This window comes from Magnolia sinica, chromosome 6 (assembly GCF_029962835.1).
Source record: "Magnolia sinica isolate HGM2019 chromosome 6, MsV1, whole genome shotgun sequence".
In the NCBI taxonomy this organism is placed as follows: Eukaryota; Viridiplantae; Streptophyta; class Magnoliopsida; order Magnoliales; family Magnoliaceae; genus Magnolia; species Magnolia sinica.
In genome coordinates, this window is record NC_080578.1 from 94,693,816 (window position 1) to 94,765,904 (window position 72,089).

The window sequence follows — 72,089 nt, forward strand, 5'->3', positions numbered from 1 at the left end:
GTGGAACAATTTTTTAGGAGCAAAAATTTTTGCTGCTAACAGTCTTGTACAGTTTTTTCGCGACGAACATTTTCGTCGCTAAAAATGGAATGATTTTTTTAGTAGCGAAAATTTTCGCTGCTAAAAGTCTTGTACAATTTTTTTAGCAACGACAATTTTCGTCGCTAAAAGTTTTGTAATTTATTTTTAGCAGCGAAAATTTTTGTAGCTAAAAGTTTTGTAATTTATTTTTAGCAGCGAAAATTTTCGCTACTAAAAGTTTTGTATAGTTTTTTTAGCGACGAAAATTTTTGTCGCGAAAAGTGGAACATTTTTTAGTAGCGAAAATTTTTGCTGGTAAAAGTCTTGTACAATTTTTTTAGCGACGAAAATTTTCCTTGCTAAAAAGCTTGCATTTAGCGACGATTCGAATTCTTCGCTGATAAAACGCTTCGACATCGGTCTTTTAGCGACGAATTTAGCGACGAAAACTTTCGTCGCTAAAACTTTTTAGCTACGAAAATTTAACTTTTAGCGACGAAAATTTTCGTCGCTAAAAGTGAGATTTCTTGTAGTGGCTGGCTAATATTGAAATTCAGATAGAAGTACAAGAGCAAGTTGAGCAGCCACCTATGAGAGGAGTTCGCCAATGGATCGTAAGTTACAGGCAAGATACAAGGATGACTCAAATATTGCATTTGCCCTTATTATGGATGAGGGAGATCCGTCTACTTTTTAAAAAGCTCTTGATGAGCCAGATGCCAAAAAGTGGAAAGCAGGGATGAATGATGAGATAAACTCCCTGCAGAAGAATGAGAAGTAGGAGCTGGTAGAGCTTCACATCGGTTGTAAAGCGATTGTGTGCAAGTGGTTCTTCAAGAACAAATATGATAGGTACAAGACAAGGTTGGTAGCGAAGTAATATACTTAAAGAGAATGTCTGGACTTCACTGAGATATTCGTATTGATAATAAAGCAAGTATCTATCATATTCGTATTGGCGTTGGTTGCCCAATATGATCTCAAGCTAGAACAAATGGATGTAAAGACTGCCTTCTTACATGGGGAATTTCAAGAACAGATTGATATAAACAACCAGAAGGTTTCAAAATATAAGGGGTAGAGAAAAAGGTCCTTACTCTTACTCGGGTGGTAGACTCTCAGGAGTTTCAACTCCCAGTCAAGGGTTCGAGTACCCATAGGTGTTGAAATTCCACCAGTGTGAGTGTGTGGGGTGTGTATGCGTGTGTAAAAAAAAAACTAGAAGGTTTCAAAATACAAGGGGTAGAGGAAAAGGTTTGCAGGTTGAAGACATCCTTGTAAGGCCTGAAACAGTCACCTAGGCAGTGGTATAAAGAATTCGATTCTTTCATGGTGAGCCAGAAGTTTGCCACGAATGAGTATGATCATTATATCTATTATAAGACACTAAGTGGCAGGAAGTTCATTATCTTAGTATTTTATACTGATGTCATGTTTATTGTCAGTCATAGCATGTCTAGGATCGACATACTGAAGACTCAGCTATCAAGAACAATCAAGATGAAAGATAAGGGGGCTGCAAAGAGGGTTCTCGGCATTAACATACACGGAAAAAGGAAGAGGAGCATGCTTTGGTTATCTCAGGAGGAATACCTTGAGAAAGTATTAATGAAGTATAGAATGGATAAGGCAAAGCCGGTTAGTGTTTCCCACGCGGCTCATTTTAAGCATTATTCTTAACAGTGTCCTAAAACAGATAAAGAAAAGCAGGATATATCTCATGTGTCTTATTCGAGCATTTTTTATAGCTTGATCTATGCCATGGTCTGTAAAAGACTAGATATTTCACATGTGGTACATGTTGTTGGCAGATACATGTCTAACCCCGACAAGAAATACTAAGGGTAGTGAAATGACTATTTCGATATATTTGAGAAATCAGGGGCCAAGTTAGTAGGCTATGTGAATTCTGATTATGTGGGTAATGTGAATAATAAAAGGTCAATTTTCAATTACTCGTTTGTGCTAGATGGTAGAGTGATCAATTGTATGTCAAAACTTCAGTCTGTGGTAGCTATTTCCACGACCAAAGCTGAGTGTGTGGCAGTGACAGAAGCATTCAATGAAGGTATTTGGTTGAGGGGGATGATAAATCAATTACGACTTCAAAAGGAGGTCATTATAGTTAATTATGACAATGAAAGCATGATCAATTTGGCTAAGAATTACGTTTATTACTCACGTACTAAACATATTGATGTGCATCATCGTTTTATCCAACATGTGCTTGATGATTTTTTTATGACTCTAAAGAAGATTCACACGAGCTTGAATCCGGCTGACATGCTTACTAAGGTAGTTCTCATAGAGAAGTTCAAGTTCTGTGCAAGTTATTTAGGCTTGGTGAAGGCGTAAATCGTTCTTATGAGTTTCAAGGGCATAGTTAGGGCTTAATCATGATTTAGGAGTACTAAAAGTGTTCTAGGGCTTTCTAAATCATTCTTATGAGTTTCAAGGGCATAGCTAGGACTTGTGAAGTGGATTCGAGGCTTGTTTGAATCAGTAACACTATATATCTTATAATGTTTTCTTTTATAGTGCATACTCATTCGCTTTGTGACGTGGTTTTTTCCTTAAAGGGGTTTTACACGTAAAATTGATCAGATTATTTGTATTTGAACTTAGTTGTGTGATTGTGTGTACTTTGCTTAATTCATCTCTATGTGTTTCCGCGGTTCCCCAACAGCAGCATTTGTCCTAAAATTCCCTATATTTCTTCCTATTGCCTATCCAATTTTCTATCAAGTTTTCCTCCCACATTAGGCAAAGGTCCACAGTGTGGTGCAGGGGCACAACATGCAAAGAGAGAGTTTATATAAGGTACAAGTCATTCAAGATGTGGTCCAGCTCTTAACATGGGCATTGATCTCACATGTTTATTGTGTTAATCCTTGTGTTACAAGCTTAAACCACCAGTCTTTAAATAGTCCACTAGATTATCGAAGCCCCAAACACTCACCCATGCAGCAAGGCTGTCAACGGGCTGGGCCTAAGTTGGTCTTGGCCTGGATTTTGAATTGTTTTGAGCCAGTTCATCAGCCAGCCCTATTCAAAATTCTAATTTTGCAGGCTCAAGTCTAGTCCATTGACACCCCTACCCATGCTCATAAGCCAAAAGAGAGGATTCTACTTGAATAAAAAGTTTAATAAAAATAGTAGGTCACATAGCAACTTTTATTTTTATTTTTTTTTATTTTTATTTTTTTGGCACACACCCCCACACTCACCCATGCGATCCCCACACTCACGCCTAAAGGGATTTCACAACCTTATGTGCCTGTAATTTGGTCCATGGGATTAAATGGTATGGAATTGTATTAGATGGGATTAACACCATTATTGCACAATGATTGCATGTTTGGAAATATCATGGTATGTGGGCCATCTAATTTCTATGTTTGGGATAAAATTCTTACCATGGAAAAAACATTGGATTGAGCAAAATCATGTTTGGTGGACCATGAAATTGTAATCAACAAACCAAATTCACAACAATGTCGGTCACTCGTACATGTATATAACTAGGTTATATATCACATGTAAACGGCATATATGGATGAACGTCATGGATAAAACACACGCATTAATGTGGGGCCCACGTGTGTAGTGGATTTCAAAATCCTCAAAAATCCTACATGGGACCAAATGTAATTCCATCCCACCTAATCCCAACCCATCCTGTCCTTCCCAAACGCGATGGAATTTGCACAGTACCAGATGCAATTCCATCCCATCTAACACCATTAGGGTTGTAGATCGAGCTGAGTCAAGTTGAGGTGGGCCAAGATTGGCTTGACTCGTCCATGCTTCCTTGAGCTCGAGCTTACAATTGGAGCTTGGCTTATTTGCCAAACCTTTCGAGTCGAACTCGAGGCGAGCTTACCTCAAATTGAGTCAAACCTGCTCCAACCCGACCTAACCCAACACCCAACTCAACCGAGCAACCCGACCCAACCCTATTCAATATATATATATATATATATATATATATATATATATATATATATATATATATATATATATATATATATATATATATATATATATATATATATATATATATATATATATATCATGGGACGTTTACAAGGTCAAAATATTACAAGTCAAAGAATCAATGTGGGCCCCACCATGATGTGTGTCTAACATCTACCCCATCAGTCAGATGCACCATTCCATGGTGGGCCTAGGGCTTAAAAATCAAGTCAATTTGTGACTTGTGTGGGCCACACCACATACAAAAGTTTAGAGGGGTTACCCTCCATTAAAACATTCATAATCATTTGTTGGACCCACCAAGATGTGATTTACAAATCCAACCCATCCATTATGTGTGACTCACTTAGATGAGGGGTGTAACACCCCATACCTCTGATACACGGGTGTTACCTCTTAAACCTACATCTATGAAAACCAAGATCGATTAACTAGACAACTTGAACTTGACATACGCATGATGGGACCTCCAGTCAACGTTGAAGCCAACCATCAGAGGCCTGGGAACCGATTTGCACCCCACGACAGGCAAGAAGGTAACTTTGATTAATCATCTTGAGTTAAAACAATCCTTAAGTCAACTAATAGTAAGGAAATGAAGCGACGCCCTAGTAATCGACCTTCAGGGGCTAGTGGATAACGAACCAGGTAACTACGACATCTTAAACTCACATTTGGCTATTGAAACGAAGTACCAAGTCAATCCGGCCATTGGATCAATGGTATTGGCTGTAGAGAGGCCTAAGAAGTGTGATATGGGCCACCCGGGGCCTCAGTTCCGCCCCAAACTGGGCCAGGGCCCCTAAATGGGACTCCTAAGAAGGATGGATGGCGAGGATTCATCACAAACATCACAAGTGAGACCTACACGGTGTGCGAGTGCACGACGTGCACTGGACGCATGGGCTCGATCAAACGGCCTTTGATCTAGCCAAACCGCAAAAAGGCGGATTTCTCCCGCCAACGTGAAGTTTAAACTGTTGATCAATCACCTCAAAAGTGGCCCACCATGGGTACTTTCCAAACGATCTAAACCGTTCATTTGACTGGTGGGACTTGTCTAACCATAATTGTATAGGCTTTTAAGCCCATGTATAGAAATGAAGTTTCTGAGATAGAACCGATCAAAAACGTATGGAGGGCTTCCATCTTGGATGATGGGCCAACAGGGGGGCCACATGGGCAGCCCGGGATCGTATTGGCCATACAATCCCATCCATCCATTCAGACGTTGGAGGGCGCACTCTCTCATTGCTAAAAACGGCCGAACAAGGCTGCACCAAGAAAAAGGAGAAAAGGAGTTTTTCCCGTAAAGAAATGTTTGCTGGCGCATATTTGGTCATCCCTGAGCCACGTGGAGCCGTCCCAGCCCCTCACTTCAGGATGAAACATGATAGAGAAGAAAAACATCTTGTCTCACGAGAAAATAACAAGAAATGGAAAATCTCGTGAGATAATATGAAACTAACATTTGGGGTCCAAAAGGTGGGCCCCACGCTGATTAAAGGCCCATCTGGTTCAGTCAAATGGACTAGATCATGTTGAAATACGTGGAGTAGTGATCTATCATTAAAGGATAGATAATCTTCCCCAATAACCCACCAGAATCTGATCACGAGATATGCCCCCACTAGGCTTAAAAATTTACTTTTCTAATAGATTAGAGTGCCAGCAACCCATCCCTAGGATCGGATTGGCCCCATGAATGGCCGCCCTTCAATCATAACTGTTGCAAGGACCATTTTTCTTCATACCATTGATGACCTTTCCCTCTCTCCTATAAAAGGGGCAATATTGCCTTGGGATTCGCACCAGTGAGAGAGAAAGGAGAAAAGCGAGAGAAAGGAAAGAGAGAGAGAGAGAGAGAGAGAGAGAGAGAGACCAACAAGTGAGTCTGCAGCTACCCAGCTCGACTTGGCCCGTCTCTAGCTCGACTCGGTCTTGTAGGGTTGATGTCCCACTGAGTTCGAGACCAGGAGCCCATCAGGTAAGACCCTGGTCACCTCAGCTAGTTCCTTATAGCCGTAAAATCTCGCTAAAAAGGGGTCGATTTTCTGCAGGCATCCATTACTGTAGTTGTGTGTGTGTAGAGTCGACCCGACCTGCATCAGACCAAGCCAGGTAATAGCCTACCTCGTCTCATTTCTTCCTTCCAACAACACCTAGCTGTTGGAGTTGCAGTTAGAACAATCAAGGCCCAGTTCCAGCCTCCACCATGGCTATGTATACGGGCTGAAAACCAACCTTTTCGGTTGTGTTAGCAGACCAAAAAAAAATCAGGCTTCAACAGGACAAATAATGGCTGTGTTAGGGCCGAAAATCTAGCCATAATCCAAGCGATAAGAGAGACCTTAGCTGGGCCGAAACCAAGCCAAATAATGGCTGTGTTTTAGGCCTCTAATCTGGCCACAATAGGTTGCACTTTGGGCCATAAATGTTCCAGTAAATGGGCCCTGTTTCTAACTAAAAACAGGCCAGGACTGGGACTTGATTCCAGCTAAAATCAGGCTGGAAGTTGAGCTAAAATCAGGCTCAATATGGACCGTAAATGGGGTTACAAACGGTGGACTGCACGCTGGCATTAGGTGGGCTTCACGCTGATATCCAGTGGCCCCACCTCATAGCAGTGGGCCGCACGTTAGTCTAAGAGATGGGCTAAAATAGACCTTAGCTGGGACCTAGAACGGTCCCAAGTAGGGGCTCAAAACGACACCAGGTGGGCCTTGTATCCAGCAAGGAGCAGACCTCAACTGGGCCGTTATCAGGCCCAGTCTTGTATAGACCTCAGCCACTATGCTGGGCCGTGTAGTGAGCATCACACACAAATCTATGGGCTGCACGATATCAGCAAATGGGCCGCACATGACATGGGATCTCAGTGGGCCGCACCACACACAAATCTGTGGGCCGCACCCTGTGTAAACAGATGGGCCGCACTATATCAGCAGGTGGGAAGCACATGAGATTGAACCTCAGTGGGCCACACCCTGTGTAAATAGGTGGGCTGCATGATATCAGCAGGTGGGCCGCACATGAGATTGAATCTCAGTGGGCCACACCACATACAAATCAATGGGCCGCACCCTGTGTAAACAGGTGGGCCGCACGTTATCAGTGGATGGGCCAGGATAAACTTCAGGCCCAGTTTTTAGGCCATCTTTGGAACCCCCAAGCTGGGCCAGGTCAGGCCCAAGTTAAACCAATTTGGGCCTTAGCTAAGGCCAAACTCTAGGCCCAGTAGGGCCACCTTGTTGGGATAAGTATTTGGTGGGCCTGGTTCCCTTGATGCAGGACTAATCTCCTCCATAATGAGCCCTATGAATCCCACGAACTTTCAACATGCATGAAGACCTTATAGAGTTGTTATCTGATACAACTAATCTCTAGGGAATTACGTACGTAACTTGGAGCCACTAGCTACACTCGAGGATTCAGATAAAGGGCAGGACTACATCAACTCAGGTGATGATTTTCCTCCTGAAGTAAGGATGAACGTGATGAGGTTGATCACCGTCTTCCTCAAGAGGATACCTACTCCGAATCCACGAAGCTTCTCTGGATCCCTCACAGAGACTTCTCAAATCCACGAGGAAAGAAAGCAGAAAATAGAAATAAATTCTAATAAATTCAAAATTGATTTAATGAATCCCAATAAACGAGTTCACAACCCTTTAAATAGGGATACCAAGCAATGGGAGAGAAATCAGAAGCAAACGACAACTAAAACTCCTAGAATTCATGACTTACTATAAATAGTAAACTTACTATTTATAGACGGTCGTGATGTCTACTAGTGCACAAGGTTTTCGGCCAAAAATAGTAAGTGTCCTATTTGGCTTCACCAAACCGTTCTCCTAATTATTCTAAGCTCTTTTCATGTTGGACACAACTCCCAAAGCCCGACGGATGAAGAGTTATAATCAAACTAAAACTTACTATTTATAGTAAAAACAAAATTAAAACAGGGAAACGACCGTCGATCCAGGGGTATTTCACAAATCCAGCTTGTGCAACCCGGCATAACAGGGTTAGTTGGATAAAGTAGCTCGTTCTACCCCAAAATCATATATTTTACGCCCGATAACTCATTCCGGATTGTGAGATTCGCCTGATCTAAGGTCCGACGGTTCGGATCACTTTTGTCGTCGACCGGGCCTTTTCTGATCCATCTTGGCCATGAAATTGTCCGTGACCCCCTCTACATCAGTCCCTCCACTTCAAAAGAACTCGTCCTCGAGTTCTTATCCTGCTCTGGTTCATGATACTCGGTCAAGTTCGCGACGTTGAAAGTCCATGAGATCGCCATGTCATCTGGAAAATCAACAATATAAGCGTTATCATTGATCTTTCAAATAATTGGGATAATCTTCTTATTTTTCAACTTGTTATACATCCCGGTCGGAAATCTCTCTTTACTCAGATGAACCATAACGCAATCGCCCACCTTGAACACTTTTTTATCGCCGGTGCTTATCCGCTTGTTCCTTATACTTCTCATTTGAGGCATGTAACTTAGTCTGCACTTCTGCATGGATGCCCATGATCTTGTCTGCCATATGTTCTGCTACAATGCTCATGCCTGGGTGCTTGGGTAGAGGGACTAAGTCAAGTATGTGGCGAGACACTTGTCCGTAGATAATCTGGAATGGTGACTTCCCTGTCGAGCGGTTCACCATATTGTTGAATGCAAACTCTGGTTGAGACAAGGCCAAATCCCACTGCTTCGATTTTTCTCTTGAAATATAGCGAAGTAGGTTTTCCAATGTGCGATTCACAACTTCGGTCTGCCCATCAGTCTGTAAGTGGTAAGCACTGCTGAATTGAAGTTGTGTATCGAATCGAGTCCACAAAGTCCACCAAAAGTGGTTAATGAACTTCGTGTCACGATCAGAAGTAATGGTTTGGGGACCCCGTGTAACCGTACGACCTCCCTGAAGAATAGCTTCGCCACGTGTGTTGTATCGAGGGTCTTCTTGCATGGGATAAAGTGCGCCATCTTAGAGAAACGATCTACCACCACGAATACCGAATCTATGCTGCGTTGTGTTCGTGGGAGACCAAGCATGAAGTCCATTGATAAATCCTCCCAAAGACCGTCAGGCACAGGTAATAGGGTGTAGAGGTCCGTATTCTAAGATTGCCCCTTAGAGGTCTGACAAACATGACAACATTGTACGATTTTTTTCACATCACATATTAATTGCAGCCAGTAATACTGTTCTTCCACAAGAGCTCGCATCTTGTCTCACTCAAGGTGTCCACTGAGGCCACCTTCATGTAACTCCTGAATAATCTACTCCCTCAGAGAATTTTGGGGGATGCACAATTGATTTTCTTTGAAGAGAAAATCGTCTTATATATGAAGGTCACTGGGGTGACCTTCTTGGTACTTCATCCAAGAATCTTTGAAGTCCTCATCCTCGGCATACAGTTCCTTGAGACAGTTGAAGCCGACCACCTTGTTGCTCATCGTAACAAGTAGTGATGCACAATGGCTAAGTGCATCGGTCACCTTATTTTGCTGCCCTGACTTGTGCTTCAGAATGAATGTGAATTTCTGTAAAAACGCAACCCATCTAGCATGCACACGATTTACATTAGTTTGACTATTAATAAACTTTAATGCTTGATGGTCAGTGTACAGAACAAACACTCTTTGAATTAGATAATGCCGCCAATGTCGCAGCGCCTGAACAACTGCATACAACTCAAGCTCATAAGTCGACCACTTCTTTCGGGCTTTGCTGAGCTTCTCACTGTAGAAGGCTACCGGCCTGCCTTCCTATGATAATACTCATCTAATTCTGATGTATGAAGCGTCATACTCAACCTCAAACAATTTATCAAAATTGGGAAGCACCAAGACCGGTGTTATAGACAAATGATGTTTGATATCATGAAAGCTCTTGTCAGCTTTATCAATCAACTAGAACAGTCATTTTTTTCATGCAATCTGTTATAGGCGCGACTATGGTGCTAAAATCTAGCACAAATTAACAATAGAAAGTCGTCAACCCGTGAAAACTCTTCACCTCATGAATGTTTGTCGGGATCGGCCATTTCCTAATGGGTTACACCTTTTCATCGTCCACACGGATGCTTGTGGATGTTATAATAAATCCTAGAAACAACAGGCTGTTAGTTAAAAAACTACACTTCTTCAAGTTGAGGTACAACTTGTTAATTTGTAGGACCTGCAACACCTGCCTGAGATGTTTCTTGTGTTCCACCTCATCCCGGTTATATATCAATATGTCATCAAAATATACTACCACAAATCGGCTAGTGAACGGTTTTAGAACTTGATTTATCAAACGCATAAAAATACTTGGTGCGTTCGATAGGCCGAAGGGCATGACCAGCCACTCATACAACCCTTCCTTGGTCTTGAATGTCGTTTTCCACTCATCACCGGGTCGAATACGAATATGATGGTACCTGCTCCTTAGATCTAGTTTAGAGAACACCTTGGCCCCTTCTACCATATCGAGCATGTCGTCCAACCGTGGTATTAGGAACCGATATTTGATGGTAATTTTGTTGATTGTCCGGCTGTCGACACACATGCTCCAGCTTCCTTTTTTGTGTTAATAATGCTGATATGGCACATGGGCTCATGCTCTCTCTCAAGAGACTCTTATGGATCAATTCCTCCACTTGCCCTTGAAGTATCTCACACTCCTTCAGACTCATCCGATAATGAGGGCGGTTGGGCAGGCTAGCCCGAGGGACGAGGCCTATGTGATGTTAGATGTCCCTCATAAGGGACAATCCATCAGGTAAATCTCCAGGCCAGACTTCTTTGAATTCGTTTAGCAACAGTCTAAAATTTAGAGGGATGTTTGAGGGTTCCTTTTCTTCACCCTTCACTACTACGGCGTATACCTCACCAGTTTCCTTGGATTCCTCCATGAAATCCCGAATGGTCAAGAGGGAACTCCCATCCACTTTAGAGGCTTCAAGGTAGTTCTCTGGTGCCATAGGGGCAAGAATTATTTTTCGACTATCTTTGACGAATATATAGACATTGTCTCATCCCCGATGGGTCGTATCACAGTCCGACTGCCAGGGTCGACCAAGTAGCATATGGCAAGCTTCCATGTTGACCATATCACAAAGTATCTGATCCTTATAATTTTTGCCAATTGAAAATGAGATAGTGCATTGTTCAGTTACCTTAGTCTCATTCACCTTTTTTATCCAGTCAATTGAGTACGGGGAAGGATGTTTCGTCATTGGTAGCTGCAACTTGTCCACTATCAGTCTTGAGACAATGTTCTCGCTACTACCACTGTCTATGATTACATCACAGACCTTTTCGTTGACAGTGCACCAAGTACGAAATATATTGTATCGCTGTGGATGTAATTCCTTTCATGGGGTATACAGTAATTCCACGCCCATTATTTCATCGTCACTTGCTATTTCTTTAGTGGTTTGTTCATGTTCATCGAAGCCATGGTCTTCTTCTGTGGCCTCATCTTTAGTGCCCCCTTCATTTATAGTCAAGTGTGTTGCGGGACGTTGAGGACAAGTGTTTGATAAGTGTCCTGGTTGGTCACAGTGGTAACAATTGTTCGACCATGGCCAAGCATAAGGATTTGGAATCCTACTCGGGCCCACTTTTGTGGGTGATACACATTGAGGTCTGGATGAGCCCCTCCCCTTATCACAGTTTGCGGTTATAGGAGGTTGAGGACGTTCTCGATCTTTTCCTCATGTCAGCACTGGATTCTGCGTGGGACCCGTCATGGGGGGTCGAGTTGAAGGACAGAGACGAGCAGGAGCTCTTACAAGTTGTGTTTCTGCCCTACCCGCTAATTGAACTGCTTCATCCACGGCCCCGACTAGGTACATTTAAACTCGATCCTAAATTGTCGGTCGCAACCCACCTATAAATCATGTCACCTTCTGTGACTCAGATTCTGACGGATCATTTCATGTAGCCAACTGTTGGAATTCTTCAGTATAATCTGTAATGGTTCGATTTCCTTATCGGTAATTTTGGTATTGCTGAAATAATATCTGCTCATAATCACTGGGGAGAAATCGTGATCGAAGAAGACGTCTCATCCGTGGCCATGATGAGATGGGCGCCTTGTTCTGACGGGCTTGTGAGAGTTGTAATTGTTCCCACTATACAGAAGCACCAGATTTTAATTTAAACGCTACCAATTTTACCCTTTTATGATCTGGCATGTCCATATAATCAAAAAATCTCTTAACTTCGGCTAACCAATCGAAAAAATCTTCTATACGTAATAAACCATTAAAACTAGGAAGTTCAGCCTTACCTCGATAGTCTCTTTCAGCACGATCTAGATGATCGCCTCCATGGATTGGTCATCGGGTAAAACCTTCATTAAGGTCCTCGTCGCTAGAACTTGAATCATCTGGTGTAGTCCTACAATTTGTCACTGGTAGTACTCTATAAAAATCGGGGTTGTGTCATACAGCAACCACGGGTGGTGGAGCTACCATGGGTGGTGGAGCACCGCCTAGGGCTCGGGGCCGAAGTAGCGCATCCGCAAGACTGTCGAGGGTTACCTACAGCCCTTGCATGGTCAACTGACTCTCTCAGTGGAAAGCTTTCATTCTTTCCGAAAGATAACGAATCCTTATATCACCGTCCAAAGGACTTTGATTCATACCTTCATTGTTTATCATCGGCCTGAGGGAAATCCTTGCTTTGATACCAATTGACGTAGGGATGAACGTGATGAGGTCGATCACCGTCTTCCTCAAGAGGATAACTACTCCGAATCCACGGAGCTTCTCTAGACTCTCACAGAGACATCTCGAATCCACGAGGAAAGAAAGCAGAAAATAGAAATAAATTCTAATAAATTTGAAATTGATTTACTGAATCCCAATAAACAAGTTCACAACCCTTTAAATAGGGATACCAAGCAATGGGAGAGAAATCAGAAGCAAACTACTACTAAAACTCCTAGAATTCGCGACGAACTATAAATAATAAACTAACTATTTATAGACGGTTGTGATGTTTACTAGTGCATAAGGTTTTCGGCCAAAAATAGTAAGTGTCCTATTTGGCTTCACCAAACCGTTCTCCTAATTATTCTAAGCTCTTTTCATGTTGGACGCAACTCCTAAAGCCTGACAGATGAAGAGTTATAATCAAACTAAAACTTACTATTTATAGTAAAAATGAAATTAAAACAGGGAAACAACCGTCAATCCAGGGGTATTTCGCAAATCCGGCTTGCGCAACCCGGCATAGCAGGGTTGGTTGGCTAAAGTAGTTCGTTCTACCCTAAAATCATATATTTTACGCCCGATAACTCATTCCGGATTGTGAGATACGCCCGATCTAAGGTCCGACGGTCCGGATCACTTCTGTCGTTGACTGGGCCTTTTCTGATCCATCTTGGCCATGAAACTGTCCGCGACCCGCTCTACATCACCTCACCTTGAGCTTTCCATCTCTAAACTGAATTAGGAGTAGTCTTTTATAATAGTTGCAAATGATATCTTAGGAATAGATAATCATTCAACTTATTTGATTAAATTCATACCTCATAGCTTTATGTAACCATTAATTAGATATTGAACGTGTATTCTAGAAGTGATTAAATCCTTAATCTATTTCATCATAAGTCATAGGGTCATCATTGAATTGTTTACTCTATCATATGTCCTTGAAATTCGTTAAATTGTTGATTAGTTTAACTTAAAAATATGACTTGGATTTACCAAAACACGCATACTTTAGAAATTGATGAGATAGGATTATATGATTCTTGAATTGTTTGTAAACATGAGTTTTACTTCAAATATCCATGCATGCCTGAATCTCTATAAGATTGTATTAGTTGTAAGACACACATTATTTGAAACCTTTCTATGGAAACTCCTATTTGAAGAGAGTCCGTACTTAGGGTGTAACCAAACTGACTATGATGAGATTGGACCCTCAACATGGAGGATGTGATTTGTGGCATGTGACTCGCAGGGGTTTCACCATCTATGGAGCGATTCCGCCTACCTGACTAGGGAATGAACCTTGCGACATTTATCCGCATCATTATTTACTCGTATTTGAATCACACATACTGCCTCATTTTAGTCACTGCATTTAATGATTTCAATACTTCATTCTTAGCCAGCATATGGTGGTGGTCCCCCTGTATTGAAAATTGATTGGCCACGTGTTGACGGGTTCTATACGCATCCTAAGGCGGTAGACTCATGGGCCGGGGACGGTGGTCATGGACACTATGCCCGAGCTGTCGGCCTACGTCGGTGACGAGCCCCCGTAGTGACCTTGAGTTTATTTAAAATTGGTTGATTATAACTGGACTAATAATGGTTGGCTAATCATGCATACATGGCACAGACTAGCGTCTATCGCTAACATATATGATGTACGCACTCCGTCCGACTAGACGAGCATTCCCGGGTCGATGATTGCATAGGTGACAAGCGCAATGTCCGCACGGATGAGCATCCCCGGGGTGATGATTGCATTCACGCATTCATGCATATAATAAGACTGCATTTACTATGTTTTGGTTGCCTAAATGTTTTATGATATTCCTTGTCTAGGGTGACAGTGTGTAATCTTAAAGGGAGATCACACTGAGCTGGTCACTCATTCATCAATGTTCAACCGTACAAAGGATACAGGTGCGGGGACGGGCGACTACGTAGCAGACCACGAGACCGCTACCGTCACAGCAGAGGAGGAGCCATTCGAAGATGAGTCGTACCAAGAGGCGGCTGCTTATTTTGGATTAAATCAGTAGGCTATTTGCTTATTATCATTTCAGTACATTTTGAGATTTGAGGTTTTGTGTATGGGCCCCAGCTGAGTGGCCCAAGATATTGTTATTGCTTGAGCTACATTTATATTACGTTTGGTTCTGTTGATCACACTTTGATTTGGTTTGATTATCTTTTTTATTATCAGTAAACACCCAAGTTTTCAGGAAACGAGTTGCGTACTTGGATCTCGAAAACCAGGGCATTACAAGGGGTCACACTGAGTTTCAGACGCATCCAAATTTCAGGTGGGCCCCACCAAGTGCTTTTATATGTTTTAAGTATGTCTTTACCTGATTTTAGATGGTATGACCCACCTGATTTCCGTATACGGTTGATTTTTGAGATATCCCATAAGTTATAGGGGACCCATCAAATGCATGGTGTTGATGTTCGACATGGATCACGGTGAGGTTCACACAACTCAATCTCAGGGAAAGTTCCCATGAGCCTGACCGCATAGAACCTTTTCCATATATATATATATATATATATATATATATTTGAGTCGAGCCAAGCCGAGTTTGAGTTGAGTCAAGTCGAGTCAAGATATACCATTATCAAACTCGGCTTATTTTTAAACAGAGCTGGGTTATATGAGGCTTGGCTCGCCTAGAGTCATCGATCAAGCTAAGTCAAGTTGAGCTATATTGAGCCGAGCTGAGGGAGCTTTTCAGGCTAGCTTGGCTGTGTACTGTCCTAAACACTGTGCACCGAGCACGCCCATGGGTACTCGAACCTCAGACATCGTATTAAAACTCCTGGTAGTCTACCACGGAGGTGAGGTAAGGATAAGGACCTAAGCATCTTTCTCGTACCTATTTTATCAAGTTTTCCTCCTCAATCAGGCAAGGTTCAGGTCCGGTGCACGGCCCAACGTACAATCTTAAAAAGTTTATATAAGATACCAGTCATTCAAAATGTGGACCCGGTCTTAACATGGACATGCCCAAAAAATAGGTAGACATTATATGGGCATAGATGTCACACGTGTACCATGTTAATGCTTGTGCTACAAGGTTAGAATACTATTCTTAAATGGTCCATCAGACTACAGAACCACCAAATACTCAACCGATGGGATTCTACTTAAAAGAAAAAACAAACAAACAAACAAATAAAGCATAAGTCCACTTAAAAGATAAAACAAACAACCAAACAATAAAAGCATAAGTCCGCCATGTTGCAGCATCTAGCCTATTGTTCTCTGAACTTCTTTTATTAGATTCCTCAAGTGGCTGCGTGGTCATATGATCCGGACCGTCCATTGGGGTACACTACCATAGATGAGGAACAGTACAAGCCTACTCTGATGTGGCCATCTCAGGTGCCTGATCTTTCACTTAAACGTTAACAATTGTCTGTTTCCAGCCATGTCCCTGTAAAGTAGATGATCAAGATCATTTGCCCAGGTGAGCCCGATGGAGAAACGGACCACACCAATGGTACGGATCTTAGCTAGCCTTTTGTATCAGATCTCCCCATCCCATAACTCTTCCAAAGACTTGAAAGGGCTAGTGGGTGTGATGTATTGGTCTCCAATGACGGCTTTTCGCTGAGGTATTTGACTGATCAAGTGAACCTCGCTCTCTGTTAATTCCCAATCGAAGATTTGAGCGTTCTCCTTCATTCTTTCCTTGTTGAAGCTCTTTACTGCCATACTCGCCTCTTGCTCGTATATCCACCTCAATGAAATCTGCACGCAATCCCAGCCCAGAACTTTATTAAAGAGAGGGGAAAAAAAAATTGCAAGAGAAACTCTTACATGCACACGGATGACTTGGACCATTTCACCCATGCCATCCATCGGTTTTATTTGCTCATTTTAGGGCACGAGCCTGAAAAAGAAGTAGATCCAAAGCTCAGGTGGACCAAACCACAGGAAACAATTGAGAGAATAATTCATGTTGGGCCTTCAATCACTTTTGTTTCGTTTTCTGTGGGCCACTTGAGCTTTGCATCTACTTCAAATTTTTTTTTTCTCATGCACTAAAATAAGCAGGCATAACGGAAGGACGGTATGGATGAAACACAAACATCATGGTGGGCCCATGGAGTTTGATCACTGTAGATATGGTTGGTGACCAATAGGGGTGCACACGGTTTGGTACGGTCCGGTTCTGAGGTGAAACCCAAACCAGCACCCTATAACCGAACTGGAACTGAACAGTAAAAAACCAGTCTAGTTCTGGTTCAGTTATACGGTTCTTGCCTTTTTATAATTCAGCCCAATTGCATAGTTTTTTTTTGTTTTAATATAGCCCAAGCACCTCTATTAAAAATTTTCACAAAAAGTAATCTTGCTGTGGTTTATTTTATGACCCTTTTGTATACCAAAATGATTTTACGACCAATGTCTATTTGTGTTGTGATCATTTGATAAATGGTCTAGTCTTTTTATATTTAAAAAAAAAAAAAAAATTTATTGACCAAAGGATTCAGTTCTAAGTTTGGTTCTACCATCTGGTTCAGTCCTTCATAATCCCAAAATCGAGAATCGAACCGAACGAACTAGTTCTTTGATTTTCAAAACCGGAACCGAAATCAGTACACTTCGAACCGGACCAAACCATGTGGTCTGGTCGGTTCCGGTCCAGTTTACCGGTTTTATATGTTCCATGTGCACCCCTAGTGAGTAGGTCATCAGGCAACCAGCTTCCTGATTCTAGGGCATCAATACGGTGGAACTATTCTGATGGCTAGATTCGATCTGAGACCAATGTTGTCATGCTGGCACGTGTCGCAGCTTTATTGGACACACGTGCTTATCATGGCTTGCTTTTTTCTCTTTTTAAAAAGACACGATTCGAGCGAGTAGCCCAGTTCGAGTTGTAGAGTCACGCTAGTTGACTGAGTCATTGAGTCGACTCATGCTCGAGAGAAAGCTGAAAAACCACACCGATGAAACGATCCAAACGATTAATTAAGTACCTGAGCAACGGTCTTTCCTCTAGCCTCAGCAATCTCTTTCAGCACTGGACTGTCCATAACATCATTGGAGCCCCACAGAGTTCCTTTCGCCCCCAACGGAGAGTAAGCGGTCACATGGATACCGTTCATCTTGCAGAACTCCCTCAGCTTCTGCTGCTGCCATGCCGGGTGCATCTCCACCTTTCAAAACAACCTCAACATCATATATCGGACATACGCCGTGGGGCCCACTTGTGGGTAATCACGGGTGGGTCCCGTTGGTTTGAAATTGAATTACAAATTTAACTTTAAACTTAGATGAGGAGATAAGAATAAAACCCAATAATTTTTTATCTCATTTGAACTCTCCAGCCTTCTCTCATAAATGAGATATCTTGTCTTTCGAAAGAGTTAAGTCATAAATCGTAATATGAGGCCATCTATACTGTAGAATACTTTTATGGAGGTCCCATATCGTGTAGACCGTCAGATCTCGAGGGCTCAGTTTTCCACCCAGACTTTCAACATCTTATAGTCAGCTCCCTATCCTGGATAACAAATTCTTCTATATGCTTCTGAAGAAATGACATACCTGATTGACTGAAGGAGGGATCTTGGCCGTTGAGAGCAATTCAGCAAGCTTCTTGCAAGAGAAGTTGCTGACTCCGATGGACTTGGTGAGGCCAAGCTTCTGACACTCTTCCATGGCTTCCCATACTGACTTGTAATCCAAGAAACAGAGATTCTCCTTCCCATCTGATGATTTATTTTCACCAGGCTTCACGCTAACAGGCCAATGGATGAGATAGAGATCGAGATACTCCAATTGAAGCTTCCTATAACAACAACAACAACGAAAGAGATTAGGGCTGGTGTGATTACTTTGTGTTATTAAGAAGAATTGGCAAATGAACTGATGTTGGGTTTTACTCGAGAGATTTCTTGATTGCCGGCAGTACGAGGTCGGGCTGGTTGTCGGTATACCATAGCTTGGAGGTGATGAAGAGCTCATCTCGGGATTTGACGAGCCCAAGTTGAAGAGCTTCAGCTATGGCTTCTCCGAGAGGCGGCTCAGAGCCGTAGGCAGATGCGGTGTCGAAGTGCCTGTAACCGATTTCGATTGAATGAAGCACGGCGGCTTTGGTGATTTCAGGTGCGACTGGAGGATAGATTGCACTGCCCATGCCCACCACGGGCATGGCTCCGGTGCCGGAGCTCAAGCTCACCTTCGGAATTTCAATGGCCATGGATGAGTATGCTTCGATGCTGATTTCGATTGGGGTGCTTGTATTTATCATAGAGAAATGATCAAGCCAATTCCGTGGTGTGCCACACACCATCAACTTCCGTGGTGTGTTGAAGTGTCAAAGTTCTGTGAGCTTCAAAATGAAGTATCTGTTACATCCATGCCGTTCAATTATCTTGTGAGATCATTTTATGGCATGGCCCCAAAAATAAGGCAAATCTGAAGCTCAAGTGGACCACACCACAAAAAGCAGTGGGATAAAGACATAAATGAAAACAAAAATAAAAAAACTCAGCTTAATTCAAAACTTTTATAGCACTCGAGAAGCTTTCAATTGTAGGTGCTCATTTCCCACTGATTTATGAGGTGTGGTCCGCTTGAGAATTGGATTTATCTCTTTTTTTGGTCCATGCCTTAAAATGATCTCATAAAATGGACGGACGGTGTGGATATAACACATACATCATGGTAGGGCCTACAGAACATGGTGACGTCAACCTACCATAGAGGTATGTGGTGTGTCGCAAACCACGCAATCCGCTTCCGATCACATCCACCCATTTTGTTTCCTCCAACGTCATTCCGATAAACCAGTGTGACACATGCGGTAATAACCGGTACATACGAAAGGACAAAAGGTGGGCCGCTGATTCACTTATTGGGTGAGCCACACCGGAGACGGTGACTGATGCCACCGCCTGTCCATTGATTTTTCTCATTAGGGGCGAGTTTGGCCGGGTGGATTGGAAGGGATTGAATGGTATTAGGGTGGATGGCATGGATTTCAAGGTACTGATGGCTGGGTCAGCAGATTGATGCAAGATCAATGGGAATAGGATAGAATTGAAAAAGTAGCATTAAATGTATGTGTAGGGTATTGACTCCGGATTGAACCTGTCCCATGTTTTTTAATGACATGTTTGAAAGATATGGGAGTAAATTTCATCCTGCGGATCGAAGCAAAATCATGTTGGGGAAAGATACTATTGCAAAAAATTCCATTGTTTTCTAATGTGTGACAAAAATAAGGCCGGTCAATTTAAGAAATAGGCCACACTACCATGTTGAATAAGGGAAATCCATGACGCCCAATAGGTTTAAAATACAATTTTAGGTGATGGGCCCGAAAATGATCTAAATCCAACACTCATGTGCCCCATGCATTATATAAACGTTTGTAAGTAAATTCCGACCGTTGAATCTTTCCTGGCTCCACCATGTTTTTTTTATAACATCTATACCATTCACAAAGTATATTGTATACACATATTGGTATGGTGTTAAGCTTTCATATTTTAAATCTTATGTGGCCCCACGTATGTCTGAATGGTGGACATTCAATCATCAGTAGTGTGGTCCATATGACAATGGGATAATTGTAATTTTTGGTTCAATGTCATTACATATTATTCTAAAACTGATGAACGTGGTAGATTTCCCATACACATTACTATGAGCCCCAACTACCTATCCTTTGCACGTAGATTCTGCGAAAGGCATTCACAGGAACTCCAATGGAATTCGGATTGCTATCTGCATTATCCACGTGACTTACTTAGTAAAAACTTATTGTACTAATTACACTCACTTGGGCCCACTGTGAGTGTATTGTCTTATCCAATCAATCTATCCTTTTTTTTAGATCCTTTTAGTGGTTGAGACAAAAAAATTGAGGTTTATATAAATCTCAAGTGGACCATACCATCAGGAATAATGATTTCCACCGTTGAAACCTTTCTATCACCTAGCGTTATGTTTTATTTTCATCAAACCTGTTGATAATATCTCAAAGACATTGATTAAGTGAAAACACAAGTATCAAATTGATATAAAACTTCTGTGGTCTCCAGGAAGCGAAATCCGAAGATGAACCATTCACATTGTTTCAAATGGTGTGGTCGATTTGAGCATTGCAAAATTTTCAGTTTTAGTGTAATGATCTAAACTTAACCTCAAAAAATGTCCTGACGGAGTAGATGTAATCACATACAGCAGAAGGGGCCTCTGGTCCAGCATCATACCCAAATGGCTTCATTCATGTGGATGTCACCAACATATACAAAAGGGGAGCAGTTAATTACCCGGTGGTGAAGTCGAAACGGGTTACGACGTACAATAGATGGGATTGCCAAATCCATCTTTTTGACAGACGATATTGGCGGGAGACCCGATGCTCATTATCCCGGGTTGAAAAAGCCTCTCCAAACATGGCTCTACAGTGGATATCGCAGGCAGACTAATGCAATCTCAGCTACTCCCACTTAATGCAGGTGGTCAAACGGGTTAGGGTGGATTGGATGGGATTTAAAGGTAATGATGGTGTTGTCAATGGATTGTCTTAAGATTCATGGGACTCCCAAGATCAAATCACCCAGATCACCCAGTCTGTTTTGCACGCTAGGCCAATCCCGAGATTTAACCTCCAATCCCTTCCAATCCGCCCGGCCAAACAGGCCCTAAACGGATTAGGGTGGATTGGATGGGATTTAAAGGTAATGATGGTGTTGTTAGTGGATTGTCTTAAGATCCATGGGATTACTATATCCCAGGATCAGATCACCCAGTCTGTTTGGCACTCTAGGCCAATCCCGGGATTTAACTTCCAATCCCTTCCAATCCGCCCGGCCAAACAGGCCCTAGGTGACCAGAAAAATCTGGTTATGTAGGATAATTTTATAATTTCACATAAATTTTATTTTATATGTATTAATATAAAAATATGGTTAACTCTCATTGAACCTCCGAGTATATGCACACATGAAGACAACAAAGGACACCCTCGCTATAGCAAGGGACCCTCCGGTGCCTAAGTCAGAATTAAGTAAACTGGATCTACCAGAGTCAAGGGTTTACTTAGTGTACATTTCACTGTAAATGGGACCTCTATTTATAAGTCACAGGTCGATTACGTGGAGAGAAATGCTCGATAAATCATAGGGGTACGTTTAGCAACTGTTTCTCAACCATTTCGCAAGATCATCGATGATAATAAGATCAAGTGGGCAAGATCTGAAGTCACGTGTTAGGAGACTAAGGTCAAATAGCGATCAGATCTTTACAGTCGTCATGAGAAAGAGCTCCCTAAGTTGGGCTCTTTGCTGGATTATGGTCGAATGTCCTGACTGAGTTATCGACCTGCCCGTGAAGACCACGTTCGAGCACTATCACCGATCTCCCTTCTTTGACGAAACATAGGTGACATCGTGGATGACCATCCTCTTCATTTGATCATATGAGGCAAGAGCCCAGAAGTAGACGTAGGAGGGCTCAGTGCTCGCCCTCTTCCAAAGAAGGCAAAGGTATTTCATCTCCTGGCAGGCAGATCTATCAGAAGGATAGATCCTCACACAATGGACTACTGCTTTCCATCCGTTGAGGAGCTCCTTGGTCATGATTGGTATTATCCAACCACGCGACGTGCATAAATGTTCGAGCCGCCCTCGTATTTCTGACCAGTTCATTTTTACCCGTAACAATATGTAAACCATGATTCATTTGAGGTGATATATATTATGTCTTGAGAGAGAACTGCCATTGTATTTGAGAGCTACTACTTCTTATTTTTGCGTTATTTGAATGCAGTGGACTAATGTGTATGTCTGGATGTCTTAGAAGGGATCCACCTGAATCTCAATATTGTGATTTGTATTTTTTTTTCTTATTTTCTATTGATTTGAATATTATTATACGGATGGTCCAGAAAGGATCTTTTTCTATAGTCCACACGTTTATTATAAGTATTAATACCAGATAGAACACGTCAAAACAAGCAGTTGGACCCACCATAATTGACATGGACTATTTGGATACAAATAATAATATTTGGATCGATAACTTTTAGGTACCCATTGGATGAAGAGATAAGGTCGTTCATCATCCAATGGAAACAAGATGGGGAGGACGCGGATCCCGTGCCAAAGCCCTTCGCAGTGAGTTCCTGGAACATGATACTTGTGATAAATCCACCTCGTCCACTTATTTTTCGGGCTCCTTCTAGGACATGCGACCAAAATTGATATAGATCCAAAATCAAGCGGGCCACGCGAGAGGAAACGGTGGAGATTAAGCAACCACCCGTGAAACATTCAAAAGCACGATGGTCCCACATTGGTCTCCAACGCAGTAACCTGGTGCGAAAGCCTTTGGCAGGAATTCCGCGTCCAAGATGAGGAAACGGATTGGCTACTCCCCCGCCACTAGCCCGGTGGCTAGTGGTCGGTGCCCTGTGGGCCCCACCATGATGTATGTGTTTCTGTGGGCCCCACCATGATGTATGTGTTTCATACATGCCGTCCATATATTTTGCTAGATCATTTTATGGTATTAACCAAAAAATGAGATATATCCCAACCTTAATTGGACCACATTACAGGAAACAGTGTTTATTGATCGTCAACCATTTAAAACTTTTTGGGGCCATAAAAGTTCTGAATCAAGCTGATCTTTGTTTTTTTTTTCCCTTCATCTAGGTCTTTATGACCTAATCAACAGATTGGATGTCAAATAAAAAGTACAGAGGACCTTAGGAGGATTTTAATGCTGGATATCCAATCACTGTTGTTTTCCTGTGGTGTGGTCCACCTGATATTTATATCCATATTATGTTTTGGCTCAAGCCATAAAATGATTTTTAAAAATGGATGAACGGAATGGATGAAATACATACATCATGGTGGGGTCCACAGAGCACCGACCACCAGCCACTGGGCTAGTGGCAGGGGGAGTAGCCAATCCGTTTCCCCAAAATGGGAAGCCCTTCCACGTGAAAGCAGCTTTCTACTTGGTTGAAAAGATCGGTTCAGATCGTCCTCAGCTGATCAACGATACGGATCTAAAGGTGGATGTTGAGATGACGCTCCCACTACATTATTGCCCTTCACTTTTTCAATCAATGATTTTTTTTCTTTGTCCACTTTTCAATCAAAACTTCAAGACAGCTGTATTCCTTTCGAATGGGGGTCGTTGCTATTAGTGCTCGTGGTTGCATCCAAGCCGTTGGAAAAAAAAATAAAATCTCAGTTACAGGAACGATTCTGACCATCCAATCGATAGGTTATGAAATAGACGGCTGAGATCGTCTACAGAAAAACCTCGTTCAACAATTCAGGCCATCTGTTTGCTGGGGTACATCATGGGCTGCCCATAGTGGAAAGAATCAATTTTATCTAGACAATTCTAATAATCCCATTAGCTATTAAAAAACCAGCTTACATATGGATCAGAACATCTTGAGCCGATCATGTACGCCTACCAGCCACTTTGATCAGGTCATTTTTATTAACAGCCGACGGCAGTTGTGTTGCACCTGCTGAAAGCCAAATCTACCAAGTGGACCGTCCCAAGTATCCCTATGCAATAAAGTCTCCCACTCAATCAGGTTCTGAGATATTAATTGCCCATTTAGCTCCTCATATAACAACAACTAAAAAATAAATAAATCAGGATCAAAAGAATTAGTTACCTAAGATCAAGTGGGAAATTGTGTCTTTTCATAGGTGTTTGAGTACTAAATGATTGCCAAACTAGCTCCTAGGTGTTGGGAAATCGCGCGGAAGTAAACTCCAAATTCGAATTAAATAAGAGAGATAAAAATTGGAATTAAATAAGAGAGATAAAAACAAACAAGCACCACAAAGAACAAATAAATTTACGTGAAAAATCCTTAAACGAAAAAAATCATAATACAAATCAATAACGAATCCACTATAAAAATAAAATTACAAAAGATGGATAGACTTACTGATCCAAAAAATCTCAAAGTCCATTTCACAAAACCCTAACTTTGCTCTCCCTTATGTTCAAAACAACCCTTGCACGTCAATTACCCTAATTCCTCCGATTACAAGCCCTTATATAGAGTTACAATCGAATTAGGAAGTAAAACCCACACTTTCATAAAATTGCTCAACTTTGTCGATAGGACCTTCAATAGGATCGACAGCCATCGAGGTTTGTCGATGGGATCAAAGTCACTTTTGATGGGATCGAAGAATGTTCTGAAACAGTCTAACGGGCATATAGGAAAAATCAAGAATTTCTCGATGGGATCGACAACTAGAACTGTACACGAGCAGAGTTAGCTCGGTAGCTTGCTTGACTCAACTCGAAAAAGCTCGACTCGACTCGGATCGAAGCTGAGTTCAAACCGAGTTGAGCTGATTTTTGGAGCTCGAAACGAGTTTGAGTAGAGTTCAATCTTGCCTTAGCTCGACTCAACTCTACTCGAATACTGCTCGAACTTGGCTCGACTCGGCTTGACTCGGTACAGGGTATATATACCCAGACATCACAATGGGCCCCATGACACGCTTGTGCTGGTTTTCAGAAATCTACAAGCGTTTTCCATAAAACCCCTCAAAAGCTCTTCTTCTTCACTTCTTTCTTTTAACTTTCTTCTTCGATCAGTCGAGATGGATTTTCAAGTGGTAGTCCTCGTTGGCAGCACATCTAAAAACCTACACCCCATCGTTTCAAAGGTCCTCCTTTTCTCATTTCCCCCCTTTTTATTTTTTTCAATTTCTCTAAATAAATTAGAATAAAATCCTTTTAAAAAAAATATTTTCTTCTATTTTTAATTAGTATTATTTATTAAATAATAAAAAATATATGAAGTTCCAAAGGCCCTTCTTCCCGTCGCAAACAGACCGGTTCTCTCTTACGTCCTCGAGCTCTTGGAATCCAGCAATATCAAAGATCTCATCGTTGTACGCTTCTGCTCTCCCTCTCTCTCTTAAATTATCTATGCGAACTCAAACTCGGCTCGAACTCTGCTCGAACAAGCCTTCCCGAACAAACCAGAATTATGGGATAATAAAGTAATGAAATAAATCAAAGCACAAACCATACCACACAAGAGATTTTTACATGGAAAACCCTCAAAGAGGTAAAAATCATGCGACCTTGTCCAGATCAACAATCCACTATGAAGTAGAATGTTACAACCTTCTTCACTCACGCATGAGTGTATAAACAATAAGAGAATAAAAGAAAAATGGAGAGATCTAACCGATTATGAGGATGTAGAAGCGCTGAGATATCAATTGCACAGTAGATCACCTCTACGAGCAGAACCTCCCTTCTGCAAGCTTCGTCTCTCTCTCTCTCTCTCTCTCTCTCTCACCTTTGATAGTCCTAAACCCTTTAGCAAACCCTTGCAAAGCTTTAGAAAACCCTCTTGCATTATCTCTTGCATACCTTAGAAAACCCTAGGGACCTCCTATTTATACTTTAGGAAACTCCCTTCCGCATCCTGTTGCGAAAGGCCTCAGAAATCCGAATCCCGCACAAAATTGGACTCAAATCTGTGTAGTATCAACTAGTCGAGCAATGTCCTCGACCGGTCGAGCACTTCCCTTGACTGGTCGAGCACCACGAGAAAAAATAACCCAACGTCGCTGGACTTTGAGTCGAGCCCCGCTGGACTTTGAGTAGAGGTCGTGCACCAGCCCTCGACCGATTGAGTGAGGCTCACGACCGGTCGAGCATGGGGCAAAAAACCCCCATAAAAAATACAGATAAAACGATCCAAATGATTTAAGTACCTGAGCAACAGTCTTTCCTCTAGCCTTGACCATCTCTCTCAGCACTTGACTGTCCATATAACATCATTAGTGCCCGACGGAGTTCCTTTAGCCCCCAACGGCGAGTAAGCAGTCACATGGATACTATTCATTTAGCAGAACTCCCTCAGTTTCTGCTGCTACCACACCAGGTGCATCTCCACCTTTTAAAACCAACCCGTCGTGATCATAGTAAAGTACCTCTCCTCGACAATAAAATTTTCGATATGCTTCTCAAGAAATGGTATACCTGATTTACCATACTATAGGAGGGATCTTTGCCTTGTAAAGTAATTTTAAAAGCTTTTTGTAAGACAGGAAGTTGATTAGGATGGACTCGGTGAGGCTAAGCATCTGACACTCTTCTGTGGCTTCCCAAGTAAACTTGTTATCCATGGGAAGGAAATACCTCTCAGGTGGGGATTTATGTTCCCCAGGCATCATGCTCTGAGGCCAATGGTTTTGGGGATTTGTACTACGGAATCACACAGATCTAGATCTAGGATAACAATTCAATAGTAACAAGCAATCATAGAAGAACATAAAGATTTAACGTGGAAAACCCTTGCGGGAAAAAACCATGGCACAAAGCGACAGAAATCCACTGTGAAAAGAAATTACAAGAGAGAGGACTTACCCGATTCAAACAACCTCGAATCTCACTCTTGCTACACCCTTTGATAACCCTAGAACCCTTTAGGAACCCTTGAGAAAACTGTTATAAACCTTTAGAATACCTTAGAATAGCCCTAGGGACCCTTATTTATAGTTTAGGAAACTCCACTTACGCACCTAGTCCGGAAAAGTCCGGAAACTGCTTTAAATTTATGTAGTCCGCGTAGGATCTGCATAACCTCGACTGGTCGAGCCGAGGCCTCGACTGGTCGAGGGACCCCCTCGACCGGTCGAGCCATCCCCTCGACTGGTCGAGCGGCCCGGACAGCAGAAACATGTGCTCGCTGGACTTTGAGTCGAGCAGCTCCCTCGACCGGTCGAGCCTGGCCCTCGACCGGTCGAGCAACCCGCAAAAATCAGATTGAAGGCTTCTGACAACAATCTCCACCAAGTCTTCAATCTTCAACCGTGTAGCTCTGTAACGACCTTGGAATTTTCTGTGCTAATCCTTCCTTAAGTAGTTGTTTTGGGGTAATTAGCGCTTTACTCGATTGCTTGTGAAATCCGCATCAATCACTTTAAATTGTATCTGCATGGCTCAAAACGTGTAGATTAGTGAGCGCTACGTTACTCTGAAATCTGGGATCCATCGCTAAATCCAGTTGTTCTGGAAAATTTTTGAAAGATCTGGATCGGACCTGGACCGCGCGTCGAAAGTCCGATGGCGATGATCTTATGCTGTTGCGGTCACTGAGTTGGGCTTGACCATCACCTCGAAAATCAAGTCCATGTGACGTTCTAGGTCGATTTGCTTGAGCTCGGAGTGAAGAGTGTGAGAACGGTTGGAATTTATTTAGCTTTTTATGAAATCTTAGTCAAGCTTGGCGACGATTTTAAGCTATCTCACCGTTGGATTCTGACCCAATTTCACCCTCCGATCAGGATAGTTGGCCCGGGCATATCCTAGTGCTTGTGGACTGATCGAGTTTCCGTGACCGTTGAATTGAGTGTGGTCCGCCACGGCCGATCCACTGATGGTTGGTATGAAAACTCAGCTTGACCTAGATCCATGGTCAATGAGCTTAAGTCCGACCTTTCGTGGTTATAGGCCCACCAGAAGTGCTTCGTTGGATCGAGAAAGGCATGCTTTGGTTATAACTTAAGTATACCTTGACCCTGGGGTTATTTTCATCAAGAATAGGCCTATATATAGTCCTTAAACCCTAGCTCTCTTTTCCATACGAATTTCTCTAACCCTAGCTTGGAAAGAGAGTGGAAAAGAGAGAGAAAGTGAGAGAGATAAGTTGGTGAATCATCTTGGATTCTTCTTTGTTCTCCTTCATCTTTGAACCTTCACTTTGAATCGTTCTTCTGACGGTTCTGAGTTCTTTTGGGGTAAGTTAACCTAACCCTAACCTGTGTTAGAGCTTAGATTAGTCTTGGTGTTGTCGTATCTCATTTCTATCCTTGTTTTAGGGTATTCTATCGCCGTTGACGAAGACAACTCGTCTAAATCAGTTCGGTGTTTCTTTTCTGGCTTAAGGTGCGGACTTTAAGTGTATAGGTTATGGTTTTCAAGGCTTTCAATCCCAGTTAGTGATTTATTCTTGTTATGGATGAGATTTCACATGCTAAATGTTGTGTTTACGTTGCTTTCCTGATATGCATGTGCTATATTGAGATTTGTGTATTCTATGTGTATTTATAAAGTACCGTATATGTATAAAATACGCACTTGTGTTTGCCATGATTATTTATCATGTATGTATGCTAGATGCATGTATGACGACTCCTTGGTAAAAGGAATTGTCTAAGTGCATGTATTCCAACATACGTCATGTATGTTGTTCCATGTATGCTAAGTGTTTGTAGAAATGTATGAATGATCTAAGTGTAACTTATTACACTAATTGTGGGCGTTGAGAAGCGATTCTCAATACTCCCATTGATGCGCATGATTTCCTTTATGCAGTTACATTCCAAGTTATTTAAATTCAAGCATCTCCTATACTTACATTTATGTTAAGTTGATATTCTTCAGATGCGTATGTACCATGATTGGAGTTGTTGTTCCATTATTGTTTTACATTCCATATGAATATTTGTAGTAGTGTAAGATGTTTGGGACTATGCCTTAGTCCAAGAAATCGGTAATTGACCCTATGTTCGTGGTTGAGATTGCTTTCGCCACGTAGGACGTATTAGACGAACCCGAATCGTATTAGAGTTGGCGGCAGTGGTTTGGCCACGCGGAGTGTTTGCGCACTTTATGTCGTTCAATTCAACGTGCGCTCGTGCAAGTCGAGTTCGTCAAGTAACCCGATTGTCTGATGTATGTTCACCTTGTATTGGACGCTATTGTTTGAATCTAGGGTACCGAACTCACCAGTGAAATCCTATTAACTATGGTACTTGATCTGCTAAGACTCATGAGCCGGACATGGTGGTATGGGACACCGTAGTCGAGCTGTTAGCCTATGCTGGGGTGAGGAGCCTCCCCGTAGTGACCAGTGAGCAACTAAAATCGTGAGCCGATTATGGTGGTATGGGACACTATATTCATGCTGTCGACCTACATTGATTGGTGACGAGCCCTTTGTAATGACCTCGAGCATACCTGGATACCGTAAGGAGGTGACGAGCCGAATTGTGGTAGTAAGGGCATGAAAGGCGTGCATTGATTGGTGACGAGCCCTTTGCTACGACCTCAAACATATGATCGTATGAGATGTCTAGGATTGATGACCCTAGTTTGGATCCCTGTTTGGATGGTGACATGAGGAAGGTATCTTAGCTTCCCAATCCTGCTATATGAAATGGACTAATAACAACTTGGTAATCATATCCATGCACCGCATTTGCATGTGCTTTGTAGATGTGGCGCACTTTGAGGCGATGTCATGCGTAACGTAAGATGAAGACGCTGAGGGTGTACGCGTGAGGGCACGCATCATATTGCATACATCCTTGCATTAACAAGAGTACTTAGGATTTATTTAATTATTCTGCTTTATCATTACTGTTTGATTGAACTGATAACATGTTAACCAGTGCCTTATTGTTCTACTAAGTTGATCACTCACTCCCACGTTTCTGGGGCGGTGTTAAACACCCACCAGACTCTGTCTTAGGCTCTGATGTTGCAGATGTGGATGCGACTTCTGAGGCAGAGCGGGAGCTGGATGATGACGAGGCTGCCTTCTCCTATATGCAGTTTTCAGACGGGTTCTAGCGAGCCTTGGTCTGATGCGCGGGATTATGGGATTATTTTTGGGAACTGAAATGATGTAATTTGATACTTACAATTTTGTTAAATAACACTTTCATATGATCTGGCTTGTATATGTATTTCAGGGATTTACACTTGTACACATATTTTTCTATAAGTCTTCCGCTTGCTTTATTCACTTATCCCTGAATCATATCTGTGTTTTGGCTTAATCTATTCCATATTTTATGCACTAATACAGTCAACATACATCCATTATTAATTATGTTGCATAAGTGATGTTTTGGAACTCGGGAGCTGAGTTATGCTCGACCCCCGAATTTTAGGGCTTTACAAGCTCCTTGATCTCTTCTCTTATCTCTTCATCGCATCATAGGTTCAATCAACGCTTCTCGTACACACTCCGTCCTTCTTTTACGCCATCACCAAGCCCAAAAGAAGTTGCACAGAACTTGAACTTCTCTGTAGGAACGACCTTGGTAAGCATGTTTGCTAGATTCACACTGGTGTGAATCTTTTCCAGTGTGACGCCTCCTTCCTCAAGCACCTGTCGGACAAAGTGGTGATGAACATCAACGTGTTTAGTACGTGAATGATAAACAGAATTTTTAGCCAAATTGATAGCGCTCTCGCTATCACAGTTAACCGGCACGGCCTCCTGCTGAAGTCCCAACTGATTTATCATGCCTCTGAGCCAAACACCTTCTTTAAACGCTTTTGTCACTACCATATATTCTGCTTCGGTCGTGGAAAGAGCCACCACGGACTGAAGCTTCGACATCCAACTGATTGTTCCACCCGCTAGTACAAACGAGTATCCTGAAGTAGACTTCCTAGAATCTATACTGCCTGCGTAGTCGGAATCCACATATCCTACCAAATTTGTCCCTGTCTTTTCAAAAGTTAAGACGTAGTCTTTCGTACCTCAAATGTATCGAAGTAGCCATTTCACCACTTCCCAATGTTGCTTACCGGGGTTTGACATGTATCTGCTCACAACACTGACAACTTGTGAAATATCCGGTCTCGTACAGACCATGACATACATTAAACTGCCAACCGCATTCGAATAGGGCACATGAGATGTAACTTTCTTTTCCTCATTGGATTTAAGACATTGTTCTGAGGAAAGCTTGAATTGAGCTGCATGGGGAACGCTCACCGGCTTTGCCTGATCCATCCCATACTTGATCAATATCTTTTCAAGGTATTCTACCTATGATAACCAAAGTCTGCTCTTCTTCCTGTCTCTATAAATATCTATGCCAAGAACCCTCTTTGCAGCCCCCGGATCTTTCATCTCGAATGTCCCTGATAATTGAGTCTTCAGTATGTTGATTTCAGACATATCATGATAGGCGATTAACATATCATCAATATACAGTAATAGGATGATGAATTTTCCATCACTCAGTGTCTTGTAATAGATATAGTGATTGTATTTACTCCAAGTAAATTTCTAACTCATCATGAAAAAATTAAATTTTTTATACCACTGCCTAGGCGACTGTTTTAGGCTATACAACGACCTTAATAACCTGCAAACTTTTTTCTTTGCCCCTTTAACTTCGTAGCCCTCTGGATGCTTCATGTAGATCTGTTCTTCCAATTCTCAGTACAGGAATGTAGTCTTCGCATCCATCTGTTCCAGCTCGAGATTGTATTGAGCAACAAGCGCTAATACGAATCTGATAGATACCTGCTTTACCACTAGCGTGAATATCTCTGTGAAGTCGATTCTTTCTCTCTAAGCATAACCCTTCACTACTAACCTTGCTTTGTATCTATCCCGTTTTCTTTTGAATAAGCACTTGCATCCGATCGTTTTTCGACCCACGGGAAGCTTCACCAGCTCCCATGTGTGATTTCGTACAACGAGTCCATCTCATCATCCATAGCCATCTTCTACTTTTCTGTATCAAGCTCATCAAGAGCCTCCTGAATAGTAGACGGGTCCCCCTCATCTGTAATGAGGGCATATGCAATATTAGAGTCGTCCCTTTATCTTGCCGGTAACCTGCGATCACGCGGTGGGTTCCATCTCACAGGTGGCTGCTCCACCTGATCATGTACCTCTGTCTTCGCATCTATCTCTGCCTGAGTATCATCTGTCTCAATCTGGACGTCTACGATCACCATTTCTGGTTCCTCTTGCTCCTCTTGATTATTCTTACGAAATAGGGAGTTTTCATCGAATCTGACGTCATGGCTAGTGATGACCTTGCGTGTGACCTTGTTGAATAACCTATAACCTTTCACACTAATGTCATAGCCAACAAAGATATACTTTTTGGCTCTATAGTCTAGCTTATCTCTCTCAACTGACGGTACATGAGAGTAAGCCTCACAACCAATATGCGTAGATTTGAGTAGTCAATTTTCTGACAACTCCATACTTCCTCTGAGATTTTACATTCAATTGCCATCGCAGGAGACCGGTTCACCAAATAACAAGCCGTGTTAAAGGCCTCAGTCCATAGGAGAGTCTGATTCATTCACTCAGTCACACCGTTTTGCTCGAGCGTGTGGCGACTGTGTTGTGCTTGATGATCCATTCATCCTTATAATAATCATTAAACTCAGTAAAAGTAAATTCTCCACCATTATCAGTCCTTAAAACCTTTATTTTTCGCCCTAACTGTTTTTTCACTATTGTCTTCCATTGCTTGAATATGGTGAAAACTTCGGATTTAAGTTTCATGAAGTAAACCCAAACTTTCCTGGAGTAATCATTAATGAATGAAACAAACCATGACTACCCCCCAATGGAAACTTCTGGCGATGGCCCCCATATGTCCGAGTGCACATAATCAAGCACTCCCTTACAAACATGTTTTCCATATTTAAAAGACAGTGTAGATTGTTTACCATATATACAATGCTCGCATATATCTAAATCAGAATTTTTAAAAGCTGGAATCAAACATCGATCAGAAAGTACTTTCATGTCTTGCTCACTCATGTGGCCCAGACGAGCATGCCACATACGTAGAGACATGGAGTTTACAATAGTTGTTGCCGCTTCACTTGCTGAAGTGCTCGTAATCAACCTGTAAAGGTTTCCGTGCCTCTGCGCTCTCATAACCACGAGTGCCCCTTTTGAAACTTTAAGGACACCATCAATACCGGTGAACTTGCACCCTGTAGCCTCGAGTGCACCAAGAGAAATCAGACTTTTCTTCATATTAGGAACATGCCTGACGTCAGTCAAGGTACGCTCCATCCCATCAAATATCTTGATGCTCATCGTCCCAATAGCCACAACATTACAGGCATTGTCATTACCCATAAAAATCTGTCCACCATCGCATTCCTTGTAACTGGCGAACCAACTCCAATGAGGAGTTATGTGATATGATACTCCTGTGTCAAGGATCCACTCATCTGCATGATTGTCGTAAACATGTCCGATCATGGACACCACCACTTGTCTCTTCATCAGATGTGACAACATTGGCCTCCTTAGAAGAAGCTGCTGAATTTTTTTTCTCCGTTTTAGGATTTCTACAATCCTTCTTCATGTGTTCAGACAACCCACAATTCCAACACTTTAATTTTCCTTTGCCCTTGCCCTTGGATTTGGATCTAGGCCTTGAGGATCCTATACTTCGCTCAGAATCTCTGCCTCTCGTAATCAGTGCATCGGAAGCTGCCCCTATGTCGACGTTTAGCTTTCTCATAGCCTTCCCTTGAATGGCTGAGATGACGGTGTCAACACTTAAGGTTTTATTCGCGGTGCACATCATGTCCCTGAAAGACTCATATGATGCAGGAAGAGAATTCAACAATATACATGTCTGTTCTTCATCTTTGACCACTTCCTCCATATCCAACAATTTGCACATCAATTTATTAAAGTTGCTGATATGGGCTTCTAGATCTCCACCCTCTGCCATCTTGAAGGTATAACACTGTAGCTTCAAGTGTAGGCGATTTTTAGAGGACTTCTTTGCATAGATGTTCTCTGACTTTGCCCACAAACTAGCTGTAGTTTTCTTCCTCAAAACATTATAAGGAACCTTATCCGTGAGACATAAACGGATAGAGGCTAAAGTATTACTATCAAGGTCCATTCATCATCTTTCATGATAGATTTTCGCGCCTTTATCTTGCCTTGCTTAGTTAACAGGATAATCATCTTAACCTTCCATAACTCAAAATTATTTTTGCCTGAGTACTTTTCAATATTAAACTTGTCGTTTCCCATTATTACTAATCCTGCAAATTCAGATCTGTACCCCAACGATTTGCTCTGATAGTACTTGTTGGGGATTTGTACTGCGGAATCACAAAGATCTATATCTAGGATAGCAATTCAATAGTAACAAGCAATCACAAAAGAACATAAAGATTTAACGTGGAAAACCCTTACGGAAAAAAACCATGGCACAAAGCGACAGAAATCCACTATGAAAAGAAATTACAAGACAGAGGACTTACCCGATTCGAACAACCTCAAATCTCACCCTTGCTACACCCTTTGATAACCCTAGAACCCTTTAGGAACCCTTGTAAAACTTTTATAAAGCTTTAGAATACCTTAGAATAGCCCTAGGAACCCCTATTTATAATTTAGGAAACTCCACTTACGCACCTAGTCCAGAAAAGTCCAGAAAGCGCCTCAAATTTACGCAGTCCGCGCAGGATCTGCGTAACCTCGATTGGTCGAGCCGAGGCCTCGACTGGTTGAGGGACCCCCTCGACCGGTCGAGCCATCCCCTTGACTAGTCGAGCGGCCCGGACACCAAAAACATGTGCTCGCTGGACTTTGAGTCGAGTAGTGCTCAACTAGACGAACAGCTCTCTCGACCGGTCAAGTTGTTGAAGGCTTGACCAGTACTCCAATTGAAGGCTTCTAACAACAAATGGATGAGAAACAGATCAAGGTACTCCAATTGAAGGTTCCTACAACAACAACAACAGCTCCGATTCAAGTTGTTGGAGTTGATTATCCGGCATATATGGACAGAGGGTTTATTGTTATGTTATTATTATGAATTGAGTGGCACAGTTAAACAATTAAGTCAGGAGCCAAAACAAGGAGCCTGTTCAAATCAACCACATGTGAGAAAACAAGCCAATTCACCTCCTCAGTCCGACGGTGAAATTAATATGCCAACTGATCAGTCTCGATCAACTGCAAGAGGAAGGGCCTCATAGTACAACTCTCATGTCTCTTGTCCCTGGCTCATTTCAAAGATGATTAGTGCAACGACTATTATAAGCAAGCACACTACTAGATAAAGGCCCGGCTATTTAGTCCATTAGTTGGAGGTGCAAATGCGTAATCATTATCTGAATAGCGGAATAAAGAGATCATCTATAAATTAATAATGAACGTCTCAAATTAAAAACTTAAATGCACATGTGTGGGAAGACATTCCCAATGCCTTCACGTTGCTAAGAAGGAATTCTTAATCTTATACTTATTACACTCTTAGGAAAACATTTCAATGGGATTATAATTTTCTATCTATGTTACAAGGAAACCAAGACATATTTACAGAAAAAGAGGGCCGAAAAAACTTATCCATCACACTTCTTTCATCTAGAGTCTTCACATCACAGTTTTCTATATCCATTTTAAAAATCTAATATAGAGATCATAATTCAAGTGTCTCACCTCAAACCCATATGTAATTATCTGTAGTAAAGTACATCAGATTGCCCAATCTAAATAATGTAACAATCAAATCAAAAGCAATGATCATGTGTGGCTTGAGGTGGAGCACACATCCGACAGTCCAATGGGAGGGGTGCTAGGCCCAAAAAGGCCATGAACCCTGACCCGTTCATTTAGTGGATCTACTCTGTTGATGACCCATGATAATCACACCGAATGGACGATCCCATCAATTGACACGCCATCCGTATGGTCAGGCTAGTCTCTTAGTCCCTACTGCGTGATTTTCAACCGTGGGTCATCCATGGATAGGGCCCACTAGATGAATGGTCTGATGATTTTGTGTTATTAAGAAGCATTGAAACATGAACCAATGGAGGTGTCAATGGGCCGGGCTCGAACATACATGGAACATGGCTCTGGAGCCAGAGCTCAAGCTCACCTTGAATTTCAATAGCCATGGCCTAGTATGGCCTGTGGCCGATAGCTATTTATAACAGAGAAATCATCAAATGCACCCATTTCTTTCCCACCAACGTCACCCATGAGGAATGACCAAAACATTCAAAAGGACACAAGGTTGGGCCTGGTACGAAAACCTGTCTGATCCACTCATTTTGTGGGCCCCACCAGAGACCTTGAGTGATACGACCACCTGTCCATTGATTTTTTCTTCTCCTGCTCGATGAGCAATCAACGTGGCATGGGTATGGCCCGCTCGTTGCACTGATTGAGTTCTCTATACCGATTCCTATTCGAGCCCGTTTGGCTCTGGTGACCCAGCACCATACAGATAGCTGGTGTCAAAGCTCCGTGGGCCTCACCATGATGTATGTAGTTTATCCACGCAGTTCATCCATTTCATCAGCTCATTTTAGGACATGAACCTAAAAATGAGGTGGATCAAAAGCTCAAGCGACCACAACGCAGAAAACAATGGGGATTAAAGGCTTGCTATTGAAAAGATGGCCCACCGCAATGTTTATTCGCCATTCAACCTGTTCTCAAAGTCGCATAAGCGTTCAAACCCCACTATTTCCCTGTGATGGGGTTCAATTAAGCTTTGGATCTGTCTCTTATTCTATTTTATTTTTTCAGATCATGCATTAAAATGAAGGGGGCAAAAATGGACCGAAGGAGTGGATAATACATCAGCTATGCTGCTGACGCTGGGATAACCAGCGCAACAGCGTCCTCCAATTCGGTTGTGACTAGTGCCTCTTAGCGTCGGACGTGGATGGCCACCGCCATGTTTTTGGAAAATTTACCCCATTCATTTCATTGGCGAGCTCAATTTATGATAAAAAAAAAGATAAAATCAGGTGGATCCAACAAATTCAAGTGGGCCATACAAGAGGAAAAATTGGGAAAAGAAATATTTACAGTTGAAACCTTCTTAGGCTCCAACTTGATGATTATATGTCATCCAAACTGTTTATAAGGTCATTATCATTGGAATGAATTGAAAATACTATATATATATATATATATATATATATATATATATATATATATATATATATATATATATATAAGCTTAACACAACTTTGATGGCCGCAAGAATGTTTCAACGGTTCTCACTGAATTCCTGCTCTTTCCTCTCACGTGGCCCACTTAAGTTTTGTATCCATGTCTTTTTGGTCGAATAACTTAAAATAGGTAAATTTCCCACAAACATGGCAGTGGCCCCTACCCAACATCCTTGCTGAGGAACTTTGTAGGAAATCAGGGTCCTTTTCCAACTCGATTTAAGGCATGAGTCCAAAAGTGAGGCAGATTTAAATATCAGGTGGACCATACCATAGGAAACAATAATACTAAATGTCTGCAGTTAAAAACTTCATGGGACACACTCTAAGGAGCGTTTGACTGGGTGGGATAGAATTGCATTCGGTTACGTGCAATTCCATCCACATTTGGAGAAGATGGAAAGGTTAGGATTAGGTGGGATAGAATTGCATTTAGAAGGATTCGGTGGATTTTGAAATCCACTATACTTGTGGGCCCCACATTGATGCATGCATTTATCAATGCCATCCATTCATATACACGGTTTACACACGTGACATTATAGTTATATATGTGTACAAGTGAATGACAGTCATTTTGAATTTGGTCCATTGATTATAATTCCACGGTCCAAAAATGATTTCGCTTACAATAAATATTTCCATACATGCACTCATTGTGTAATAATGGTGTTAGTCTTATCTAATACAATTAAATAGCATTCAATTCCACTTACCAACCCCTTGATTAGGTCACACGGATACGATGGTCGTGCAATCTCCACTGTTTCCATTGGTGTGGTCTGCCTAGGAGTTTTTTTCCAGCCTCATATCTTGGCTCATGGAAAAATGAGCTGAAGAAATGGATGAACCGTGTGGATAAAACACATACATCATGGTGGGCGCATCTCAGGACCGGAGGGGTCACGACCGTATCCGCTGTACGCGATCGCTTCTCTTTATGACATGCTACCACTGGCTGGCACGTAAGAAGCATCTCGGGAACTTTGATGTACTGTGTATGGCAGCATTTAAAAGGTATAAAGAGGAATGCTTCCACATATTTATTACGAACATTAATACGAGATAGTACACGCCATAAAATGCAAGGAAAAGGATTGGCTACTCCCCCTGACACCAGCCAATGGCTGGTGGTCGGTGCTATGTGGGCCCTACCATGATTTATTTGTTTCATCCATGCCGTCCATCTATTTTTACAGATCATTTTACAATATGAGACCAAAAACGAGATATATCAAAATCTTAAGTGGACCACATTACAGGAAACAGTGTTGAATGAGCGTTGACCATTAAAAAACATTTTGGGGCCATAAAAGTTTTGGATCAAGCTGATTTTTGTTTTTTCCATTCATCTGGGCCTTTATGACCTAATCAACATATTGGATGTCAAATAAACAGTATAGTGGGCCTTAGGAGGATTTTGATGGTGGATATCCAATCACTAATGTTTTCATATGGTGTGGTCCACCTGAGATTTATATACGTCTAATTTTTGGGATCAAGCAATAAAATGATCTGTAAAAATGGATGAACGGAATGGATGAAACACATACATCATTATGGCCCCACAGAGCACCGACCATCAGCCACAGGGATGGTGTCAGGGGGAGTAGCCAATCCGTTCCCAAAATGCAAGTGGACCCCACCTTGCTTGGCATGGACCAAATACGGTACGGCAGACACTGTGGGCCCACCTAGGCACACGCCGTCCATCTCATTTTTTATTTTTTTAAGATAATTTTAGGCCACTATCCCAAAAATGAAGTAGATCCAATTATCGGAATTATTAGGTGGACCATATATATCATAGGTAATAGTGGTGGTTGACCATTAATTGGCAACAAAAGTTTTGGAGTAAGCTGATATATGTTTTTTTTTTTCCTCCTCTTCATCCAGGCTTATGTGGCGTTATCAACGGAATGGATGGCTAATAAACACTATCAAAACATTAAGTTGCATCTTAAGAAGATTTTAATGGTAGAGCGTTCAATCACCACTGCTTCTTAAAGTATGGTTCACTTGAGAATTCAATCTTCTTTATTTTTCGAATCATACCTTAAAATGATATGAAAAAACTGATGGGCGGTGTAGATATAAAATACATACATGCAGGTGTGACCTACGTTAATGGCCGCACGGTCGTGGGCGAGTCCGGGTTCTCACTAAATCCACCTTCTTTATATTGATTGGCCGGTGTACCTGACACCAGCTATATAGCTGCTGTAGGTACATGTCGTGCGAAGACGAGCACTGGCGCTCCTTAGCTCCGAGTTGTACGAACGGTTCAAAGGAGATCAAAGTTACATGGGCCCACAGTGATGTATTTATTATATCTACATCGTTCATCTATTTTTAGAGATCATTTTAGAGTATTATTCAAAAAATGAATCATGTACAAAGGTCATCTGGACCACACCATAAATAGCAGCAAAGATAATGATTTTCACTGTTAAAAGATTTGTAGGGCCCACCATAACGTTTATTTTACATCCAATCTATTCATAAGGTCACAAATATCTGAATGAAGAGGAAATTTTTTTTTCATATTGATCCAAAACTATTGTGACCCCAAAAAGGGTTTCAATGGTAGGCATTCAATTCCTCACTTGTTTTTTTAGTGTGGTCCACTTGAGAGTTGGATCTGTCTTATTTTTACTCTCATGTTTTAAAACAAGCTCGCCAAATGAATGGATGGTTTGGATATTACCCGTGACTCATGATCAAACCCACAGAACTTACTGACATCAATACAGCAGCTTGATAGCTGGTGTGAGGTACACGAGCCGAGGTCTCACCAGGGGCTTTCATGAGCCCGTCAGATCAAACTTCCAGCTCTTTCGGAGGTCGTTCGTCTGCCGATGGAAACAATATTGAGAAGGAAACGGATAGGCTACTCCCCCTGCCACCGGCCAATGTCTGGTGGTCGGTATTCTATAGGCCCCACCATGATGTATATGTATCATCCATGCTGTCCATCTATTCTTCAAGATCATTTCATCGTATGAGAGTAAAAATGAGGCATATCCCAATCTCAAGTGGACCACATTACATGAAATAGTGTTGAATGAATGTCGACCGGTAAAAACCGTTCGAGGCATAAAATTTTTGGATCAAGCTGATCTTTGTTTTTTCACTTTATCTTGGCCTATATGACCTAATCAAAAAATTAATTGTCAAGTAAATAGTACAATGGGCCTTAGGAGGATTTTAATGGTAAATATCTAATGACTATTGTTTTCCTATGGTGTGGTCAACCTGAGATTTATATCCCTCTAATTTTTGGGACCTAAAATGATTCGTGAAAATGGATGAACATAATCGAAAAAAAAACACATACAACGTGGTGGGGCCCAAAGAACACCGACCATCAGCCACCAAGATGGTGGCAGGGGTAGTAGCCAATCCGTTTCCGATTGGGAAGCCCTGGTCCATATGGGACCGGATTAACTACTGAACTCGACAGTAGCGTTTCCCGCTTCTGAAGTAACATCACCACGTTCTATTGGCCCCATCATGATTTATGTGTTGCATCCACACCGTTCATCGATTTGGAGAGATAATTTTAAGGCAAGAGTCAGAGAATGAGAAAGAGCCAAAGCTCAAGTAGACCTACCACTGAAAATAGTGGGGATTGAACCCCTACCATTAAAAACTTCTTTGGACCATGCAAGTTTAAGCTGATACTTGTGTTTTCCCTTATTCCATGTGTGTGCTAACTTATAAACAGTTTGGATATCAAATAAAGATCACGGTGGGTTCTAAGAAGGTTTCAACGGTGGGCGTTACTATCCCTACTGTTCTATTTGGTGGGTCCACTTCGACTTTTGATCTGCCTCGTTACTCGGCTCAAGCCCTAAAATGATCTCTCCAAATGGATGGATGGTGGAGTCCAAAGAACGTAGTGAGGTCACGTCAGTAGCCAGACTCGCTGCTTTCAGGTTAAGTAGCTAAATTCGTTAAAAAGATCGGTTCAGATCGTCTTCAGCTGATCAACGATGCAGATCTAAAGGTGGATATTGGGATGACGTTCCACTACATTATTGCCATTCACTTTTTTGAGTCAACGATTTCTTTTTCTTGGTTAATGTGTAATGTCTGCTTTGCCATCAAAACATCAAGACAGCTGTATTAGGTTGGTAATATTAGTGCTCCTAGATGCATCCAGGCCCTGGGATGGTCCAATCGATTAATCCGGGCTGTCTACTGGCTCCATCCAGGTTTGGAAGTTGATTGGCTGGTGTGGGTACGTATCGTGCGAAGACGAACGGAAGCGGATTGGCTGGTGCACCTCACACCAGCTGTATAACTGATTTACTTCATCTACATCTTTGTGACCTTAGGAACGGATTGGATGAAAAATAAACTTTATGGTGGCCCTACGAATGTTTTAACGGTGAAAATCATTACCTCCGTTGTTATTTGTGGTGTGGTCGAGATGATATTTGAATATGATTCATTTACTGGATAATGGTATAAAATGATCTTTAAAAATAGATGAACAATGTAGATATAATAAATACATCACTGTAGGGTCGATGTAACTTTGACATCCTTTGAACCGTTCGTACGATTCGGAGTGTCTTCGCACGACACGTACATACGGAAATTGTAACTTAGACATCCTTTGAACCGTTCGTACGATTCGGAGCGTCTTCGCACGACACGTACATACGAAAATTGTGAGAACGATTCAAAGGATATCAAAGATACATGGGTCTAAAAGTTATGTATTTATTATATCCATACGGTTCATCCATTTGTTGAGATCATTTTTAGAGAATAAGCTTAAAATAATTCATATCTAAAGCTTAAATGGACCACACCATACATAGCAGCTTGGACAATGATTCTCACTGTTAAAACAGTCATAGGGCCTACCATAACCTTTATTTTCCACTCAATATGCTCGTAAGTTTACGCAGACCTAAATGAACAGGAAAACAAATATCATTTTGATGTAAAACTTCTGTTACCCAAAAGGGTTTCAATAGTAGACGTTCAATCCCCCACTGCGTGATCCACCTGATCTTTGGATCCATCTTATTTTTAGGCTCAAGCCCTACGAGGAGCTTGTAAGATGAACGGACGGTTAGGTTATAATGTATAACTCATGATGGGACGCACAGAACTTGGTGACGTTAACACATCAGCAAAGGTCGGTGGTGTGTACTACACCAGTCCGCTACCAGTTTCATGAGCCACTGGGGAAAAAAAACAAAAAATAAATAAATCCCAGCGACAGGGATGATTCTGACCATCCAATCGATTGGTTATATAGAATAGACTGTGGAGATCTTTTAAAGAACTTTTAAAGAAAAAGTTCGGTCAACATGTCGGGCCATCCGTTTGTTGGAGCACATCAAGGGTTGCCCATAGTGAAAAGGAAAATTCTATCTAGAATCCCATCTATTTAGCTTTAAAAAGGCCAGCTTACAGATGGATCGGAACATCTTGGGCGGATCATTTTCACCTGCCAGCCATCTTGATCAGGTCAATTTTACCTACCAGCTGTGGATGGAAGTTGTATTGCACCTACGGAAAAGGGACATGGATTAAGTGTCCTAGCGTAACAAGTCTCCGTTCAATTAGATTATGAATTGGGCATAAATAAAATAAAAATTAATAAAATATATATAAAGAAAGAAATTATAATGATAGAACTAGCTAAAATACTGTTATTCTCTCTTAAGTGTTTAAGTACTGCTAAGGACCACCTAAAAAACACTAAATAACTCAAGGTTTTGTAATGCCTGTCTTATTCTATATAATCGCGGTGAATGAAGTTAACTCACAATTTAGAGTACTCAACTAATATATACACTTATCTAATTTATCAAGTCATTCTGAAAACTAAAATTTTAATATATACACACACACACTTCTCTATCTGAATCCTTTCAAAATAATACTATAGAATGCATATACTTTTAAAGAAATATTATTTAAAACAAACTATCAAAAATCTTTTTTTTTTAAGCAAATAAATCTTGAAATGTGTATTTGTAGAAATTTGTTGTAGCTATCATGGCATTTTCCTATGTAGATGTGTAATTTGCAAAGGACCAACTCTCGATCATTAGGGTTTGCAAAGGCATTTCTATATAAAAAATTTAAATAATAATAATAATAATAAACACTCTCCCTCCCATTTTATTCTAACCCACACCATCTCTCTCCCTCTTTCCATCTCATGACCCCATTGCTCTCACTCTCTCTCTCTCTCTCAAAATCTGAACTTCTCAAGACTCGGGTACCCAAAAGCCTGTGGAATCTTATGTAAAAAATTTAAACTTTATGCTTGTGTATGAAATTTCATAATGGGGAGTACTAGACACCATAGAAAATCACATACACAGCATTCATCTTTAAGAATTAAGTGGGCTAACTTATAATATTTTTTAACATTTTTCGTTAAAATTATAAAAACACCACTAGACATTATATCGTAAATTTTAATCAATTGGGAAGTCTAATTTTGATACTGTCCGTAAGAATTACATAGAACAATTCTAAATGGTTAGAATGCCAAAGAGACCACATGATCATGGTGAACTAGAACATGACACCTTCGAAGCCGTCGATCAAGGAAGGTGGTCACGAAAGTGATCCGACCAAAAAAGTCGTGATGTTGTGAGGCCCTCAACCCACTGTTGAAATTTCATTTCGAGGTGTGTAAATATGATTTATAAATTAACCTGGGAGTAATAACGGTTCACATTAACCTATACCTAGAATTGATTAATTAATTAATTTGATGATTTGATCGTGACTAAACTTTAGGCTTAAGCTATTTGGCGAATTTTAGTTGTACAAAGTAAATCTCCACGTCTAGATCAGTTTGAAAATATTTAAACGAGCAAAACAGCCTCTAGACCATTCAATTTGTGTCCCATAATCGTGAAATAAATTTTACAAGACTTGATTTAATGAAAGGCTTGAATCATACCATTCTTGGGTCTATTTTAATGATTAAGATGAGCATTTCACTGTTTGCTATATATACCATTGAAAAAACCTCGAAAAACCAAGACAAATGAGTGGCTGTGATCACTTAGACAGTGGTTTTGTTATACCATAAGTGCAATTCTCAACCGTTTTTGGGCCAACCATGCGCGCATTTTATATATAGATGTTTCATCTCCCATTGTTGGAAAAATCGATTGTCAGAGGAGAGAGAACGAAGAGAGAGAAACGAGAAGAAACAGAGAGAAATAGAGGTGTTTTCTTTCGTGGAGATGTTGGAGATGTGAGAGCCGATGTACTTTGGACGTATTCACCATTTAGAGATTAGAGCATCATCATCTAATTAAAACCAATCATCAAGATATGTTGAGTCTCTTCTACATTTTTAATTAAACCATTGTTTTATAAATAGATTTTTTAGTTCAAGCTTAGATCTTGAATTTTAGAATTTAATTCTAAAATTAGGATGTTAATTTGAAAATTTATTTTTTATTTAGGATTTTGAATTAGATCTATAAATCTATATCTAAAGTCTTAGAATGTATAGAGCCTACAACCTATGGCTTGCCAAAGGTCGAAAATGCCCCCTGCTTGTTCCTTCAAGCGGACAGGTGGTGCTCGAAGACGAGCGCTGACACTCCTCGTACTCCGAGTTATACGAACGGTTCAAAAGATATCAAAGTTACATGGCCCCCACAGTTACGTATTTACTATATCCACAACGGTCATCAATATTTCGAGATCATTTCGGAGCATTATCCAAGCAAAACAAATCATATCCAAAGGGCAACTGGACCACACCACAAAGAGCAGCAGAAAATTGATTTTCACCGTGGAAACTTTTGTAGGGCCCACCATAACATTTATTTTCCATCAATCCATTCATAATGTCACAAAGACCTGGATGAAGAGCAAAAACAAATTTTGTAATGATCCAAAACTTCTGGGACCCCTAAAAGGGTTTCAATGGTAGACGTTCAATCTTCCACTGCCTTTTACAGTGTGGTCCAGTTGATAACTAAATCTATCTTATTTTTCTTTCCAAACGTTAGTACAAGTTCACAAAATAGATGGAAGGTTTAGATATAACACATACTTCATAAAATGACCCACAAAGGCGGTGGGGATTAAAACAGGGAAAAGAAAAAAGCCTGGTATCTATGGTTACGGATTATAACCATATAGATAACAGCAGCCAATGCTCTTTCAATATGTCCTCTACTATGCATGGAAGGTCTTTCGATATGTACTTTGATATATCGAATGTCTTTCGATTAATCGAAAAAGGTCCAAAACTGTTCAGCAACTTTGCATAAAAAATCCTACAATTTTCGATTAATCGAAGTGTATTCGATATGTATCGAAGATATAGCTACAGATTATAGCCGTAGCCATAACTGCAGTCCATAAAAGTCTATGCAAATTTTTTTATTTTTTTATTTTTTATTTTTTACATGGAGAAATTTATTTTACCTACAATTTTCTCTAATACGTATTTATATAAATATGTATATATAAGCATATTAATAAAAAAATTCTCTCTTTTTTTCATTTATTTCTCTATTCATTTAACAAGAATATCTTCTAAACCAAAATTAGTTACTTGATGTACCCTATATGATTTTGGGGTAGGAGAAGATACTTTAGCCAACTAACCTAGTTATTTGCATGCATTTCACGGTCAATTCGCTTCAATTCATTTCATTCACTTTGCGGTCAATTTCAATCAGTTCGTGGTCATTTCCATGCATTTCACCGTCAATTCCCTCCACTTCACGGACAATTCCATGCATTTCACGGTCATCCCAAACTATTCCGTGTTGATTCACGGTCATTTCGAGGCATTTCACGGTCAATTCCCTTTCATTTGCATGCATTTCATGGTCAATTCGCATCGATTCATGATCATTTCATGCATTCATGGTCATCCCAAATAATTAAAGTGTTGATTCACGGTCGTTTTGAGCCATTCGCGGTCATTCCCTTCACTTCACGGTCGATTGCAGGGATCGGCCGTGAAGTGAAGGGAATTGACCGCAAAATGCCTCAAACGACCGTGAATCAACACTAATTGTTTGGGATGACCGTAAGTGCATGGGAATGATCATGGTCTGATTGAGCCGAAATGCATGCAAATGACCGTGAAGTGAAGCGAATTGGCCGCGAAATGCATTCGAAACGATCGTGAATGAACACGGAATTGTTTGGGATGATCGAAATGCATGAGAATGATCATGGTTTGAAGCGATTTGGCGAAATGCATGTAAATGACCGTGAAGTGAAGGGAATTAACCGCGAAATGCCTCAAACGACCGTGAATCAACACGGAATTGTTTGGGATGACCACGAAATGCATGAGAATGATCATGGTTTGAAGCGATTTGACCGCGAAATGCATGCAAATGACCGTAGAGTGAAGGGAATTGACCGCGAAATGACCGTGAATCAACACGGAATTGTTTGGGACGACCGTGAAATGCATGGGAATAATCATGGTTTGAAGCGAATTGATGGCGAAATGCAAACGACCGTGAAGGGAAGGGAATTGACCAGAAATGCCTCGAAACGACAGTGAATCAACACGGAATTGTTTGGGACAACCGTGAAATGCATGGGAATGATCATGATTTGAAGCGAGTTGATGAGTTGCATGGAATCGACCGTGAAGTAAAGGGAATTGCCGAAATGCCTCGAAACTACAGTGAATCAACATGGAATTGTTTGGAATGACCGTGAAATGCATGGGAATGATCATGGTTTGAAGCGATTTGACCGCGAAATGCATGCAAATGACCATGGAGTGAAGGGAATTGACCGCGAAATGCCTCGAAACAACCGTGAATCAACACGGAATTGTTTGGGATGACCGAGAAATGCATGGGAATGATCGGTGGATGGTGGCTTCCCTCCGCTTCAAATACTTTTTGAGATGATGATAGTGGTTCATTCTCTATCGACCCATGGAATAACACACCCTCTAAATCACTACAATCTCCTTCTCCCCCTTCATACGAATAGATATAGATACTAGCTCTTTTTTTCCGCTGTTGTAATCTCCACCGCCTTTTCCTTTGTGGGTCCTTTTATGAGGTATGTGTTATATCCAAACCGTTCATCTATTTGGCGAACTCGTACTAACGCTTGGGAAGAAAAATAAGATAGATTTAGCTATCAAGTGGACCACACTGTAAAAGGCAGTGGAAGATTGAACGTCTACCATTGAAACCCTTTTAGGGGTCCCAGAAGTTTTGGATCATTACAAAATTTGTTTTTCCTCTTCATCCAGGTCTTTGTGACATTATGAATAGATTGGATGGAAAATAAATGTTATGGTGGGCCCTACAAAAGTTTCCACGGTGAAAATCAATTTTCTGCTGCTCTTTGTGGTGTGGTCCAGTTGCTCTTTGGATATGATTTTTTTTGCTTGGATAATGCTCCGAAATGATCTCGAAATATGGATGAACGTTGTGGATATAATAAATACGTAACTGTGGGGCCCATGTAACTTTGATATCTTTTGAACCGTTCGTACAACTCGGAGTTTGAGGAGTGTCAGCGCTCGTCTTCGAGCACCACCTATCCGCTTGAAGGAACAAGCAGGGGCATTTTCGACCTTTGGCAAGCCATCCGTACAGCTGGGGCGTATTCTCGCAAAGGAAAATGAGGTGGGCTTAGTCTCCTAAATGGGCCATAAATGGGTCGTACAGTCGCAAATTTCTCTTCTTTTTTTTTTTTTACACTACTGCTAAGGACCATCTAAAAAACACTACATTACTCAAGTTTTTGTAATGCCTGTCTTATTCCATGTAATCGCGGTGAATGAAGTTAACTCACAATTTAGAGTACTCAACTAATATATACACTTATCTAATTTATCAAGTCATTCTGAAAACTAAAATTTTAATATACACACACACACACACTTATCTATCTGAATCCTTTCAAAATAATACTATAGAATGCATATACTTTTAAAGAAATATTATTTAAAACAAACTATCAAAAATCTTTTTTTTAAGCAAATAAATCTTGAAATGTTTATTTGTAGAAATTTGTTGTGGCTATCATGGCATTTTCCTATGTAGATGTGTAATTTGCAAAGGACCAACTCTCGATCATTAGGGTTTGCAAAGACACCTCTATATAAAAAATGTAAATAATAATAATAATAATAAACACTCTCCCTCCCATTTTATTCTAACCCACACCATCTCTCTCCCTCTTTCCATCTCATGAACCCATTGCTCTCTCTCTCTCTCTCTCTCTCTAAAAATCTGAACTTCTCAATACTCGGGTACCCAAAAGCCTGTGGAATCTTATGTAAAAACTTTAAACTTTATGCTTGTGTATGAAATTTCATAATGGGGAGTACTTGACACCATAGAAAATCACATACACAGCGTTCATCTTTAAGAATTAAGTGGGCTAGCTTATAATATTTTTTAACATTGAGACGAATAGGAGTGATTTAGCCTAAGTAACATTTTTCGTTAAAATGACCACTAGACATTATATCGTAAATTTTAATCAATTGGGAAGTCTAATTTTGATAGTGTCCGTAAGAATTACATAGAACAATTCTAAATGGTTAGAATGCCAAAGAGACCACATGATCATGGTGAACTAGAACATGACACCTTCGAAGCTGTCGATCAAGGAAGGTGGTCACGAAAGTGATCCGACCAAAAAAGTCGTGATGTTGTGAGGCCCTCAACCCACTGTTGAAATTTCATTTCGAGGTGTGTAAATATGATTTATAAATTAACCTGGGAGTTATAACGGTTCACATTAACCTATACCTAGAATTGATTAATTAATTAATTTTGATGATTTGATCGTGACTAAACTTTAGACTTAAGCTATTTGGCGAATTTTAGTTGTACAAAGTAAATCTCCACGTCTAGATCAGTTTGAAAATATTTAAACTAGCAAAACAGCCTATAGACCATTCAATTTGTGTTCCATAATCGTGAAATAAATTTTACAAGACTTGATTTAATGAAAGGCTTGAATCATACCATTCTTGGCTCTATTTTAATGATTAAGATGAGCATTTCACTGTTTGCTATATATACCATTGAAAAAACCTCGAAAAACCAAGACAAATGAGTGGTTGTGATCACTTAGACAGTGGTTTTGTTATACCATAAGTGCAATTCTCAACCGTTTTTGGGCCAACCATGCGCGCATTTTATATATAGATGTTTCATCTCCCATTGTTGGAAAAATCGATTGTCAGAGGAGAGAGAACGAAGAGAGAGAAAAGAGAAGAAACAGAGAGAAATAGAGGTGTTTTCTTTTGTGGAGATGTTGGAGATGTGAGAGCCGATGTACTTTGGACGTATTCACCATTTAGAGATTAGAGCATCATCATCTAATTAAACCCAATCATCAAGATATGTTGAGTCTCTTCTACATTTTTAATTAAACCATTGTTTTATAAATAGATTTTTTAGTTCAAGCTTAGATCTTGAATTTTAGAATTTAATTCTAAAATTAGGATGTTAATTTGAAATTTTATTTTTTATTTAGGATTTTGAATTAGATCTATAAATCTATATCTAAAGTCTTAGAATGTATAGAGCCTACAACCTATATTGAATATACACTATTGAAACAATCATAGACCTATGGTCTAAACGGTTCAACCTTGATATTTTTGTTTATAGATCTTACATGTACATCAGAACAAGGAATTTCAGTAACCTAAAGTGAACTAAGAATCTAAGTCGAGGAATCCCTTGAAGCTTATGAACTTTCTATATACGAAAGTTATAGTTTTAACATTGTTTCATGGAAAAATCTGTTATATTTGATGTCTTAAATCAAGTTAGATATAGGGTCTATCGATGTCATTGACGATCTGTTCGATGTCACCTTTGATGACATCGAACAGTGCTTGATCCCATTAAGATTTTTTGGATTTTCATGTTTTATATTTGGACAGCTGAGGTGCTGGTACGATGTCATCAACAAGGCTTCGATGGCATCGATGGGATTAATTCGATGCCATCGAAAGGCCTTCAATGGCATCGATAGGATTCTGTGTGGTTTTTACACAAAACTATGAATTTGCGAGATTTGTTTTCAATTTCGTTTGGAATTCTTTCCAAGGCTATATATATGAGTGTAAAGGGGATTGAGAGGTATTCTAAGGTATTCAAAGGGGTGTGACAAGGGTGAGATTCGAGGTTGTTCGAATCGAGTAAGCCTTTTCTCTTTATAATTTCTGCTTTCATAGTGAATTTTTGTCGCTTCGTGCCATGGTTTTTTTCCGCAAGGTGATGTCGACATTAAATTGCAGGATCACGCCTGAGGAGGTGAGACCTAACGATGAGGAGATCAACGACACGATCATCAAACAACCCGAACGAGGCGGCGATTAGGTAGATTGAACGAATTGAGAATTTGGGATGAAAGTCAACCTTCCTAATTTCAACGATCAACTGTACATCGAGGACTTCTTCAATTGGTTACTTGAAGTCAAGCAATTTTTCGATCACATGAAAATCCATAAGGAAAATAAGGTAAAATGGTGTATAACTTAAAGGGCGAAGCTTCAATCTGGTGGGAGCAACTTTAACTCAAGCAGATGAGATAGATGAAGGCGACAATTCACACATGGCTGCGGATGAAGCAGTTATTGTGCGCGTGATTCCTCCCTAGTAATTATGATCAAGTATTGGTCCAACAAAATTAAATTTGTTGGCAGGATAGCCAATCGATAATGGGTTATATTAGGAAAATCCTATTGTTTGTCAGCAAAATGTGAGGATAGCCAATCGATGAGAGATTATTCAGAGAAATCCTACTGTTTGTCGGCGAAAGGCGATCTTGTTAAGACAGAGTCACAACAAGTCACAAGATTCATCAATGGTGTACGTGTGGCCCTTGTGGAAATGGAGAACCAACCCAATACTTCTGCAGCGAATGAGCATCCTCTCATAAACAAACAGGATTTCGTCAAACACTCTGAGGAGATGGGAGTGATAGTGACATTAATAGAAAAGGAAGCAAATACGGAGTCCGTGACCATTCCAGAATATATAAAGCATGTGTCGCAGGAGTTTAAGGCGATTGTGCTCACCGAACTTCTTGACGAATTATCTCTTATGCAGAAGATTAGTCTTTCTCAAGTTGAGTTTGTCTTCAACAACACGAATAATCAATCTATCAACCATGCTTAATTTGAGGTTTCGTATGCCCGAGTTCCTAAACCTACACTCGACTTGTTTTCATTGCCTAAACTACTTGGAATGAGTGTTGCGACGAAGAATATGACAATTTGGGTAAAAATTATTTATGCTGATGTCCATGAGAGATCAAAGAAGCCTACTTTAGAGTAAAAGGTAAAGGTTAATAAATGTCAGCATCCGAAATTGAATACATATTGTAAACCAAGTCCGTTGAAGAACTCAAAGAAGTTAAACACGTATCGTGAACCAAACTCGATGACAAGTTTTTTTCAAGTTGATGGGTCTGATGTAGGACGAGGATCAAGTGTGTTCCTAACACATATGGACCAGAAGAAGCCCAAGTAGAAATCAATAAAAATTTAGCATAATTTGACTGGTCAATAAATTTGGTCGACAAGTCAAAATTCTACCAGAAATTTCAGATTGTTTGCTGGCTAATTTCTGTTAGTTTATACAGGTAGAAATACTGTTCAACAGGACAAAATATTGTTTGATAGATTGGGTTGACAAGTCGAACATCACAGAATTTCAGTTTAAATCTTTGGATACATTCTTGCTGTTTTGACCTGTTGACTCGATGGGTCGACAACTAATTGATAGACGGTGAAAATTTACACATTTTTCAAAATTTATTTCCTTATTTAATTAATTAGAACTCGTTTAATTATTTTTTTTGGATTATTTAAATACGTAAAACTCTTTCTATATTTTTAAATTTTTTTTATAAATTTATCAATAAAACTCTTTAAAAGTTCTTCTATGTTATTGATAGATTTTGAGAAACCTTTTATGGATACAAGAGTACCTTATGAATTGAAGGTGTTTATCTATCAAGGAAAACAATGCACGATGGACCTCATCACATCCTCCCTGCGTCGAATATGGTAACCATTTAAGACATGGACCCGCTCTTAATATAAACTGGCCCAAAAATCAAGGAAGAGTAGACATTAAATGGGCATTGATCTCACACATGTACTTTGTTAATGCTTGTGCTACATGGTCAGAGTACCATTCTTTAAATATTCCATTTGATTACCAAAGCACCAAATGCTCATGAACAGGACTAATCAGAGCCCAGAAGATCGGATTCTACTTAATTTTTTTTTATAAAAAAAAAGGCATAAGGTTGCCACGTGGCAGCATGTCCTAACATTCCCTGAACGGTCCATTATGTACAACTATACATACTCTGATACAGCCATCCCAGATTACCTTATCTTCCACTTGTATAAGATGACAATTCTCGTTTCTTAACTAAACAGATAGGATAGTCGACCTGACACAGTTTATACAGTTTCCAACCCCATGCAGCACCCATAAAATAGATGATCATGTGCCCAAGTGAGCCCCACGGAGCAATCAACCCACCAACAGTACAGATCATAGCCAGCCTTTTGTATCAGATCTCCCCATCCCACAACTCCTCCAAAGTCTTGTAAGGCCCAGTGGCTGAGACGAATTGGTCTCCAGGAAGTCCTTTCCGCTGAGGTATCTGACCGATCAGGTGGGCCTCGCTTTCTGTCAATTCCCAGTCAAAGATCTGAATATTCTCCTTCATCCTCTCCTTGTTATGGCTCTTTACCACCATACCTGCCCCTTGTTCGTATATCCACCTCAATGCAACCTGCACACAATCCCAGGTCAGGACTTTTTCATAAAAAGAGAAATGCAGGACAAAGCCATTACATGCACAATGATATATGATGAGGACCATTCATCCAGCGGGCCCCACCATGACTTGGGCGCATAGTTCTAAAACTAGAAAAGTCTGACCTGATGTTCATATATACGGGTCAGGTGGACTCCAAGACTCGGGCGAGTCGTGCACACATGAGTGCAATTCAGCACATGTACACACACCACATGTGCGAGCATGGCACATAGGTGTAAGATCCAATCAATCCATCAAGTTGGTCCAAAAAACAAATCTGGTCCACTCAGCATGTGGGCCCAAATATTAGAAACAGGTGGATAGCTTTGAAAACTCCAGCTAAATTGAGTTGACTTGACGAGTCATACTGAGTCGACTCATGCATGGGAGAAGCTGAAAAAACCAAACTGATAAAACTACCCAAATGATTTTAGTACCTGAGCAACAGTCTTTCCTCTAGCCTCAGCAATCTCTTTCAGCACTGGACTGTCCATAACATCATTGGAGCCCCACGGAGTTCCTTTCGCCCCCAACGGAGAGTAAGCAGTCACGTGGATACCGTTCATCTTGCAGAACTCCCTCAGCTTCTGCTGCTGCCACACCGGGTGCATCTCCACCTTTCAAAAACCAACTCATCAACATCATCATCGCCAGCTGCCCGGCCTCGATAAGAGAATTTCCGATATGCTTCTCAAGAAATGACTTACCTGATTGACTGAAGGAGAGATCTTGGCCGTTGAGAGCAATTCAGCAAGCTTCTTGGAAGAGAAGTTGCTGACTCCTATGGACTTAGTTAGGCCGAGCATCTGACACTCCTCCATAGCTTCCCAAGTAGACTTGAAATCCATAGGAAGTAAAGAATCTTTCTCAGGTGGGAATTTATTTTCACTAGGCTTCATGCTCACAGGCCAATGAACAAGAAAAAGATCGATGTACTCCAATTGAAGGTTCCTACAACAAAAACAACAACAACGGCTCTGATGTAACTGATTAGGACCAATGATTCTGATCCAGCTGATTGGAAGGTTGGATCATGAATTTTTGTTAGTGGGGTCCACTCTATTGATGTCCCATCGATAAAAATCACATCAGATGGATTTCCAACCGTTGGTCATCAATGGATAGGGCCCACAAGAAGAATTGAAACAGGAACTAATGTTGTGTTTTACTCAAGAGTCTTCCTGAGTGCTGGGAGGACAAGATCCGGGTGGTTGTCGGTGCACCATAGTTTGGAGGTGATGAAGAGCTCATCTCGGGATTTGACGAGCCCGTTTTGTAGAGCTTCAGCAATGATTTTTCCAAGAGGCTGCTCCGAGCCATAGAGAGACGCCGTGTCGAAGTGCCTATAACCGATCTCGATGGCATGAAAGACTGCAGCTTTCATGGTTTCAGGTGCGACTGGAGGATATGAGGCAGTGCCCATGCCTACAACGGGCATGGCTCCGGTGCCTGAGCTCAAGTTCACCTTTGGAATTTCAATAGCCATGGAATAGTATAAGCCTCTGATAGCAATTAATTGGGTTATTGTATTTATAACAGAGAAATGATCACATCCATCCATTTCGAGGGGAAGCGGATTGGCTGGTGTAACACACTATAGCTGGTGCAGGTACGTGACGTGTGAAGACGAGCGCTGGCGCTCCTCGAGCTCCGAGTTGTACGAACGGTTCAAAAGAGATAAAAGTTACTTGGGACCCAAAACGATGTATATATTATATCCACACCGTTCATACATTTTTTGAGTTCATTTTAAAGTATTATCCAGAAAATGAATTATATCCAAACATCAAATGAACCACACCACAAATAGAATGGAGATAATCATTTTCACCGTTAAAATTTCGTAGGGCCCATCAGAACGTTTATTTTCCATCCAATCTTTTCATAAGGTCACAAGGAAACGAATGAAGAGAAAAAACAAATTTCACATTGATCCAAAACTTCTGTGAACCCAAAAGGGTTTCAATGGTATACGTTCAATCCCCACTACTTTTTGCAGTGTGGTCCATTTGAAAGTTATATCTGTCTTATTTTTCGTCTCAAGACTTAAGACGAGCTCGCCAAATGGATGGACGGTTTGGATATAACACATACCTCATAATCAAACCTACAGAACTTACTAACGTTAATATAGCAGCTATATAGCTGGTGTGAGGTACACCAGCCAATCCGCTTCCGCATTTAAAAGTTATAAAGAGAGGGTGATTCCACACATTTATTATGAATATTAATCCAAGACAGGCCACGCCATAACATGCAGGTGGGCCCCACCTTGATTGGCATGGACCATTTGGATGCAAAGCTTAATATTTGGACCTCATCAGATGGCTTTTGGGACCCCCTTAGATCAAACTTCCAGCTCTTTTAGAGGCATAGACTATGGCATTGATGATGTAAGGTCCTCCGTCATCCGATGGGAACAAGATTGGGAAGCCCTTCCAAGTGGAAAACTCACATCATGTCATCCGGTATGAACAGATCGTTCGTCAACGATGCATATCTAAAGGTGGATTCTCAGATGACGTTCCCATTATATTATTGTCCATCACGGCCGGCGCAGATTAGTTGAGTTAGTCGGTGAGTACCTGACCGTGGGCCCACCTCCCTGGTGTATGTGTTGTATATCCAAGCCGTCCATCGGTTTAGCCAGATCATTTTAGGACATAAGCCTAAGAATGAAGCAAATACAAATTTTAGGTTGACCACACAACAGAAAACAATAGTAATTGACTATAGCAAAAAAAAAAAAAAACACTTCCGTCCCAAATCACCCACTCAGCTGCTACCCCAGCCTCACCTGATCCACGTCCGTCCTTCGCATTTTGGAGTCAATGTTTATTATTTTTTCCGGAGATTTTGGCCAAAGTAACCTCTTAATTCCAACCACTCCAAAAATTAAAACTTTAAAAAACTGTCCAATATGACACCTGACAAATTTTTAAGAACTTTTTTTTTTTCTTTCTATGTATGTTTTCTTAGTATTTTTCTTTTTCCTTCCATGCATGTGGTTGGATGACCCACCACCGCCCCTCATACCCTATTTTTCGGCATACGGCCATCAACTTCTCTAGCATATGGGCACCGACAACAACTTTTATAATCCTAAAAATAAGTATTATTTTTACATCAACAACCACATTTCTTAAATATAAAAACTAGTGGAAGACATTTTGAATGAATTATTTATTTATTTTGCGAAATAGTATTTTCTTATATATAAAAGCCACTTGTAGATGAAGAGGGATGGGCGTGATTGTTGTCATGGGAAAAAGTAATTGTCGGAAGGGATTTGAGGTAAAGATTAATAGCTGTGGTTGTCATGTGGAAGACAATAAAAAATATAGAATTCAGATTTTAGAATCTATTGCCTTGGAAGACAATGACCGCATATCATTTATTAAGAGCCAATGTTATCATGTGTTAAGGGTCTAAGTCAGTTATTATGGGTTAAGGGTCAAGGTTGTCATATGTAAGGGTTTGGGTCGTAGTTGTCATATGCTATGGGTCGAAGTTGTCAAGGTCTGGGTTGAGATTGTTATATTCTAAGGGATGGGGTTATCATGTGTTAAGGGCCTCTGTCGTGGTTGTCATATATTAAGTGTCGATGTTATCATGTGTTAAGGGTTGTGGGGCCCACTGTGGGATATTTGTCAAACTCACTTTGTCCATTGAATTTAAAATTTAATTTAACGTCATATACCAAAGAATGAGTTACATCTAACATTTATGGCCATAAAGAAGTTTTCAATGGGAGGTTTTCAATCTCACTACTTTATGTGGTGTGGTCTACTTGAGCTTTAGATATATCTCTTTTTTGAGCTCATGCCCTAAAATAATCATCACGGTGCGCCCCATAGGACCATCTATCTCTAAATAGGTCTATCCAATTCCTGTCATGTCACATCCATCTACAGGAAGCTATGTTGGGCCCACTATAATGTTTGTGGGAAAAACACTCCATCAATCCATTCCAGAAGATCATGTTAAGACATGATACCAAAAAATTAGATAAATCTAAAACACAAGTGAGCCGTATGGCTAGAAATGCTCAGAAGGAGCTGCATACCGTTCAAACCTTTCTAGGCTCCACTATGGTATTTATATGTAATATAAATTGTTCATAAAAGCGGCCCAAATGGTCATAAAGTCCTTACCACAGGAATAAACCTAAAGAAAAAAAAAAAATATATATATATATATATTAGACCAACTAAAGCTTTTGCAGCCCCATGAATATTTCCACCGTGAGAGTATGCTATCCACTTTTTTATATTGTGTGGCCCAGTTAAACTTTGGGTCTACCTCATTTTTTAGCTCACGTCATAAAATAATTTTGTAAAACATATAAATGGTGTAAATTTATCACAAACACTAGTGGCCCATGGTGTTTATTCCATATGAACCCCTCTACCATCCATTCCCACAGGGCTACTTTGGTTAAAATCACTTTCCTTATTCTTTCTTGAGGTGTACTTTACCATCAAAAGTTCAAGGCACCTGCTCCTCTGAACGAGACAGTGTTATTAGTGCTCTTAGTTGCATCCAGGCACTAGGACAGTCCAATCGTTAATCCAGGCCGTTCACTAGCTCCAGCCAGGTTTCATGAGCTACTGTGGAAAAAAAATAAATCCCTGTAACAGGGACGATTCCGATCATCCAATTGATAGGTTATAAAATAGACGGTTAAGATCGTTTACAGAAAAAGCTCGGTCAACAATTCAAGCCATCTGTTTGTTGGAGCACTTCATGGGTTGCCTATAGTTGAAATGAATATATTATCCGGACAATCCTAACCATCCCATCCATTAGCTATAAAAAGGCCAGCTTACAGATGAATCAGAACCGTCTTGGTCAGGTCATTTTCACCCACCAGGCGATGAAAGTTGTGTTGTACCTACTGGAAAGACAGATCAATCCCAAGCATCCCAATGTAAAAAGGAGCACCATAACTTAAAAGTGCCTCAAAGCACTGGATCATTTCTCCGGCATTTAAGGGCTTGTTTATGATTTTTATAATTGTTTATGATTATAAGATCAGAAGTCCACTCGCAAACATTTTGACGAAGACTTTAATATTTCTTTAAGAAAGAGAGAGGTTTGGTTAGGGATCAGGTTTCAGATTCAATCCATGCTCACTCGCTTGATAATGACGACTTTGTTTATTATCGGTTACACCCGATTTTGGCACCTCATGGACCAATTAAAGCCCGCCATGTGTTGGCACTAAATGATAAAATTTAACTTATGCCTGAGGATATCTTCCACCCTATATCCTTTGATGGTACATCATCTGTCAAAAATAAAGTAGCCCATAATTGTACACACACTTGCAAAAGAGATGATATGATTAATGACACGTAGATGTAATTCGAGTGTCACTTGTGACCAAGGAAGCATGTTAAGCACATGTATAAAAGACTTGTCAAGACAGGGTCTTATCATAAATGTGGATATGCTTGATAAAAGACACATACAGACTAATTCGTGTGGCACATGTGACCAAGAGAGCATGATAGGCACATGTATAAAAGACTTGCCAAGACAAGGTTCTTATCATAAATCTGAATATGCTCAGTAAACCATCTCTTATTGCCCTTCCAAAATGAGAGATCCTCCCGGACATGTTCAAGCTGCTAGACACAAAATAATATCATTCATGGACAATCATTCCAGTTACAATGAGATTTTCATCCCCGAGAAAAACGTCTCAAAGACAGCGTTTCGATGCCCAGGGATAATTGAAACCTACTGTTGGGTTGTGATGCCTTTTGAACTGAAGAACGATGGAGCAACGTATCAGAGGGATATGAATGTCATTTTTCCATGTCTACATCGATGATGTAGTCGTAAACTCAATCAACCTTGGAAGTCACTTCGCCAACCTAAGAAGGTTATTTGAGTGCATGAGCTAGCAATTTTCTAGGGTTTCCAATCCATCAACTAGGTATTGAGGTACAATTTTGGATGCAACTCCTCCCAAGAATAAGGAGTTGCAGAGATTCATCAGCCAAATAAACTTCTTGCGTCAATTTATCTCGAATTCAATAGAAAGGATTAGTGCATTCTTGCCACTGATAAAGTTGAAGGCCGACTATGAATTTGTTTGAAAACCAAAGTATCCAACCGCTTTTGATCGACTAAAGGAGTACCTCATGAAGCCCCATGTACTAATTCCCTTAAAAAAGGATTGGTGACTAAGATTGTATATTTTGGCCACTGACAGGTCAATTGGAGTGCTTTCCAACTAAAATTTGAATGCACAAACTTGGTCAAGTATGGAGCACTGATTATCGGGCTAGAAATCCTAATGGAGCTTGGAGCCAAAAACGTGGAGATTATCGATGATTCATTGTTGATAATAAATAATCTTGTGGGGTAGTATAAGTGCACAAGTTGGGCATTGTTATCATATTACGAGACGGTCATTTAGTTGATGACCGACTTCGATGACTTCCTACTCAAGTACATTCCACAGGAATTCAACGCTGATGCCAATGAAATGGCACAAATCATAGCAAGCCTTAAAATGTCAAAAGGATTGTCCAAGATATTTCTCACAGTCTAAAAGAGTTCACTTCCCACAACATGATAGCGGACCTTGACCGTCGAGATAGCCTTGCTAAAAGCAACCATGGACAACTGGCAAAATTCAATCATCCAGTCCCTCACGAGGCCAAGCACTAGAACTGATCGAGCAATGCGCCACATTACTTCATCTTAGACGATAATCTATATAGGAAGGGAATCGATGGCTTTCTACTCACGTACCTAAGGCAAGGCGAAGCTATGGTGAGCATAGGAGAAGTGTATAAAGGCATATGTGGGACCCATTAAGCTAGACAGAAAAACGATGGTCGATTCGAACGTACTGCTATTTCTAGCTGACCATCTAGAAGGACTGCATGAAGTACGTGAATGGATGCCTAAAACACGGACCATTACAACACATGCCTACGTCAAAGATACATCCTATTGTAAAGTCATGGCCATTTCGAGGATGGGTCATAGACATTATCAGCCAAAATTCTCTGTCATCTTTGAAGCAGCATGGCTTTATTATCGTTGCCACTGATTACTTCGTCAAGTGGGGTTGAAGCACAACCATTACATGGAGTCGACTAGGAAGAAATCACAAATTTCATCAAAGAACATATTATACACCGGTTTGGTATTCTTAAGACTGTCACTGTATATATAGGCGCGAGATTCTCAAATGTTGCATATCCAAGCTTTTGTTGCCACATATAAGTTCAAGTTTGTCTATTCTACACCATACTACGCTCAAGACAACGGGTAGGCCAAACTAACAAAATTCTGAAAAATATTATCAAACAGGTGGTAGATGACAACCCCCAATCATAGCATACAACTTTGTCAAAAGTACTATGGGTCTATCGAACATCTCAAAGGAATAGCACTATAATTATGCCATTCACCCTGACATATAGGTTGTGCTACCCATAAAGGTTAATATTGCTTTACTCAGGCTAGCCTATCAGAATCAATTGACCCCTGAGGGATTCACCAAAGCCATGCTAATTGATGCAGGGACATGTGAAAACATAATCATAAATGCATGTATAATCAACTTAAAGAATGTTCAAATAAATACACGAATCAACTAACCGTTTCCAATCAAAGGGATTAGGTAAATTTCAACACAAAAATGAGGTCATTCAGTCAGGATCATGCCCCTTAGCATAAAATCGCGTAAACAGTAAAAAAGGACCTAGGGATATAAGAATATCCCAGATCTACCATAAGTCAGTCCACGGTCAAGTTTAGATCTAATTCTACTGATTAATTATCCCTCTTTTCCGTTCAAACTAGCAAGAGGATATCCAGAAAGGAACGAAATGGGTGAAGAATGAAGGGTTCAAGATGGAGAAAGTACGGGTCCTTTTGTCGTCAAAAGAAAAGAAAGAGGATGATTCTTACCTTTTCCTGCACCCCGAAGATCTAGAAAAAAATAAACCTGAAATCGGAACGGAATCCTCAACACCCAAGGGCTAATCCTGAAACCTCAATCTCTTGAATAAAGAGGAAGAAAAGATATGAATTTCTATTCATTTAATAATAATCAAAATAGAGTTTCTCACAATGTATATATAAGTTATGAAAAAAGTAAAAGTATACTAAAACCCCTGAAAATAAGAAAAATAACAAAAAAATAAAAAATAAAGAAAGTACAATAAAGCCCCTGAAACAAGAAAAAATAACAAAAACACTTAAAACTAAAACACCAGTGTAGTATGGTATGAAATCTGACCATGGATCTATGGTCAGGGTGCAGTCATGCCGCTCCTGTACTCATAACACGCCAGAAAATGGGTCCGATAGACCCAATGTCTATCCACATTAACTCCTCCGCTCTGGTACTTTGTCGGCAACGTCTCCTTCTCTGGTACACTCTAAATGGTGCACCACTGATGTCCGCATCACTAATGGAGCTAGAAGAGCTCAATAATGTACAATTACAAGCTTTGGATACACTGAAAGTACACAGGCTCAAGATTACCAAAGCTTATAACAAAAATGTAAAAGGAAAGAGCTTCAATGAAGGTGGGATGGTTTGAAAAACCATACTTCTGATTGGTGCTAAAAATCATAAGTACAGTAAGCGGTCACCAACATGGGAAGGGTCACTAATAGTTAAACGACACTGCATGGAAGAGCATATCTACTGTGAAATATGAACAGTTAGGAAAACAAGAATCTAATTAATGATAGATATTTGAAGAAGTATCATCCAACTCTATAGGAATCAGTGCAAAAGGAAGGAGAGTCGGTTGTTAAGCAAGCCAACGAAAATGAAGAATAAAGACAGAAAGAGTAAGGATCAACATGTGCTTAAACGAAATTTTGTATTCCCATAAATTGGCTATTATAAAACAAAAATACGAAATTCTTCTCTTTTAAAAAAGTATAAATATATTAGAACAATGAGAGAAAATAAAATAAAATACGTCTAGCCAATTGTCCTATGGGAAGCCGGGTCCTTTATCTTCATATGTTTTTCCTTTAACAAAAATAGTGGCTAAGCCCTCTAGCTTTGGCTGTGCCTGTAGAGAGCATCATTCTTTCAAAGCATCACCACCACACGAACCAAAGGAGTAAACCATGGCAAAAGAATCGGGAGGTGATGAAAGAGTTGGACAACGAGCTTGCATGGTTATGAGCTTCTTTTATAAGCAAGAATCACTGTCAAAGCTCGTACCCCAATATTTATGACCGGTGATTTCCTACGTAACCATGAATGCACACAACGGATGAGTGTGAACCCCATGCAACCATGTGTCATGCATTGGAGTGACTACCAAATTCCAAACGTCAAACGCCCATCATATCTTTTGATGCGAAGGGACGTGGGGGCATTATTTACACCCATTTTTTTCATACCCTTGTGGACCAATTAAATGTCATCATGTGTCGACACTATGCGCCTACTAATGAGAAAATATTACTTGCGCTTGAGAATATCTTTCGCTCATTATCCTTCGACAATATGTCACCTGTCAACGGTAAAGTAGCGCAAAATCAAATGCATGCTTGCACGTGTGGCTGAGGAAGCATGTTCAGTATGTCTATAGTAGACCTGCTGAGACATGGATCTTATCACAAATCCGGATATGCTTAGTAAGGTCATCTCTCAGAATCCTTTCAAAATGGGAGATCTTCACGGGGACATTCAGTGCTCTTCGCCGATTATAAAGATTTGAGAATATGATTAACATCAGAGCTTATGGGAATCAATGGATTAGATCTCAATCCAGATTTAATGAGACTGATCCTATAAGATCCACAAATCTCTATGCTCACATTGGCAAGAGATCTGAAAATGATTTCTGCTATGTGGAGATATCTTTGGCCATGATGGGATGATCAGAGAACAACTGAATGTCGTGGGCTGCTAAGAATCCTATATCAGCAAGGAAACTCATATTAGTTTTGGCTGCCTCCCAAAGCTATAAAAGGAGAGCACGTAAAGAGCTCCAGGCCCATGGCAAACACAATCAATCTACACAGTATTGCACTTTTTTTTTAGTTTTGGTCCCTCTACTTCATCCACCCATGCTACGGAACGTATGAAGTTTTGTAAGAACTCTATCTAGTAGGCCTTACTGATCAACGGTCTAGATTGTCATTCAATTGAACTATGGGATTGAGTTAACCAGTGGACCCCACTTCAGGTGATGCGCTGCACAATCTATCTGTGTAGCTTTGCGTACTAGGGCTAGAATGTTATAGTTGTCTTACGCAGACAGCAATTTGAGTTAAACTAGGATGCTGCAATGTGGAGCGTGGGAGAGAGTTGTGATGGGTTTCAAACTCTCTCTCCACAGACTCTATATAAGGGAGCTGGGTCCCCGATCCTACACCACGGCAGAATTCGAGTCCCATCTATAGTTTTGCAAGAAGGATGTGAAGGAGAGAAGGATCCTAGCTTTATCTTCTCTGGTATTTTATATAGAAGATCTGGTATTCTATTCTCAGCAATGGCGTCTCAATTAGGTAAGCCATCCGATCCCTTGATTACCATGTCCTATGCACAGCTTGATCCGTGGGCCTATTTCGCATATATGATAAATCCCACAGGTTTAGGTTAGTTTAGACCACTAATGTCCAATGCCATCATTGTAGTACGCTTAGGAGTAGAAAAAATATCCACAACCTTCTATTTTCGAATCCCAATCAACCGAGTGCTTATTTATAAGATCAAACACTCTGGTTATATCCTTCTGACTATTCGCCTAGATCATCTCATCACAAGAATGATCTAGGTATTTATCTCTCGTTTTTGTTTCTTTGCTTTAATTTATTTTTCTTTGCTGATTGTACTAAGTATCAATTAAAATTAATAATATCATCATTATTTAATGCACGTAGTTTAAATCTATATTCATATTCATGCTATTGAGAAATACAGAGGCTACAATTATTGGTAAAAGAAAAAGTTCTTAAGAAGTAAGGCAAAAAGAATTCATTAGGAATGACTAACCCCTGCGTTTTTATAAATCGCTTAATCATTGTAACCATTGATAGTTAAAAGGGTGGTTGAGTCCTTAAACTCGATTTCGATCGGTCCATCTCAATGGCGGCACTAGTGTTTAATCAAACTTAAGTTTAGTACAACTCGATCTAGCATGGCTACGCTATCTTAATCTCACACATTAGTACAGTGTTTGATTTTTTATTTTTTTTTAACACACGCACATGCACCCCCACACACTCACGCTAGTGGAATTTCACCACCTGTGGATACGCGAACCCTTGACCGGGTGTTGAAACTCCCAGAGTCTACCACCCGAGCAAGAGTAAGGATCCTAGTACAGTGTTTGATTGAATTGAGCAAACAATTATCTTCTTATGCATCCTGCTGCCTGTGAATTGCATTTTGTTTGATCAAAGTAGTTCTAGATTACTTGAGATTATCATCCACGGACCAAATCTACCTTTCAAAAAAGGTGGATCTCTTGATCGTGATTAGTCAGCGAGATATTAACATCTGATCTACTTCCATATGACGTTGAACTTCGATCACGGATGATCCTCAAGATCCTACTGTCATCTGGTGGGGACACCTTGATTTGTTAATGTCCAATCAACAACCTACGCGGATGGTAGAAAAGGCGAACGAGGAACGGTCCACATTCGACGACCAAATATCTGATGATTGGATGGTTAGGATTGTCTAATATTTGGACCATGAGCAAAGCTAAGGCCACCAGGGAAACAGTTTCTCTAGATGATTAGACCATCCACCAGCACTGTATATAAGCATCAGTCAAGTCTATTATTATATAATATTAGACTATTCAGCAAGGATTAATGCCCTAAAATAATCTGCAAGATTACGACCTAACAAGGGCAGTTTGGGAAGAAATCATGAATTAAGCATCTGAATGAAGCGTATCCAAAGCTCAAGTGGACCATACCATAGGAAACGGTGTGATTTGAATGTCTACCGTTGAAAATTTCCTAGGGCCACAGAAGTTTAGGATCAAGCTGATATTTGTGTTTGCCGTTCATCCATGTCTATGTGGTATTATGAATAGGTTGAATGATAAATAAACGTCACTATAGGCCCTAGAAAGGTTTCAACGGTAGTAATCATTATTCCCAGTGTTTCCTATGGTGTGGTCCACTTGAGGTTGCTTCAATTTTGGGTTGAACCCTAAAATGATATGAAAAAACGGATGGACGGTGTAGATAAACCATATACATTCACGGTGGGCCCAACAGAGTTTAATGAGTAATATAGTCATCAGCTCAGTAGGCAATCGATTTCGCAGGACCAAGACTTCGTCCTAGAACAAATAGACAGGAAGCGGATTGGCTGGTGTACGACACACCAGCTGTATAGCTGCTGGAGGTACCTGTCGTGCGAAGACTGACGCTCCTCGAGCTCCGAGTTGTACGAACGGTTCAATGGAGATCAAAGTTACATGGCCCACACTGATCTATTTATTATATCTACACCATTCATCTATTTTTAGGGATCATTTTAGAGTATTTTCCAAAAAATGAATCATATCCAAAGATCATCTGGATCACACCACAAATAACAGCGGAGATAATGATTTTCACCATTTAAAAATTCGTAGGGTCCACCATAACGTTTATTTTCCATCCAATCTGTTCGTAAGGTTACAAAGACATGAATGAAGAGTAAAAACAAATTTCATATTGATCCAAAACTTCTTGACCCCAACAGGGGTTTCAATGGTAGATATTCAATTCCCCCTACTTTTTGCAGTGCGGTCCACTTGATAATTAGATCTGTCTTATTTTTCGTCTCAAGCCTTAAGAGGAGCTCGCCAAATGGATGGACGGTTTGGATATAACACATACCTCATGATCAGACCCACGGAACTTGCTGACGTCAATACAGTAGTCAGCAGCTAGATAGCTGGTATGATGTACATCAGCTCCAAATAGACGCATCTTTTTAATTGGAATGGGAATGCGCAGCGGTTCGCTCATGTAAGATTTCCCCATCCCATAACTCCTCTAAGGCCTCGTAAGGTCCACTTGCTGAGAAAATTTGGGGCTCACGGTGATGTATGTGCCTTAAATCTACACCGTCCAACCATTTTGAAATATCATTTTAGGACACGGTAACAAAAATGAAACTGAGCCAAATCTCTAGCGGATCACACTTAAGGAAATAATTGTGATTGAATCCCCACCATTAAAAACTTCATTGACTCCGCCGGTATGTTTATTTGCCATCCAACCTGTTGATAAGGTCAAAAAGACCGATGAGACCACACAAATATCATCTTGATCCAAATCTTTTGTAGCCTACAACAAATTTTTGGTTGTCAATCATCACTGTTTCCTACCATAGTGCATCTAAGATTTGGATCTACTTCATTTTTTAAACATGCCCTAAAATGAGCATTCAACGTAGATGGTGACATGAATGTGCTCACATACGTCACTGTAAACCCCATAGCCAGGGTCCCGCATGTTGAAATTGGGTACCTTTAATCTATGTTGGACAGGAATCTTCAACAAGATTGATATTCGGGTGGATATTATCGGGAAATTCCTTATTTATCCATGTTAGATTTTTTTTATTTATTATTTATTATTATTATTATTATATTTTATTTTGCGTTCTTCGATCATATCGACTCGCCGTCAATGCTATTCGATTCTTTCAAATGTTCCATCGTTAAAATTGTGTGATTTTGTGCAAGTACGGGTCTGTTTCTAATTTTGTAAAGAAGTATATAAGTGGCTTGTAATCACGAATTAGGGTAGCATAAGGAGAGCCAAAACATGTCTAGAGTTCTAAGAAGAGGGACCTAGGGTATTTTACTCTGAAGATTCATCTTGAGAGACAAGGCCTTGATTGTAAGTTAATTCCATCTCTTGTACTTTCAATTTTCATAGTGGATATTGTCTCTTTGTGCCGTGGTTTTTTCATATAAATCGTTGTGTTTTCTGTGATTTTTCATTGTTTTCGTTATTCTATTTGCTTCTTTGATTCACTCTAAGGTTGCTTTTGTGCCTAACGTGAAGGCGGCTACACGCAACAATTGATATCCGAACATAGGCTATTACATTAGGGTTTAAAATCAAATTTGAGACATGGGTTCTAGAGGATCGAATGTTAAATACGGGACAAAGAAATTTATAGGAATTAATAACTTTAAATTATAGAGGTTGAAGATGAAATCCCCCATAATTCAACAAGGGCTATAATAGACACTCATTGACAAAACGAGACATCCTGAAACTATGAATGAGGAGGATTTGAAAGATCGAGTTAAATCAAAAGGCAATGAGTTCAATTCAATTGTGCTTAGCCAATAATAGATGAAAATGTGATGATTGAAATTCAATTGTGCTTAGCCGTTAATGTCCTATCCAATATGATCAATGAGACGACTATCTCGAGTCTATGGGCGAAGTTAAAGAGCATCTATATGACAAAATTTCTCTTCAATCACCTATTTGAAGAAACTTTCGTATACTCTAAAGATGACAGAATGGTCAAATCTCAATGAACACATTAACACCTTCAACTAATTAATTTGCTAATTGATGAGCATGGAAGTGAAAATCGATGAAGAAGATCAAGCCATAATCTTATTAACATCCCTTCCGGATTCATACGAGAATCTGATGGATACTTTGGACCTAAACATTGTTATCTCATGATGTAGAGCGGGTCGCAGACAATTACATGGCCAAGATGGATCAGAAAAGGCCCGGTCGACGACAGAAGTGATCCAGACCATCGAACCTTAAATCGGGCGTATCTTGCAATCCGGAGTGAGTTATCTGACGTAAAATATATGATTTTGGGGTAGAACGAGCTACTGAAGCCAACCAACCCTGCTATGCCGGGTTGCGCAGCCCGGAATTGCGAAAAACCCCTGGATCGATGGTCGTTTTCCCGTTTTAATTTCGTTTTTACTATAAATAGTAAGTTTTAGTTTGATTATAACTCTTCATCCGTCGGGCTTTAGGAGTTGCGCCCAATGTGAAAAGAGCTTAGAATAATTAGGAGAACGGTTTGGTGAAGCCAAATAGGACACTTACTATTTTTGGCCGAAAACCTTGCGCACTAGTAGACATCACGACCGTCTATAAATAGTAAGTTTACTATTTATAGTAAGTCGCGGATTCTAAGAGTTTGAGTTGTAGTTTGCTTCTAATTTCTTTCCCATTGCTTGGTAGCCCTATTTAAAGGGTTGTGAACTCGTTTTTAATCATCAATTAATCAATTTCGAATTTATTAGAATTTATTTCTATTTTCTGCTTTCTTTTCCTCGTGGATTCGAGAAGTCTCTGTGAGGAGTCCAGAGAAGCTCCGTGGATTCGGAGTAGTTATCCTCATCACGTTCATCCCTGCGTCAATTGGTATCAAAGCGAGGATTTCCCTCGGGCCGATGGCAAACAACGAAGGTATGAATCAAAATCCTGTGGACGGTGATCCAGGGATTCGTTATCTTTCGGAAAGAATGGAAGCTTTCCACCGGGAGAGTCAGTTGACCATGCAAGGGCTGCAGGCAACTCTCGACCATCTTGCGGATGCGCTACTTCCGCCCCGAGCCCTAGGCGGTGCTCCACCACCCATGGTGGCTCCACCACCCATGGTTGCTGTACGACACAACCCCAATTTTCGTAGAGCACTACCAGTGGCAAACCGTAGGGCTACACCAGATGATTCAAGTTCTAGCGACGAGGACCTTAATGAGGGTTTTGCTCGACGACCAATCCATGGAGGTGATCATCTAGATCGTGCTGAAAGAGACTATCGAGGTAAGGCTGAACTTCCTAGTTTTAACGGTTTATTACGTATAGAAGATTTTCTCGATTGGCTAGCCGAAGTAGAGAGATATTTTGATTACATGGATGTGTCAGATCATAAAAGGGTAAAATTGGTAGCGTTTAAATTAAAATCTGGTGCTTCGGCATGGTGGGAACAATTACAACTCTCACGAGCCCGCCAAAACAAGGCGCCCATCTCATCATGGCCACGGATGAGACGTCTTCTTCGATCACGATTTCTCCCGGTGATTATGAGCAGATATTATTCCAAAAAATATCAAAATTGCAGACAAGGAAATCGACATCAGATTACACCGAAGAATTTCAACGGTTGGCTACGCGAAATGATTCAGAATCTGAGTCACGGAAGGTGGCACGATTTATAGGTGGGTTGCGGCCAACAATTCAAGATCGAGTTCAGATGTACCCGGTCGGGACCGTGGATGAAGCGATTCAATTGGCAGGTAGGGCCGAAACACAACTTGCAAGAGCTCCTGCTCGTCCATATCCTTCAAATCGACCCCCATGACGGGTCCCACGCAGGATGCAGTGCTGCCATGAGGAAAAGATCCAGTACCTCAACTTCCTATAACCGTAAATCGTGATACGGGGAGCGGCTCATCCAGATCTCAACGTGCAGCACCCACAACAGCAGCTCCGAGTAGGATTTCAAATCCTTATACTCGGCCAATGTCGAACAATTGTTATCGCTGTGGCCAACCAGGCCACTTATCAAACACTTGTCCTAAACGTCCCGCAGCGCACTTGACTATAAACGAAGGGGGCAAGATGAGGCCGCAGAAGAAGACCATCGCTTTGATGAACATGAACAAACCATTGAGATAGCAAGTGGCGATGAAGTGACGGGCGAAGATCGTGGTGAATTTCTAGTTGTGAGGCGATTACTGTATGCCCCACGAAAGGAATTACATCCATAGCGACGCAATATATTTCGTACTCGGTGCACCGTCAACGGAAAGGTCTGTGATGTGATCATAGACAGTGGTAGTAGTGAAAATATCGTCTCGAGAGTAATGGTGGACAAGTTGCGGCTACCAACGATGAAGCATCCTTCCCCATACTCTATTGGCTGGATAAAAAAGGTGAATGAGACCAAGGTAACTGAACAATGCACTATCTCGTTTTCAATTGGCAAAAATTATAAGGATCAAATACTTTGTGACGTGGTCGATATGGAAGCTTGTCATATGTTACTCGGTCGACCCTGGCAGTCGGACCGTGATGCGACCCATCGGGGACGAGATAATGTCTACGTATTCGTCAAGGATAGTCGAAAAATAATCCTTGCCCCTATGGCACCAGAGAACCACCCTGAAGCCTCTAAAGTGGAGGGGAGTTCCCTCTTGACCATTCGGGATTTCATGGAGGAATCCAAAGAAACTGGCGAGGTATACGCCGTAGTAGTAAAGGGCGAGGAAGAGGAACCCTCAAACATCCCTCCAAGTTTAAGACTGTTGCTAAACGAATTCAAAGAAGTCTGGCCTGAGGATTTACCTGATGGATTGCCCCCCATGAGGGACATCCAACATCACATAGACCTCGTCCCTGGGGCTAGCCTGCCCAATCGCCCTCATTATCGGATGAGTCCGAAGGAGTGTGAGATACTTCAGGGGCAAGTGGAGGAATTGATCCGTAAGGGTCTCTTGAGAGAGAGCATGAGCCCATGTGCCGTACCAGCATTATTAACGCCAAAGAGAGATGGAAGCTGGCGCATGTGTGTCGACAGCCGAGCAATCAACAAAATTACCATCAAATATCGGTTTCCAATACCACGGTTGGACGACATGCTCGATATGTTAGAAGGGGCCAAGGTGTTCTCTAAACTAGATCTAAGGAGCGGGTACCATCAGATTCGTATTCGACCCGGTGATGAGTGGAAAACGGCATTCAAGACCAAGGAAGGGTTGTATGAGTGGCTGGTCATGCCCTTCGGCCTATCGAACGCACCAAGTACTTTTATGCGTTTAATGAATCAAGTTCTAAAACCATTCACTGGCCGATTTGTGGTAGTATATTTTGATGACATATTGATATATAGCCAGGATGAGGCGGAGCACAGGAAACATCTCAGGCAGGTGCTACAGGTCCTACAAATTAACAAGTTGTACCTCAACTTGAAGAAGTGTAGTTTTTTAACTGACAGCCTGTTGTTTTTAGGATTTGTTGTAACATCCACAGGCATTCGTGTGGACGATGAAAAGGTGCGAGCTATTAGGGAATGGCCGATCCCGACAAACATTCATGAGGTGAGGAGTTTTCATGGGTTGGCGACTTTCTATCGTCGATTTGTGCGAGATTTTAGCACCATAGTCGCGCCTATAACAGATTGCATGAAAAAAGGCCCGTTTCAGTGGACCGATAAAGCTGATAAGAGCTTTCATGAGATCAAGCATCGTTTGTCTACAACACCGGTCTTGGTGCTTCCTAATTTCGACAAATTATTTGAGGTTGAGTGTGACGCTTCATACGTCGGAATTGGAGGAGTATTATCACAGGAAGGCAGGCCAGTAGCCTTCTATAGCGAGAAGCTCAGCGAAGCCCGAAAGAAGTGGTCGACTTATGAGCTTGAGTTGTACGCAGTTGTTCAGGCGCTGCGACATTGGCGGCATTATTTGATTCAAAGAGAGTTTGTTTTGTACACTGACCATCAAGCATTAAAGTTTATTAATAGTCAGACTAACGTGAATCGTGTGCATGCTAGATGGGTTGTGTTTTACGAGGAATTCACGTTCGTTACAAGCACAAGTCGAGCGTGAAACAAGGTGGTGATGCACTTAGCCGTCGTGCATCACTACTAGTTACAATGAGCAACGAGGTAGTCGGTTTCAATGTCTCAAGGAGCCGTATGCCGAGGATGAGGACTTGAAGATTCTTGGATGAAGTGTCAAGAAGGTTACCCCAGTGACCTTCATATACAGGACGATTTTCTCTTCAAAGGGAATCGATTGTGCA

General features: G+C 40.8%; 2 protein-coding genes across 2 annotated transcripts; both read right to left on the bottom strand.

The window, feature by feature from the left end:
- Window positions 1-15,985: 15,985 nt before the first annotated feature.
- LOC131249131 (non-functional NADPH-dependent codeinone reductase 2-like) lies at window positions 15,986-18,989 on the bottom strand. The gene is made up of 4 exons (XM_058249707.1): window positions 18,643-18,989; window positions 18,305-18,548; window positions 17,734-17,913; window positions 15,986-16,498 (listed from the first exon to the last, which is right to left on the bottom strand). The coding sequence occupies exons 1-4, from the start codon at window positions 18,957-18,959 to the stop codon at window positions 16,274-16,276; spliced, it is 966 nt and encodes a 321-aa protein (XP_058105690.1). The 5' UTR covers window positions 18,960-18,989; the 3' UTR covers window positions 15,986-16,273.
- A 33,804-nt stretch (window positions 18,990-52,793) lies between these two features.
- Window positions 52,794-54,832, bottom strand: LOC131249133 (non-functional NADPH-dependent codeinone reductase 2-like). Its single transcript, XM_058249709.1, has 4 exons — window positions 54,497-54,832; window positions 54,035-54,278; window positions 53,765-53,944; window positions 52,794-53,300 (listed from the first exon to the last, which is right to left on the bottom strand). The coding sequence occupies exons 1-4, from the start codon at window positions 54,811-54,813 to the stop codon at window positions 53,076-53,078; spliced, it is 966 nt and encodes a 321-aa protein (XP_058105692.1). The 5' UTR covers window positions 54,814-54,832; the 3' UTR covers window positions 52,794-53,075.
- Window positions 54,833-72,089: the final 17,257 nt, after the last annotated feature.

Coding starts and splice junctions, on each gene's coding strand:
- LOC131249131 (XM_058249707.1), bottom strand. CDS start 18,959: ATGGCCATTGAAATTCCGAAGGTGAGCTTGAGCTCCGGCACCGGAGCC. Junction 18,549..18,642: donor GCAATCAAGAAATCTCTCGA/GTAAAACCCAAC, acceptor TTGTTGTTATAG/GAAGCTTCAATTGGAGTATC. Junction 17,914..18,304: donor TCCCTCCTTCAGTCAATCAG/GTATGTCATTTC, acceptor TTGTTTTGAAAG/GTGGAGATGCACCCGGCATG.
- LOC131249133 (XM_058249709.1), bottom strand. CDS start 54,813: ATGGCTATTGAAATTCCAAAGGTGAACTTGAGCTCAGGCACCGGAGCC. Junction 54,279..54,496: donor GCACTCAGGAAGACTCTTGA/GTAAAACACAAC, acceptor TTTTTGTTGTAG/GAACCTTCAATTGGAGTACA. Junction 53,301..53,764: donor GAGGAAAGACTGTTGCTCAG/GTACTAAAATCA, acceptor GATTGTGTGCAG/GTTGCATTGAGGTGGATATA.